The sequence below is a fragment of the Bos indicus genome, chromosome 26, assembly GCF_029378745.1.
Source record: "Bos indicus isolate NIAB-ARS_2022 breed Sahiwal x Tharparkar chromosome 26, NIAB-ARS_B.indTharparkar_mat_pri_1.0, whole genome shotgun sequence".
Classification (NCBI taxonomy): Eukaryota; Metazoa; Chordata; class Mammalia; order Artiodactyla; family Bovidae; genus Bos; species Bos indicus.
In genome coordinates, this window is record NC_091785.1 from 39,464,552 (window position 1) to 39,536,640 (window position 72,089).

The 72,089-nt window shown below is 40.5% G+C and overlaps 1 protein-coding gene across 3 annotated transcripts; it reads left to right on the top strand.

Moving 5' to 3' along the window:
• Positions 1 to 3,487: 3,487 nt before the first annotated feature.
• On the top strand, positions 3,488 to 43,016 carry SEC23IP (SEC23 interacting protein). Of its 3 annotated transcripts, none has more exons than XM_019952902.2 (19): positions 3,488 to 3,725; positions 8,574 to 9,106; positions 11,252 to 11,474; positions 12,471 to 12,664; positions 15,551 to 15,640; positions 18,815 to 18,935; positions 19,536 to 19,625; positions 20,479 to 20,620; positions 22,022 to 22,230; positions 22,611 to 22,729; positions 23,127 to 23,279; positions 24,999 to 25,094; positions 29,930 to 30,127; positions 34,035 to 34,190; positions 34,572 to 34,674; positions 35,834 to 36,019; positions 36,877 to 37,036; positions 37,522 to 37,623; positions 41,513 to 43,016. In XM_019952902.2, the coding sequence occupies exons 1-18, from the start codon at positions 3,563 to 3,565 to the stop codon at positions 37,601 to 37,603; spliced, it is 3,018 nt and encodes a 1,005-aa protein (XP_019808461.2). In that variant the 5' UTR covers positions 3,488 to 3,562; the 3' UTR covers positions 37,604 to 37,623; positions 41,513 to 43,016. The 3 variants fall into 3 exon arrangements, with proteins under 3 accessions (XP_019808461.2, XP_019808459.2, XP_019808460.2); XM_019952900.2 differs by having other exon boundaries at positions 3,489 to 3,725; positions 36,874 to 37,036; XM_019952901.2 differs by lacking the exon at positions 41,513 to 43,016 and adding an exon at positions 39,886 to 40,473 and having other exon boundaries at positions 3,489 to 3,725; positions 36,874 to 37,036.
• The last annotated feature ends 29,073 nt before the right edge of the window (positions 43,017 to 72,089 follow it).

Genomic DNA, 72,089 nt, shown 5'->3' on the forward strand with positions numbered 1-72,089 from the left:
TGCTGCTTTTGAGCTCTCCCCATTACTGGTTTGCTAAATCATCTACTACTTGCCCTTTGTTTTTTTTGGTAAAATCTTGTTGCTGTCAAATCGTCCCACATTCTCCTCATCCTTACGGGTGTATGCCTAAAAAAACAACAACAACAACAAATCAAACAAACCTGTTTGTGCTTTCAACAGAGTTTTAGGAAGAAAATGAAGATCCAGCTGCTCAGTCTGACATCTTTACCCAGAAATCACTCCTATTTCTGTTCACTCCGACTGCAATTGCTCTCCTTTGAGTCACCATCATTGCTCAGCTGGCCACTGCAGCAGGCTGCCAACTGTTTTTTCTATGCTCAGGTTTGCTCTTTCCTTATCTATTTTATTACACTGAAGTCAGAGTGAACTTTCTGCAGAACAAATATTATTTCTCCACCCGCCTTTAATCCTTTCTTTCAGTCCCTTTTGTTCTTAACTTGAAGGACCGTGTATCAGCTGGCCTTGATCTACTTTTCATTCTTATCTCCAGGCTTTCTCCCACTTGTTCACTGGGCTCCAGCCATGCTGTAACCCAGGTTTCTTTTATTACATTCAAATATGACATCTTAAGGCATCCCTACATACTGTAATTTTATCTGTTAGTTGTCTCTTCCCACATCCTCCAACCCCTCTCCTCCAGCTTTTCTGGTTAACTTCTACTCATTCACTTTCAGGTTTCAACTTAAATATGTTTTCTTCAGGAAAGCCTTTCATGTGGCTCCAGACAAGGTAAGCCCTTTGTTGATGGTCTGATTGTTCTAAATACTTGCTATCCCTCCCCCCCCTAGAAAGGTTACAACTCCCTCTCCTGATGGTGTCAATATTCCACATAAGACACTTTTGGAAATTTCACATTATCACTTTCATCACACTTCATTGTTATTGTGTGTTTAGTTGTCTGTCTTTCTGACCAGACTGTAAGCTGCAAGAAGGAAACGTCCTGTGTCTATCTTATGTACCATGGTATCCCCAGGGTTTAGTATACCACCTTGACCACTCACAGTAATGGCAAAGTCCCCTTGACCAAACTCTACCATGGCTACTAACAGCATAAGGCCATGTCCCCAGGATGAACCCTGTCCCCCTTAAAATGCCTGCATGAGAAAGCTCAACAATGCAGGGAGAAGTGACAGTTCCGACCTAAATCAGGTGATAGGCATAGAGGCCCCTGATCCTCCCTTAAGTAGTTACTTTAGACAGTTAGCTACTATAAATCTTCTTTCTGCCCCTTTGAGATATAAAGCTTTTGTCACACAGAACTGTATTCTCAAGGACTTGACAGCCCCTCCCAGCCTCGTGGGTGCCAGCATGCATGCCATGTCACTTAGTCGTGTCTGACTCTTTGCGACCCCATGGACTGTAACCTGCCAGGCTCCTCTGTCCATGGGATTCTTCAGGCAAGAATATTGGAGTGGGTTGCCATGCCAACCTCCAGGGGATCTTTCCCACCCGGGGACCAAACCCGCATCTCTTACGCCTTCTGCATTGGCAGGTGGGTTCTTTACCAGTAGTGCTACCTGGGAAGCCTGGTGGGTACCTTGCTTTAACTTGTACCACTGCCTGTCATGAAGATATGAAAAAGTTAATTCCTCCTCCACAAAAGTACAAATTAACAAACCTGGGTGGCCTAGTCACATGTACCAGCAACCCATGACACCCTTCAGTGCTTTCCTTAGCTTTTTGTTTTTTTTCTCTTGACAGTAAGCATGCTGCTGCTGCTAAGTCACTTCAGTCGTGTCCGACTCTGTGCGACCCCATAGACAGCAGCCCACCAGGTTCTGCCATCCCTGGGATTCTCCAGGCAAGAACACTGGAGTGGGTTGTCATTTCCTTCTCCAATGCATGAAAGTGAAAAGTTAAAGTGAAGTCACTCGGTCGTGTCCGACCTTCAGCAACCCCATGGACTGCAGCCTTCCTGGCTCCTCCATCCATGGGATTTTCCAGGCAAGAGTACTGGAGTGGGGTGCCATTGCCTTCTCTGACAGTAAGCATACTAAATAGTTATTAGGTAATAAACGGGTACTATGTTAAAAAGCAGACATTACTTTCCTGACAAAGGTCCATCTAGTCAAAGCTATGGTTTTTCCAATAGTCATGTATGGATGTGAGAGTTGGACCATAAAGAAAGCTGAGCGCCAAAGAACTGATGCTTTTGAACTGTGGTATTGGAGAAGACTCTTGAGAGTCCCTTGGACTGCAAGGAGATCCAACAAGTCAATCTAAAGGAAATCAGTCCTAAATATTCATTGGAAAGACTGATGCCGAAGCTCCGATATTTTGGCCACCTCTTTTGAAGAACTGACTCATTGGAAAAGACCCTGATGCTGGGAAAGATTGAAGGTGGGAGGAGAAGGGGAGGACAGAGGATGAGATGGTTGGATGGCATCACGGACTCAATGGACATGAGTTTGAGCAAGCTCTGGGAGTTGGTAATGGACAGGGAAGCCTGGCGTGCTGCAGTCCATGGGGTCGCAAAGAGTTGGACATGACTGAGCGACTGAACAGCTGAGGGACATGATAGTTTCGTTATTTCAAAGCTTTCTTTGGGGTTTCTCCTATAGCCTTCTCCTATCCTCCAGTAAGTTATTTTTTTCTTTCATAATCTAACTATATGAAAGATAATCATACCCAAATTATCCACAATAAACTAGTCAGATTATTGTGGATGGGTAGAGGTGGACACGACTTAGCCACTAAACCAGCACCACCACTATAGAAAGCTGTTAAAAAGTCACACACCCAAACATCGATTCTCTCTTTTCGCTTTTTGGCTTAAAATCTTCAAAAGTTTTACCATTTCTTTTTTTTTCCCCTTCTGGTGAAAACAAAAACCATCCAAAATTTATTCTCCAACAGACAGTAGCAGCAGGTGAAAACTACAGGGGTTTCTCCGCAGATCATGCATTCAGGAGACATTATTAGCTAACAAATGAGAAATCCTCTGGTGTATTTTCTGTAAGTTTTACCATTTCAGTTTCTGGACCAATGACAAGAATTCAGTTCAGTGCAGAAAGTGTGGATGGGTAAGATGCGGATATCTAGTCAGAGCGGGTGAGCTGGTCTATACCTTGGCCACAAATGGCCCACACACCTCTAGTCCTCCCTTGGTCTGCTGCTAGCAATATGTTTACCTACACGTGCAGCTTTCGCACTTCCTCAAAATCTTACCTAGTTAAACGCTCCTGTGGGTACTTTATGGAAGCACAGAGCGCCGCCCGCAACCCGAGACTTGCAGTGTCGATTCGTACTTTTATTTACAAACAGCAGCACCCCATCTCCCACGCTCCAGCCCCAGTCTGTCCGGCCCCGCCCGGGCAGTGGCCGACGTTGTCACTTGCTAGGACCCGGGCGCGAGGTCGCCGCCGCCATGTTACTTTCTGGCGGCCCCGTTGGAGAAGGCAAAGGGAAGCTGAGCGGCCGCCCGGAGTTCCGGCCCTTGTGCGCAAGTGCGGAAGTGTGTTGGCCCCGACTGCGCTCAATTTCCGGCCGGTGTTTCCGCACCGGCCGCCCGTAGACGTGTAACGGACGGTGGGCCGCAGCCATGGCCGAGAGGAAACCTAACGGTGGCGGTGGCGCCGTCTCGGCCTCCTCGTCGGGCACTAACTTACTTTTCTCCTCCTCGGCCACGGAGTTCAGCTTCAACGTGCCCTTTATCCCAGTCACCCAAGCCGCCGCTGCCTCGGCCTCCCTGCTCTTGCCCGGAGGTAGTAAGGAGATGGAGATCCGGGTGGGCAAGTGTGGGCGGGGGGCGTGAGGTGAAGGGTCGGACAAAAGGTTTTCCTTTGCCTGGATCAGACCCTCTGCTACCTTGTCAGGGCAGTTAGTGGCCAGATTTGAGTAGCTTCGGGACTTTGGGGTCTTGGGGGCGGGGGCCAAGCTCTTCGTCAAAGGGACTGTTCAAGTGCTGGCCACTCCTGCACTGGCATTCCTCAGGTTTTTGTTAAACATCTCCTGGTGAGCCAGGTGCTTGCAGGGAAGGTAAAATAAATTATTACCGCCTCTCCTCGGATACAGTAGACTATCTCTTAGGGTAGGCTCGTAATACTTGGCAAAGCAGAGGTATAGAACACAGTCATCTTTCAAGGCCGTGCCTCATTTTCTGTTAGAAGCTCTTGCTTGTTCTCTTAGGTACCCACTCCTATGTTCATCTTAGCACTTTGTACGTATCTTTATTAGTGTGTGCGGAGCTTGCGTTTTCATGATTATGCGGCATAACCCAGAGCTGGTGTTAGGAGCACCGACTGTATTCCAACCCTAGCCCTGGCAGTAACTTGCTGTGTGATCTCAGGCATGTTACTTCACCCCTCTGTGCTTCGTTTTCCATACATGCACAGCCTCCCAGGGCTGTCATGAGAATTGAATTGATTTTTGTGAAGCACTGAATATAGCGTCTGGCACATTATGTTGCATAAACGTTTGTAAAGTAAGCGTGTCTGCCTGTTTGGACTGTGAGCTGTGTGAAGTTTGCAGCTATGACTTATTTACCTTTTTATTTCTAGGATCTTGTTTAGTGCCCAGCACATAGCTCCTCAGGAAATGGTGAATATTTTTCTCTTGAATAATTTGTTCTTATTTGGAGGACCAAGGAAAGTTTCATGGAGAGGTGAAAAAAGGTGAAGCGGAGCAGTACACGATGGTTCTTCTTCTCTGGTGTCATGTTTCTTCTTGGTGCTTACCTCCTGACGTGTCCACATCTTTTGTTTATCTTGTTGCACTAGCATGTAAGCTCCATGAGAGAGCAGGAGCTTATACCTAGAACACATCTTGATGTGCTGTAGGCACATTTTTATTTCTATAGAAACGTGAATGAATGAAAGGGTGGGAGTTAGGAGTATGTTTGTCTTGTTTTGATAGTGTGGCTGAAAGGTTCCACATTGCCATTTTTGGTGGAGGACCAGCGTGGCTGGAGCAGAATGCTTTTGGAGGTTGCAGGATGTAACCAAATAAATACGGCTGTACGTGGGGTTCTTTTACCATCCTCTGCTTCACAAATGTTTGGTTCATGCCTATGTTCCTGTATAATATTTTGTTTGTGTCTGTCACTGTCAATAAATGGTTAACATCTTCATTGTCAAGTATAGGGTAACTTACCTGTCTTGAAAGCTATTGTTTCTTGGAGATGGTTTATTTTTTAATAAGAAAATTAGTTTTAGAACTAAAATTCTTTAACAAGTATTTTTCTACCTTTAACAAAGATTTGATCATTAGAAGTCCATTCAGTGAATTTCCAGAGACAAAAGGAGAACCGATGGCATTGGAAGCAGCGATGAATTAGTGTCAGTGAAAGAGGCATACAGGAAGCAGTTTCATTCACTCAGCAAACCTGGACTGAGCAGCTTGTTTGCCAGGCCCTGTTCCCGGTGTCAGAGAGACAGAGAGGAGCAGATAGCATTGTCCCCGGTGACTGCACACTTTTACACACTGTGCCCAGCTGTGTAAGTGGTTGTGGTCCAGGTTTGTGATGGCTAAAAAGAGGGATTGATGGGCTGCTGTGAGAGCCGTGGCTGTCAGGCTGGCTGACCAGGGAGCAGACATCCCTTAGATCTTTAGAACTTTACAGAGGGGGTGATTCTTAAGCTGAGTGTTGAAGGATACATAGGAATTAGGAAGTCTGGGGAGACAGGCATTTGTAAAAGTCTGGAGGTGTGAGAGAAACCTGCAGATTTGGTGGGATTTTGAGGTACGTGCTCACATTCTCTCTCCCCCTCTTTCCTTCTTGGCCAGTCCTCCTGCCTCCCACCCCGCCACTCCCCCAGGTCCATGTGACTAGAGTGAATGCAGGGGAGTGGCTCAAGTGGTTAGTGGGGGAACCAGGTCATGAAGGGCCTCATACAGCACATTAAGGAGTTCATAGTACATCCTGTGTGGTGTGCGGGTGCCCTTAAAGGGTTCTAAACAGGGCAGTGACATTAGAGATATGTTTAGTCTTTCTGAGATTGCACCAGAGTAAAGCTGACTGTAGCAGAAGTGTCCAGTCTGGACGCCACTGTGAGTCAGGCAGGAGCGAGTGGCACTCTAGCCCTGGTCAGCCAGGTGTAGGTGAAGAGCAGGAAACAGAAGTAAGAGATTTTTACACGGTCAAATTATTGGGACCTTTCATGCATTGGAGAAGGAAATGGCAACCCACTCCAGTATTCTTGCCTAGAGAATCCCAGGGGCGGGGGAGCCTGGTGGGCTGCCGTCTATGGGGTCGCACAGAGTCGGACACGACTGAAGCAACTTAGCAGCAGCAGCAGCAGCAGTGACTCACTGAGGGCCAGACTGTCCAGTGTACAGGCTCTTTATCTGTTCAGTTTCAGCTCCAAGGTACAGCTCCACCTGGCATATAATAGATACTGTGTACTTACTTCTTTAATTAAAGATCTAAATGATTAAATGGAAGAGAGGGAGGAGTCTCAGGAGGTTTCTGGTTTTCATGTCTGGATGGATGTTGGTAGACATCCGTTGAGGTAGTGAGATTGTAAAAGGAGCACATGAAGGGGGACCGTTAAGATGATGGTTGAGGTTTACTAAGCTTGAGATGTATGTGTCTGAACCTGCCAAAAGTACTGAGGAGGCAGTTGGGAAATAGGTTCTGGGGCACATACGATCAGTCTCAGTTTGGGACAGAGTTGGAAGTGTCACAAGTATACAGGCGCTTATTAAAGATATGGTCTTGATGCCAAAGGTGTCCACATGTAATTAGAAAGTGCCCCTGTGAGCTTGTTGAGATCAGTATTTTGTTTGTAAAGGATGGTAATCAGAGAAAAGTTTGTTGTATCAGATTGATCCCAAGTTGCTTTATAGGATGAAGGACACAGAGGTTTTCCCCCTGCTTTCAGATGTTGAGAGATGAACTGAAGTCTGAGTCCAGGTGAGGTTCATGGGAATGGAGAGAGAGGATAGGAACCGGAAATGTTATCAGAGAAGTAGAATGATAAAAGCAGAAAGGGAGCCTTGCTCAGGAAATGATATTTTAATTACAAAGAAACAGTTCAGAGGGGTATTTTGAATAGTGGAGTATCTCAGTTAAATTGATGTGTGAAATAAAACTGGGAGCAGCCTAACAGCTGAAGGCCACGTTCAGCAGCAGAGGTCAAGAAGGAGCTCTGAGCTTGAAAGGTCACACTTTGGCAGGTTTCAGGGACAGGGACCACAGCCTGCCTGTGTGTTGGGAAGCGGTCCACCATTCTGATCTGCTCTGTGCCTCCAGTGGTGGGAGATTAGAGAGATTTGAAGAAAAGGGGTTGAGATGGGAGAAAGAAAAGATTAGGAAGAGAAAGGTGATGTTCCAAGCTAAGGACTCATAAGTTTCTAAGGAAAACTAGACGACTTTTTAGGCCTTGTAGAAGGAAAATCAGAGAAGGCAATGGCACCCCACTCCAGTACTCTTGCCTGGAAAATCCCATGGATGGAGGAGCCTGGTAGGCTGCAGTCCATGGGGTCGCTAGGAGTTGGACACGACTGAGCAACTTCACTTTCACTTTTCACTTTCATGCATTGGAGAAGGAAATGGCAACCCACTCCAGTATTCTTGGCTGGAGAATCCCAGGGACAGAGGAGCCTAGTGGGCTGCCGTCTGTGGGGTCACACAGAGTCGGACACAACTGAAGCGACGTAGCAGCAGCAGCAGAAGGAAAATATTTTACAACTTGGTAGCGAAAGAGAGAATAAAATAATATAGTTTGGTGCCAAAATACCAACAGTGAAGATCATGTTTGGCAAAGGGAAGTGAGGAGACCTTCCCTTTGTTAGAAATGACTTTTTTTTTATACTGATTGTCATTCTCTAATGATGATTACCTGGTTGTGATACTGTGTGGTTTTAGGGATGGTAGTGAATGGTTGACCTACTTTGCCTCGGGAATGCCAGCGCCTCATGTTCACTTGTATAATGAGTGCTTTGTAGGTAAGAGCCCTGACACACCTTTTCTTGTCAGCAGAGTTAATATCTGTACTTTAGCTTCTTGTTGTTACTGTATAAATAAAGTTCTGTGTATTTGGGTAGCGGAATAATGTTTGAATTGTTTCTTACTAGGAAAAAAAATCGTTCAAAATAACATCTAAAACTAGTAGGTACAAATTTTGTTTGCATTTTTTGAAAAATTCTCCTGTATACAAATGTGGGCTTCCCTGGTGGCTCAGATGGTAAAGAATCTGCAGGAACGCAGGAAACCAGGGTTATATACAAATATGTCTACATAATTTATACATATTTACTAAATAAATAGTATGTAACTATATTTATTTTAAAAGTATGGAAAGGTATGTATCAACATATTAACAGCATTAACAGTGATTGTCTCTGGGAGGTGAGCTTACCAATGAGTGCAAGGTTTCCCTCCTTTTGTTGTTTCTTACTGGTATTTTCTAGTTTTTCATTTCAAAGAAAAAAGAAAAACAAGTTTTTCATTTCAAAGAAAAAAGAAAAACAAGTTTTTCATTATTGTCTTTAAGGCAGAAATGTAAGTTTGAACAACAAAATAAGAGGTATAATTGCTAGACCTGCCATATAGAATCTAGTCCAGAGTGACATCATCCCTTTAAACCATGTGCCCTCCTGTTCCCTTGCAGAGGATTCCACCGATGTGGGTGAGGAGGACAGCTTCCTTGGGCAGACTTCTGCTCACACATCTACCCCACAGACATTTAGTTACTTCTCTCAGGTATCAAGCAGTAGTGATCCTTTTGGGAATATTGGACAGTCCCTGTTAACAACTGCAGCAGCATCAGCTGGACAATCAGCCTACTCCAAGCCCCCAACGTCTCTGCCTTTTACAACTGGATCCCAAGATGTGTCGAATGCATTTTCATCATCCATTTCGAAGGCGCAATATGGTGCTCCACCTGCTTCACAAATCGGAATAAATCCTTACCCGCCTTCTCAGCCTAGTAATCTCCCTCCTTCGAATTTTGGGAGCCCACCACAAGGAACGCCCCAACAAGGATACAATCCGTATCGCCACACGGCTGTAAGCAGCAGGGCTAATCCTTACATTGCACCACCGCAGCTGCAGCAGTGCCAGACACCAGCTCATCCTTCCCATCCTCCGCCCTCCACACCCCCCGTTCAGATGTACCAGGTGCCTCCAGGATCTTTGCCGCCGGTATGAAGACATGCTTTATATCTTTATATCATTCACTGTAATTCTAATCCCTCTCATTTTTACCTGTGCTTTGATGACAAATTATTTTCAGATGGTTTTTTTTTTCCCGTAAGCTATATGTTTTGAAGTAAACAATCTTTTAAAAGTAGGTCATTGAATGGTTCATGTTTTAGGTTATATTTTGTATTTATGGAAGTAGTAATTTATTTCAATGCATTAACCGTATGCCAGTATTACCAGATTTAATATAAGATAGCAATAACAAATGTCATCTGGAGATATGTGAGAGTCGAAGGAACTATTATCAACTTCTCTTTTTTTAATTATACTGCCTGATCAAAACGCTTAATTACTGGGACTAAAATTGATTACTCCAATAATTTATTTACATTTATAAAGTTTGAATCTAGACAGACTATCTCAGACAGATGATGGAATAACTTTTGCCTTGGGTAAATTTTATGAAATTCCTTTATGCTTCCCCCCGCTCCCTGCCCCTAATTTTTCAGCTGACTTCCAAAGGGAAGTGAACTGAATCAGAAAAAGGGAAATGATTGAAAAAAAGAGTCAAGAACCCAGTGTGGCAGGGATAATGGTACTGTAGTCAGTGGCAATAGAGAATGGGCTCCATTTTACCAACTAATCTAAATCATACCAGTACACAAATTCTTGGTAACGGTGGATTTCAGCAGATTGGTAGCATGTAATGTAAGTTAGTATACTTGTTTGCTGATGAAACTTTGAAGAGTTCTGATTAAAAATGTTTAAATAATTTTAAGTAAACCGTTGCAAAAATAAAAAATAGGACAAAGAACACCCCAGTGCTCTAACCCAGGTTCCCTGTCATGAACATTTGTTCTCTCCTTCGTGAACATGCACACTGACACGTGTGGGGGCATCCTCTCCTCCCTCGTTCCTTTCTCACGCTGTGTATGTGCAGTTTTGGGGGGAAACATTTGAAGATCAATTACATACATTATAGGGCTTCCCTGGTGGCTCAGCTGGGGAAGAATCCACCTGCAATGCAGGAGACCTGGGTTTGATCCCTGGGTTGGGAAGATCCCCTGGAGAAGGGAAAGGCTACCCACTCCAGTATTCTGGCGTGGAGAATTCCATGGACTGTGTAGTCCATCGGGTCGCAAAGAGTTGTATACAGCTGAGCGACTTTCACTTACATACATTATGATTCTTTACTCCTAGATACTTTAGTGTGTATTAATATTTCCTAAGAATAAGAATATTCTTTTGCTTGACCACAGTAATCAACCTCAGTAAATGGAATATTTTGAAATCATTTTTTAATAAAAAATTGTATTCTGTTTTTAAAAGTATTTTTACTGCACAGAACTTGAGAAATGACTAATAGCCAAATGAGTAAAAATTGCCACGAGAAAACCTTGTTTTTAGTTTTTATGTCTTTCTTATCTTTTTTCTTGATAAACATAATTTTTCCTCGACAAGCATTATGTATGTTTACTTACATAAACTATGTCAAGATAGTTTAGATGTTAAGATTTTTTTCTAAAACATTTTTAATCTTTCTAGAGAATTCTAGTATATGAGTAAAAGATGATTTATTTAATCAGGTTTCTGGTAGGTCTTTGGATTGTATCCAGTGATTGTTATAAATAATCTTTTGGTATTCGTCCTTGTGGGTGAATTTTTACAGTTATGTCTTTAGGATGAATTCTTAGAAATGGAATAGGTAGGTCAAGGAATATGCATTATATTTTATTTTATTTTTGGCCATGCCTCATGGCTTGTGGGATCTTGGTTCCCGAACCAGGGATGACCCCAGACCCTTAGCAGTGAAAGCAGCAAGTTCTAACCACTGGACTGCCACAGAATTCTCGAGCATTATGCGTGTGTTAAAGATGGAATAAATGACAGGAGGTGTACTGCTGGATTGATTCTATAAAGGTATTAGTTTACTTTGCCATCAGTGTGAGAAAGCCCTGTTCACTTTCCAGCTGGCATGGGGTTTTGTTATATTTTTAAAAAAATTTAATTGCTCTGGAGCTGAGTTATTAAATAGCTGTCTAGAGAAATATTAAGAATAATTATTACTAATGTCAGTTTGGGTCTGCATCATACACAGAATTGTTCCTTTGGACTGACTGGTGGTCCTGTCTTTTATACCCCCAGATCCCTCCTCCAGCGCAGGCAGGGTTGCCCCCTCCAATCCAGCAGCAGGCACCTGCCAGACCTGCAGGACCCCCTTTGCAAGCGCCACCTCCTTTTCTACTTCAAAACCAGTATGAACCTGTCCAGCCCCACTGGTTTTACTGCAAGGAGATAGAATACAAACAACTATGGATGCCTTTCAGTGTTTTTGACTCTTTGAATCTTGAAGAAATCTATAATTCAGGTAAGTGTGGGTCCTGCATCATTTGTATCTGATTTGAGGAAGAGTGGAATGAAGAGTAAGTATCCATGGCCTCCTTTTTATGAATGTCATTTTCTTTAATCCTGTAGACCTCACCAGCCTCTGTACCTTAAGGTGATGATACTTTTAATAATACACTTGTATTATTAAGTTCTGGGTTATGTGAGTAAGGTATTTGAAGACATGTTTTAGTAATTTTTTTGTTTAAAGGTATTTTAAATCCAAGAACTAAAGTAGTTCGTATAATCCAGGTGTCAGTTTTCTTATTTCCTTTATTTGTTTGTAGCTAGAGGGCAATGCGGGAGACCTGGGTTCAATCCCTGGGTTGGGAAGATCTCCTGGAGAAGGGAAAGGCTACCTACTCCAGTATTTTTGGCCTGGAGAATTCCATGGACTGTATAGCCCATGGGGTCACAAAGAGCTGGACATGACTGACTTTCACTTTCACTTCATAGGGCATTTATAAAGCATTTTCTATGGAACTCTTGTTCCTTCAGATAAGAGTTTTAAAAATGCTATAACTACATCCATCTCTCTCTCTCTCTCTTTTTTTTTTTTCCTGGAGCAAGAACATCCATCTCTTGAGGCGATGTACAGGAGTAAGTTAAGACTCTGAGAAGTTTCACTATAGAAATAGGTTTTTTTGTTTATCCTGAAGGTATTTCATCTTAGGACTTAAAAATAACCTATTCTTTAGAAGTATGTTCATGGAGCATTTTCTGCTTTGATACATAGAGAAAAAGCCTACCAGTTATTGGAATTATTTCATGATGCTTTTATATTTTACTCTGGTTATTTCTTCTCCACTTAAAAGAGTCATCATTTTGAGCAGCACAGATTAATCTTAAAATTCTGTTTTTGAATAGAAATGAGCTTTGTTCTTTGTCTTTAACGTTAGACGAGTCACCATATTCATTATTCATTACTTTTAAGTCTGCCTTGTAACTGTTCAGTTAAAATGTGGACTTTGTTTTCCAGTCCAGCCAGACCCTGAGAGTGTGGTCCTTGGCACTGATGGAGGGCGCTACGATGTCTACCTCTATGACCGGATGCGGAAAGCCGTGTACTGGGAAGAGGAGCCAGCCGAAGTGAGACGCTGTACTTGGTTCTACAAAGGTGACACAGACAGCAGATTTATTCCCTATACAGAGGAGTTCAGTGAAAAGCTAGAGGTACGTGGGCTTTATTCTTTTATGCCTTTCTTTAAAACACATAGACTCTGTATACATTGGAGCCTCATGTAACACCTCTCACAGTGGAGCGGACTTTATTTACAGGACACCTCATCTTGATCCTATTCACAAAGAAGACTACTTTTTAAGTAATGTCATCTTTTTTGAAGTGCTAATTGTGGTCTTGGTGTCTGAAGATAGAATGTTGTTCAGGGGAACATTACAGATTTAATATAATAAGATATTGTATCAAACCTTCAAAAGAACTTAGGCTGCTGGGATCTGCTGTACTAATACATGCCAAGCATATGGATGTTTTTCAAATTAATATTCAGTAAAAGGGTTTATGAAAATAAACATAAGAATAGGAATAGATGTTGTCAGACTTTTTAACCATTGTAAAACTGGTGGTTAATGTTGCTTTACATAATAGTGTTAATTTATTGTTGTTAAAATTTTCTTAATAATTGAGTATTTAAATATTTGAAATGTTAATTTATCTGCGTACATGGGCATGATAAAGGACAGAAATGAAAAAGCCCTAACAGAAGCAGAAGAGATTATGAAGAGGTGGCAGGAACATAGAGAAGAACTGTACAAAGAAAGATCTTAATGACCTGGATAACCACTATGGTGTGTTTACTCACCTAGAGCCAGACATCCTGTAGTGTGAAGTCAAGTGGGCTTCAGGTAGCATTAGAAGTATAATTGACAGGCAAGGAACTATATATATTTATGATACATATATGTTTCAAAAAGTTTGGACATATCCATACACCTGTGAAACCACCACCACAAACAAGTTAGTAAACCTGTCTGTTGTCCCTTTTTGTCTTTTCATACTGTTCATGGGGATCTCCTGGCAAGAGTACTGGAATGGGTTGCTATTCCCTCCTCCGGTGGGCCATGTTTTGTCAGAACTCTTCACTCTGACTTATCTGTCTTGGGTGACCCTGCATGGCATGCCTCACTGAATTATGCAAGCCCCTTTGCCAGGACAGGGTTGTGATCTGTGAAGGGGGTCTTTTAAGAAGAGGTGGCAAGAATACACAGAAGAACTGTACAAAAAAGGTCTGATGACCTGGATAACCATGATGGTGTGGTAACTTACCTAGAGCCGGACATCCTGGAGTGTGAAGTCACGTGGGCCTTAGGAAGCATTACTATGAACAAGGCTAGTGGAGGTGATGGAATTTCAGCTGAGTTATTTCAAATCCAAAAAGGTAATGCTGTTTAAGTGCTGTATCAAATATGTTAGCAAATTTGGAAAACTGATCAGTGGCCACAAGACTGGAAAATGTCACTCCAATCCCAAAGAAGGACAATGCCAAAGAATGCTCAAACTGCCATACAGTTGCTCTCATTTCACATGCTAGTGAGGTTGTGCTTAAAATCCTTCAAGCCAGGCTTCAGTAGTACGTGAACCGAGAACTTCCAGATGTACAGGCTGGATTTAGAAAAGGCAGAGGAACCAGAGATCAAATTGCCAACATTTGTTGGATCATGGAGAAAGCAAGGGAATTCTAGTAAAACATCTGCTTCTGCTTTGTTGACTCAGCTAAAGCATTTGACTGTGTGGATCACAGCAAACTGGAAAATCTTAAAGAAATGAGAATATCAGACCACCCTACCTGTCTCCTAAGAAACCTGTATTTGGGTTAAGAAGCGATAGTTAGAACCAGATATAGAACAGTGGACTGGTTCAGAATTGGGAAAGGAGTACAACAAGGCTGTGTATTGTCACCCTGCTTATTGAACTTATAAACAGAGTACATTATGCACAATGCTGGGCTAGATGAAGCACAGACTGCAATCAAGATTGCTGGGAGAAACATCAACAACCTCAGATACACAGATGATACCACTTTAATGGCAGCAGAAAGTGAAGAAGAAATAGAGAGTCTCTTGAAGAGGGTGAAAGAGGAGAGTGAAAAACCTGGCTTAAAACTCAGCATTCAACAAACTAAGATCATGGCATCTGGTCCTATCACTTCACAGCAAATAGAAGAGGAAAAAGTGGAAGCAGTGGCAGATTTTATTTTCTTGGGCTCCAAAATCACTGTGGGTGGTGACTGCAGCCGTGAAATTAAAATACTGTTGCTCCTTGGAAGGAAAGCTATGACAAATCTAGGCAGTGTCTTAAAAAGCAGAGACATCACTTTGCCGACAAAGGTCTGTCTGGGCAAAGCTATGATTTTTCTAGTAGTCATATATGAATGTGAGAGTTGGACCATAAAGAAGGCTGAGCACTGAAGACTTGATGCTTTCAAATTGTGATGCTGGAGAAGACTCTTTTTTTTTTTTTTTTGGAGAAGACTCTTGAGAGTCCCTTGGACAGCAAGGAGATCAAACCAGTCAATCCTAAAGGAAAACAACCCTGAATATTCATTGGAAAGACTGATTCTGAAGCTTCAGTACTTTGGCCATGTGATATGAAGGGCTGACACATTGGAAACAATCCTGATGCTGGGAAAGATTGAAGGCAGAAGGAGAAGGGGAGGCAGAGGATGGGATGGTTCGATAGCATCACTGACTCATGAGCAAATTCAGGAGATGGTGAAGGACAGGGCATCCTGTTGTGCTGCCGTCTGTAGGGCTGCAAAGAGTCAGATTAGCAACTGAACAACAACAACAAAGAAATTAGTAGACAACTCTAAGCTTTGGTTTTCACCTCTGTGTAATGGGAATAATGTTATTTAGGGCTGATTAAAAGCAGTTGATCAAATGAGGTTCCATATGTAAAATGTTAAGTTTGGTAACCACTTAATAAATGAGATCTGCCATTATTGTTATTTTTATTACTATCATTGTTAATCATTTTCTTCCACACTTCTCTTAATGTGACGCAGATTTATCTTACTGGATTGTGTATTGTTTCCATTGTAGGCTGAATATAAGAAAGCTGTAACCACAAATCAGTGGCACCGAAGATTAGAGTTTCCAAGTGGAGAGACGATTGTTATGCACAATCCAAAGGTAGTGATATTGTTTAAGATATTAAAATGTTTAGGTTTTAAAAAATTATTTTGCTGAATGTGTTTGATAAGTGTTCATTTTTATTCTGCAGTAGGGAATATTTATAACAAGTGCATTGCATGGATGATAGAAAAATAAATGAAATTTAAATTTCTCTCACTAAGTTTCTGTTTATGGTAGCACATTAGCTAAAGCTTAGTATGCATCATTGAAATTAAGCTTGACAAGTTTTTGTACTTGACCCAAGGTCAGCAGACTTTTCTGTGAAGGGTCTGAGAGTAAATATTTAAGGCTTTGTAGGCCATGTAGTCCGGAGAAGGCAATGGCATCCCACTCCAGTACTCTTGCCTGGAAAATCCCATGGATGGAGGAGCCTGGAATGCTGCAGTCCATGGGGTCGCTGAGGGTCGGACATGAATGAGTGACTTCACTTTCACTTTTCACTTTCATGCACTGGAGAAGGAAATGGCTACCCACTCCAGTGTTCTTGCCTGGAGAATCCCAGGGACAGGGGAGCCTGGTGGGCTGCTGTCCATTGGGTTGCATAGAGTCGGACACGACTGAAGCAACTTAGCAGCAGCAGCAGGCAGCCATGTAGTCTCTGAAAGTGTATTGGTATTTAGGCAGTATGTAAACCAACAGGCATGGCTATTTTCAATAAAACAAACAATATTTCAATTAGAACAATATTTCAGTGTTTTCATTTGCTTATAAAAATGAGTGGGAGGCCAGGTTTGACCTGCAGCAATAGTTTGCCTACCTTACCCTTGAGAGTAGTTTGTTTCAACCTTTACAGTAAAAATACATTCTTCCTCTTTTTATTTATATTGTCTCCAGGAACCTTGCTTGTTTCTTTAAAGATACCGGGTGTGGTGTTCAAATTCTTCCATTTACCATCCTTAATCTAAGCTCCAGGTCTCTCACCTGCAACAGTGAGAGGTGTTTTTAGATAGGGTCTATTTTAGGGTCATATTTTAGATGAAGTGAGGTGGTTTGTGCAAGAGCATCTAGCACGGTGCATATGTAGTTTCTCAGGACATAGGCTGTTTATTACAGAAAAATGTAAAAGAAAAAAATAATCTGTGTCTGACCACCTCTATAGTCCTTACTGATACATTGAAATAAGTAAATAAAAACACCCATAGCCCATCAAAATTTAAAGTGTTGAAGGGTATTAAATGAAAAATAAAAGCCTTTTACTTCTACATTCCCCTAGTTTTGCCTCTTAATGGTAACCATGCTTACTCTCTTTAAATTTTTTTTTTTAACTCTTGTTTTTATGCAACACACAGAACTTTGCATACCGTCTTACATGCATTCATTTTTTTTGGGGGGAGTGAGAGACTGATGTTAAACTATCATTTTACTTTTTTAATTGAAGTATAGTTGATCTATACAATATATTAATTTCAGGTGTACAGCATTGCGACTCGGTAATTGTATAGATTATTATACTCCATTGCAAGTTATTACAAGATAGTGTCTGTAATTCCTTGTGCTGTGCAATAGATCCTTATAGCTTATCTATTTTATATACAGTAGATTGTGTCTCTTAATCCCCTACCTCTATCTTGCGTTACTCCTTTCCCTCTCCCTAGTTGTTAAACTGCTTTGCTTTTTTTGTTTTTTTTTAATCTATGAGTCTTTCTGTTTTTCTATATACATGAATTTGTTTTATTTTTTAGAGTCCACAGATAAGTATTTGTCTTGTATTTATCTTTTCTGACTTAATTTCACTACACGTGTTTTCTAGGTCCATCCATGTTGCTGTAGATGGAAGAGTTTCATTCTTTTTTTATGGCTAATATTCCATTGTATGTGTGTATTTCTCTATATCTGTGTGTCTGTCCAACATCTTCTTTATCCACTTGTCTGTTGATGGACACTTGGATTGCCTCCATATCTTAGCTGGTGTGATTAGAACTGTTGTGACCTTTTAAGTTTTTTGGTTTAAGTTTATTACTGGGTATTTTATTTTCGAAGAGATTTTAAGCGGAATTTTTTCTTTTACTTCCTCTTTTAGTTCATTATTAGTGTATAGAAAAGCAACAGGGTTCTGTATATTAATTCTTGTATTCTGCCACTTTACTGAATTCATATATCAGTTCTAGTAGTTTTTGGTGGAGACTTTAGGATTTTCTGTATACAGTGTCATGTCATGTGCAAATAGTGACAGTTTTACTTCTTTCTTTTCAGTTTGGACGCCTTTTGTTTCTTTTTCTAATCTGATTGCTGTGGCCAGACTTCCAATACTGTGTTCAATAGAGTGGGCATCTTTGTCTTGTTTCTAGTTTGGAGGAAATACTGTCAGCTTTTCACCACTGAGTATGATATTAGTGGTGGGTTTTTTCATAAATGGCCTTTGTTATGTTGAGATACGTTCTCTCTGTACCAACTTTGATGAGAGTTTTGTCAGGAATGGGTGTTGAATTTTGGTTGTTATTTCTCCTTTTTCATTTCTTATTTTGTTTAGTTGTGTCCTCTTCTTGGTAAACCTGCTCAACGGTTCATCAGTTTTGTTCTTTTTTCAAAAAATCAGCTCTTGGTTTCATTGCTCTTTCTTATTGTTTATTTTAGTCTCTGTTTTATTTATTTCCTCTCTCATCTTAATTAGTTCTTTCCTTCTGCTGACTTTGGACTTCATTTTTTCTTCTTTTTCTGATTCCTTTAGATGGTAGATTAGGTTGTTTGAGATTTTTCCATATGACACTGGGCTAAATTTAATACAGTTGATTTAACAGAATAGTGTATGTCTTCCTGAAAAGTGGTAGGTAAGTCCATTTTTGACATTGAAATTGAATTTGCACTTTGTTATTTAGAGGAGTTTGTGTTTATAAAACAAAGATTCCTCTACTGCAGGTGACTTTTCTTTAATTTCTTACATGTAAACCTGGAAGTTTGTTATATTTTTAAATCAAGACAAACTACTTCTCATTTAGTTGTATTATTTTTCAACACAAGCATTGGAAATAATGGTATTGACTTGCTTAATCTTAATGGTTACTGAACACCAGCAAGACTGCTAGAAAACTGATTTTGGAGGACCAGTGTAAGTACTTGATTTATAAGCTATACTATAAAGTAGTTTATCGTGTATGGAAATAAATCATTTAATTTATAGTGGAAATGGATTTGGTAGTGAGCTCTGTCATAACCCTTCTCTGTATCTTGAAGGTTATTGTTCAGTTCCAGCCTTCCTCAGTGCCTGATGAATGGGGGACCACGCAAGATGGACAGACAAGGCCTAGGGTTGTAAAGCGCGGAATTGATGATAACCTGGATGAAATTCCTGATGGTGTGTATAATTTGTTTAGGATCAAGATCCTTTTTAAACTTTTCTACTTTAAAATGATGAGAAAAGCAAACAGCTATTAGGATTACCTGCCATATTTGAATTAAATAATGAATGAAATGAAACAATCTGAATGATTATTCAGATTAAATAATCTGAATCAATCTACAATCTAAATGAAATAATCAGTAAAATAGTGGATTTAGCTTGAAAATGTTCATTATAGTGTGTATAAATTTAACAAAGAGAAGGATTTTGGGAAAAGATTGTAAATTTTATATTGGCAGGTTGCTTCTCCACGTGGGGCTTAGTGCCCTGGGCAGTTCTGGAGAAATGACAAGGTTAATGGAGCCCCTAGAGGTACAAAACCGATGGTTGTCATTGGCTCATAGCTTCTCCAGTGAGCTGCTTTCTCCACTCCTTGGTCTCGTTCACTGATTTATGCCAGGATGGACTTTGAGCTCTGTTCATCTAATTTTGGCAAGTTTGTGATGACAAAAGGGATATTGAATATTGCTACTCGTTTAATAAAACCTAAACCAGTCTCCAGCTTGTGTATGTTTGTATGTATGGATGTGTGCATGTCTTGTCTGTCTTTTGCAGGAGAAATGCCTCAGGTTGACCATTTGGTGTTCATGGTACATGGCATTGGACCTGTGTGTGACTTGCGCTTTAGAAGCATTATTGAATGTGGTAAGTGTTCATGAAATGATTTGAAAACTATTAGAAGAACTTTAAGCCTTTATTTTAAAGTGTTTCCAGCTGTGTACTGTTAGCTGATGTACTGTCAGGAGAGATTGAACTGAACACTGGGCAATACTAATTTGTACTTGTTTTGCTCTTATGACATTTGTAACTCATAAAATCCTAGACTGTGAAGAATGAGCAGGGATCTTGGAAATAATTTAGCCCTTCTGACAGCCTCTGCCTGAACACTTTTCAGCTGTTAGGAACACCTACATGTTGAACTGATTTTTGGTGGATTAGTTGTGAGAAGTTGTTTAAAGGAACTATGAATTTGTCTGTTTTACATAAATAAAAAGCTATGAATTTTATTTTTTTATTTGTAGTAATAGTTCATATTTATTGAATCCTTGGTATGTGCCAAGTATCTTACATGTTTTGTATCATTTAACCCTCATAATAACCTTTTGAGGTATAGGTGCTGTTACTGTCATCTTTACTGTTAGGTAAGGAACTGAGGCCCAGAGTGTGAGTTAACCTCTCCTGTGTCTCAGTCTGGGAGGTTCTGGAGCAGGTCAATTTGATAATTTGATTCCTGAGTCTACCCACAGTGCATTTCTGCCTGCCAGTAGTGGTAGTTGAGCTAATATTTTTCAGTCATTTATCTATTTCTGTAAAATAATGTAAGAACTTCTTAAAGATTGTTTTTTTTTCTTCTCTGAACTAGATTTTGTCATTTTTTTCCTTTGAAAAGTTAGTGTTACAAAAAATACTGGTATAATTGAGGTGATTGCTGACTGCTTACCGAGGTAGCAAAATTTAATCCAGTACATTTGTCTTCCCTGATTTTTTTTTCTTTAAGTGGATGATTTTAGGGTGGTTTCTCTAAAATTGCTGCAGACACACTTCAAGAAATCTTTAGATGATCGGAAAGTAAGCAGAGTGGAGTTCCTTCCAGTTCACTGGCACAGTTCCTTGGGTGGAGATGCCACAGGTGTTGACAGGTTTGTGGATTTTGATAACTTGGTTTTCAGATTAGTCAAACTTAGATTTTAAACTGTCATATAAAGTAGTTTATTATGACTTCAATAAGTACACTAAAAAGCTTTGATTATATATTTGCTCTTATATATTATTAAATACTGTTAGGTTTATATGCTACTTTGTATGTGTGCATGCCTGATTGTGTATGTATGTGGTGTGTATATTTCTATTGTAAATATTTAAGAGAATCTAAGAAACTTAAACTGGTTTAAAAATACTTACCTATAGTGGTTTTTTCCTTGTATAGTGGCTCAGACATGGGGCTGTCCTGTACATTGTAGCATGTTGAACGGTACCCTTGGCTTCTATCCTCTAGATAAGAGTAACACAACCTAACCTCTAATTTAACAACCAAAAATGTCTCTAGTCACTGTCAGATGTGCCCTGGTGGCAGAGTTGCCCCTAGTTGAGAACCACTGGTTTAGATGATTGTTTCTCAGTGGAGACTCTTCTGGCAGGACAGATGTCATGAAAGACTGTTGTGTGTATTGTAGGCCATTTAATATCCTTAGTCTAAATGCCACTAACTGCCAGCAGCACTTACCAGGCACTGTGACAACTAAAAAGGCCTCCACTCAATTTTGATTGCTTCCAGTTGGGAACCACAGATTTAGGAAGTATTTCTTCTAGGGACACAGAGCTGATAACATACTTGGATTTTAGTGAACGTCATGATGTTTCAGGGCACGTGTGTTAATAAAACCAACCTATGAACATTTTATCATGTAAGGCCCTGTACAGAGGATGAGCTGGTTGGACAGTATCACCGACTCCATGGACATGAGTTTGAGTAAACTCTGGGAGTTGGTGATGGACAGGGAGGCCTGGCATGCTGTAGTCCATGAGTCGCAAAGAGCTGGACACGACTGAGCGACTGAACTGAGCTGAGGCCCTGTTACAGGGCTGTTTTCTTTCTCTGGGTGTTCCTGAAGTATGCTGTGCTGTGTCCTGAAATATGACCATCTCAAATCAGGAAAGATTTTCATTCTCTTAAACTCCTTTCTTAGTTTCTTGCCACATTCTCTGTTGTCTTTTGCCACCTACAATTTTTGTCAGGTATCCTGATTTCCAGTAGATTGGAAGAAAAAGGTAGGCTTTCCTCTTTAAAAACGAAGTAAAGATCTTTGTTTTGGCCTTATTTTATATGATAACTTTAGAGAATCCACAAATTCACAGGATAGTTATAGGCACAAGTTGATGTTTTTGGTTTATCTTGATTTATTGACAATAACTGACTGAAATCCACTCATAATTAGTCTGTGAGTTTTTTTTTCTCAGTGTATTTTCAGAATTCAAAATAAAAACTTTTATAAACTCATATTTAAGGTGGTTACTAAGTATACTTTTTTCTTTCCAAACAGGAATATTAAGAAAATCACTTTACCGAGTATTGGTCGGTTTCGTCACTTTACCAACGAGACCTTGCTAGACATTTTATTTTACAACAGCCCCACCTACTGTCAGATGATTGTGGAGAAAGTGGGGTTGGAGATAAACCGTCTGTATGCACTCTTCATGAGTCGGAACCCAGACTTCAAAGGCGGGGTCTCCGTTGCTGGTCACAGCTTAGGTGAACCTTTTAAATTTCCACATTTAAAGTACAATTTTTGTTGAGTCATCACTGTTTTCATTGTGGGTGACATGGTTCGTAAGAGATCTAGAATTATAGATTTTCAATTTTATAAAGGGTAGAAGTGAATGCTTTGAGTTTACATTCTGCCTTTTGCTATTCACCTTTCCTGTTGCCTAGGAATGCTTTATATTTTAATTTATTCTGCTATTTGGTAAAGCAAGAATATGGATTATCACATCTTGATTAGCATCTAACTTTACGTGACTTCCGCTTGGGACTTTGAACAAAAAGAGTAGGAGAATTTAATTAATGTTATAGAAGCACCTAGTACATTATGAAACAAAAAAGCAAAATGCTGCTTCTTTTTTTTTTTAAAGGCTCTTTAATATTGTTTGACATCCTGTCTAATCAAAAAGATTTGAGCTTATCAAAGTCTCCTGTGCCTTTTGCTGTTGCTAATGGAGTTGTGAAGCAACCACATTTTCAGGAAAAGCAGGTATGGCCCACTAACATCTAGATTTAGAGTTTGAGCCAAAGAGCTTTTCAAAATCTGAACTGATTTTATGTAATAAAACTCCTTGAGGTTTACAAGTATGATGGAACCACAGAGCTCGTTTGAGTTTTTCTCACTTGTCTTCCTTATGGATTATACATTTAAATGTGATAGAATGTTTATGGTTTGTTTGAAAAATGTGAAGTAAATTATTGTAGAAAATGAGGGCATACAAATTTAGTAATTTTAGTAATTTTCTGAATATTCAAACTTGGAATAACAAACTGCCCAGAATTAGGATTTATGTATGGGACAGAATTAAGATTTTTCCATAGATCAGAAGATATTTTATGGGAGTTTTTCTGAACTTTGTAATATTCTCCCAACTTTTTTTTAAAAGATACCCGAAGAGCCAAAGCTGACGTTGGATGAGTCTTGTGACCTTGATGTTGAAAATGAAGAAGTCCTGACTTTGCAAGAAACTCTGGAAGCACTTAGTCTCTCTGAATATGTTAGCACTTTTGAAAAGGAAAAGATTGATATGGAATCTCTGGTACTGATGATAGTTTGATTCATTTTTATCTGAAACTGTTTTTCCTTTGTATGAGATGGAAAATTATTAAGGTTTAACCTAACCTTTTACATCACTGGAGAAGGAAATGGCAACCCACTTCAGTATTCTTGCCTGGAGAATCCCATGGATGGAGGAGCTTGGTGGGCTACAGTCCACGGGTCGCAAAGAATCGGACACGACTGAGCGACTTCACTTTACATCACAGTGAAAGCAGAGACTTAAATGTTTAAAAAATTGAAAAAATCAGGAGAACTTTAAAAAAATAATAATCTGGGAAGACTTTTCTAAGTAAAGCAAAACCCACAAGCCATGAGGAAGAAAAAAAATTGTGTAGTAGGGGATGCCATAAACAATATCTAAAGGCCAATGATAGGTTAAGAAGACAATTTGGAGCACACCTTATAGACAAAGCATTTATTTCCTTCTTATTCAAAGTTGCTACAAATTAACTACATGAAAACCATCAACACAATAGGAAAATAGGCAAAGGATATGAACAGATGTATATGGAAAATAAAATAAGCAACTTCTTATCAAGAAACTCAAGAAAAATATGAATTAAAAGTGCAATGAGATTTTTTTTATCCTGTCAGTTTGGCAAGAATATTACGAGTTTGATGTTCATACACTGTGTGGCCGGGATAACGGGAAATAGGTACTGATACATACTGGAGTAAGAGCATAAATTGGTACAACTTCTGTGGAGGGCAGTCCACCAATATCTTTGATTATTTTTAAAGAATTTATTTGGCTGCACCAGGTTTAGTTGCAGTATGTGGGATCTTGTTCCCTGACCAGGGATCAAACCCGGGCACCCTGCATTGGGAGCATGGAGTTTCAGCCACTAGGCCACCAGGGAAGTCCTGTCTTTTAAAATACAAAGAATGCATGCACTTACCCCAGCAATTTCACTGCGAAGGGTATTTCCTATGAAAAAATACTCACATGGGAGTACTTCCAAGGATACTCACTGTAGCACTATTTGTGATAGCAGCACCTTAGGAACACCTGTGTCCGCTAGTAGGGCGCCAGTGAAATCATTTATGGTGTATGCACACAGTGGTGAACCCAGCTGTTGAGTGAACGAGGCAGTGCCAGAGGGATTGGTGTGGAATGATCTCTAAGGTTTGTTATGTGAAAAGACCAAAATTCAGACCTGTTTGTGTATAGGTTTGTTGTTCAGTCACTAAGTCATGTCCTACTCTTTGTGATTCCTTGGACTGTAGCGCACCAGGCTTCCCTGTCCTACACTATCTCCCAGAGTTGCTCAAATTCATGTCCATTGAGTTGGTGATGCGTAAAAGTCACACACATGGAAAAACACGGGATGCTGTGTATACATAAGAGATCTCTGGACGGAGAGGAAGTTGCCTGCAGTATCTGCTCAGAGGACTGGGTGGTTCGGGTGGGTGGAGGGAGCCGACTTCATTTTACACTTGACATAACTTCTGATACCATACAACCGTGCGTGTATTTTCTGTTAAAAATTAAGAGAATGATTTAGATGTGGAGGCTGAAGAGTTTACCACCTAAATTAGTTCGTAATTAAAAATTACTGAGGGTGGGGGTAAAAAAATTAAATTGACTAGGATATTCAATTACCTTAGATGATATAGTTTCTTTTCATAATTTCCTTTTTTCAATTTCAGTTCATGTATCATTAGATTGACTAATGTGCTTGTCTGTTTTCTTTTAAAGCTTATGTGTACAGTGGATGATCTGAAGGAAATGGGGATACCACTTGGACCCAGAAAGAAGATAGCTAACTTTGTAAAACATAAAGCTGTCAAACTGGTAAGGTTCATTTCTGCTCCTAAAAGAAAACACAGCTTATCTCTGACTGCTGCTGCTAAGTCACCTCAGTCGTGTCCGACTCTGTGTGACCCCAGAGACGTCAGCCCATGAGGCTCCCCCGTCCCTGGGATTCTCCAGGCAAGAACACTGGAGTGGGTTGCCATTTCCTTCTCCAATGCAGGAAAGTGAAAAGTGAGAGTGAAGTCGCTCAGTTGTGTCCGACTCTTAGCGACCCCATGGACTGCAGCCCACCAGGCTTCTTCGTCCATGGGATTTTCCAGGCAAGAGTACTGGAGTGGGTTGCCATTGCCTTCTCCATATCTCTGACTAGCTTGTTTATATTTTGGAAATTTTTTGTTCATACCATTATGGTTAGGCCAGTTACTGTGCTCCCTGCTCAAGGGAACAGTAATGAAGTTGATGGAAGCCCAGACGTGGGAGTCAGCCAGAACTGGGTTTAAATTCTAATTAAATTCCAATTCATGGTTTTCCTGGGGCTGATCAAAGTTCAGGTTAAAAGGACTTTAAGTTTTTAAATTGGTATTTGCATATTCCCAGTGCGACACTGGATAAGTCCTAGACAAATAGATGAGCTGGTGACCCTAATTTCCAGTTCAACTACTCATTAACTATATATTCATGAGCAATTTGCTTAACTTTTCTGGTCCTTGGTTTCCTTCATTTCTACAGTGGGATTGATAATGCCTTCCTTACAGGATTGCAGAGTGGATGAAGCCATGCATGTATAGCTAATCACCCAATAAATATTAGCTCATTTTCTGTCTTTATAATCCTTCTCACCCTCTAAAGGATAAAAAGAACACACACATACATCTCATTAAATAATAACCAAAAAGCAAAAATTGTCAGCAATCCAAAACACAGCAATAACAGCAACAACTAAAAAGCATTTAAGAAGAAGTAAAACAATTGGGAATAAATCACTTGTTTTATTTAATTTTCATTAAGTTAACTATACAGAGATTTTCTGTAAACTTAGAAAAAGTTGGTAGCATTTAGAGTAGGTATTTTGTTTTTATTGTATATTAATTAACATGATCTTCATTGACCCTTCCATCATTTAAACTTCTGTGGTTCTTTACTTTGGAAGGACTTAACATGCCCCTTTATGTGTAATACGGTTATAAAGTCATAGGACAGAGTTGTTGTGATTAGCTAAGCAGTTGAGTTGTTCAGCATTTTCCGAGTGTATCTTTTGGATCAGGCACGTGCTGGATCCTTGGGACCTGGAGATGAACTGTGCGGTCTGTGGTCTAGCTAGAGGGGAGATTTGACCACAGAGAAAGTATTGGTCCCCTGACAGCGCTGTCTCTGCTGTCAGAGCCAGGTGAGGCCTGGCCATGGGAGAAGGGACGGGCTGGTGAGGGAATACTTCCCCCAGCTGTTGGTGAATGAACTTGAAGGAGGGGTGGGGTCAGGGGAAATGGCTTTCCAGGAGGGGGCAAGTATTTTTCTGCGGTGGAAACAACAAGGGGACTGAGAATAGGGTGGGGGAGAGTCCCAAAGGCCCGAACGGCAGAAGTGGCAGCTGGTCCTCAAATGTATTCTCATGCCCGGGAAGGGCATGGTGCTTTTTAAACTAACACCATGAAATGCTGACTTGGTTATTAATTTTTGTCACAAATTATGATTTAGCACCAAATCATTTATTTAGTCTAAATTTTAATTTTTTACTTCAAAAATGTTAAAATTTAAAGCTATGTGCTCTAAGCCACATTATCAGGGTCTTCTGCATTGCAGGCAGATTCTTTACCAACTGAGCTATAAGGGAAGTCCCTATAAAATTTCAACCATGAGCAAATGTGCTTATAATAAATAGTAAATGAGTTTTTAGACATTGATTCCTTCCTGGTTTTTCCATTAATATTTGCTGTCTTTTGCTATTGGTTAGGGCCTACTGGCTGATATGCAGTACTAAAGGAAGAAAAAGTTGGAGCAAATCTTAAAGTTGAGACAATTCCATTATCAACCTGAATTTTATGTTAATATGTGTGTGTGTGTGTGTGAGAGAGAGAGAGCGAGAACTGGGCTACATTTTAGCAGCAGTGTAAAGCCACTGGGTCAGTTCTAAGGGACACGATGTGAGAGCCACTGCTGTGGGTCAGTGGAGCAGTCAGGGCACTTCCATGACTGGGCTGGTGTTTTAGAGTTCACTTGGTTACAATGTGGGCATGGAGTTAGAAGGGGGTGAAGCTAGAGGCTGTTGGGAATCTCAGCATTGTCACTGTGATTATGCAGTGACTCAGAAATGGTTGGGGTGTAGTAGAAAATGGAAAAGAAGGTGCAACTCAAAACACATGTTAGGCACAGGATAGTGTTTGTGATGGTTGGTTGAAGGTGATGAAGACTGAGTAGAGAGGCAGCATCTCTGGTGAGCACAGTGGTCACACCAAAACCAGGACACCACAGGTGTGTCCACGCTGGACACCAGCCTGTGTTCTCCACGTGTAAGCACGTGCGTCTGCATGTGCACGTCAGTGAAGCACAGGCCTGTAGAAACAGAGAAACAAAAAATGAGAAAGAAGCTAGATTTCCAGGCCCTGCATCTGCCCTTGGTTTCATAGTTCAATAAAAGGAAGAAAAGTCTTCTGTTTATAGTTCTTGAAAAGTCTCTAGAAGGAGTTTGGTTTGGCTCCTGTAGTGGCTTGGCTGTATCCGTTATGGCACTTATAAGAATGTTTTGAAAGGGTAAAAACCTATAAAGTCATCTTATTTTTTAAATTCAAAAATAATTGCCTCTGAATGAACTGTGACACTTTCTCAGCTGTGTTACCATTGATCGCTCTGTTTTTCATCATTAACAAGGTGCTGCTGGATCAATAATGAGATAAAATGGTGCATCCTATTGATTTACTGTAACTGAAAAGTTAGCCCATTATTTTTAATAAGGAGATCAGGTATTTGTGACCTGAACTTTTCTTTCCCCTTTGTAAACCATCTTAATCATTTTCCTTTGAAAAGAAATAATTCTTAGTGCTGGGAATGTTGGCTCACTTTGTTTTCCAGTTACTGCCTCTGTCTAAGAGGGAAACAAAACAACAGTTTGCAGTAGGACGGTTTAGGATCTATTTAGACCGTTCTCTTAGCAATTTAGATTGTTAAGTTGTGTGACTGTAATGGGAGGTACCTCGAAGTAAGAAAGCAAATTTAAACTGAAGAACGTTGGTCACATTCTTCAGTTTGTGTTTTGGGTTTAATCCTGTGGTGTCTCCAAAGGGCAGAGATAACAAGGCCAACCCAGACCTTCATGGTGGGATCAGTTCCCAAATGGCTGGTGGAGAGCTTTCTTTTTGCTATATCATCTTTTGAATTAACCAGTTGGACTGGTTTCCAGGTTTCCTAGTATTTGAAATTCACTGATGGACAAGAGCAGTTAGACCAGCTGTTGGGTTTAGGCACTGTCAGTAATGTTCAAACAGAGACTTAGCCAGGCATTCACAGCTTGGGGAGTGAGGACCACTGAGACCTGTGCCCATGGGAAGTCAGCAAATCCACCATGACGGTTGTTCACATTTCCCTGACATTGTTGCCACTGTACTGGGGCGCAATCACAAACCAACATGGGCGGATTTTGTCTCATTACTGTAGTGATACAGCTGTTCTGTTGATGCTCCCAGAGATTTTCTTTATTGACTTATTTATGAAACGCATAGATCTTGAGCGTTCTGTTCAATAAACTTTGACAATTTTTGCACCTGTGTAATCACCAGCCAAAACCAGAAATAGAACATTTTGTCACTCAGTTCTCTCATGCTTCTTTCTAATCAGCTCCTCCTGCCACACAGCTCCTCTTCTGAATCTGATCACTATCCAATAGTTTTGCCTGTTCTAGAGGTTTATATAAATGGAACCAACACTGAAAATTCTTTTATATCTTTCTTCTTTTACTCAAAATAGTGTTTTTAAGATCCGTGCAGTTGTAGTTTTATTTGCAGTTTACTTCTTTTTATTTCTGAGTAGTTATCCCACTGTATGAACGTACCACAATGTGTTCTTTACAGAATGCTTTTGAGGAAAACTTGGTGGCTTCATATAGACGTAAGAATGTAAACATGTTGAAGGATAAATTTCTTAAGTTTACACCTCTTTATGCTATGCTATGCTATGCTAAGTCACTTCAGTCGTGTCCGACTCTGTGCGACCCCATAGACGGCAGCCCACCAGGCTCCCCCGTCCCTGGGATTCTCCAGGCAAGAACACTGGAGTGGGTTGCCATTTCCTTCTCCAATGCAGGAAAGTGAAAAGTGAAAGTGAAGTCGCTCAGTCGTGTCCAACTCCTAGCAACCCCATGGACTGCAGCCTAACAGGCTCCTCCATCCATGGGATTTTCTAGGCAAGAGTACTGGAGTGGGGTGCCATTGCCTTCTCCGACACCTCTTTATAGGAAGTATATATTTTACAGTTACATAAGTACTTCTAAAATTATCTGGCTAAAGTTGAGATCATAAAGGAAGAAGTTGGTATTTTAAAAAAAAAACTTCTATTAAAATTTTAAATTACATAAAAAGTGTAGGGCACAGAGTATAATAATAGCTAATATTTAGATTTAATTGTAGCTGTTTCGCCACATTTTTCTTTGTTCTTAATTTTCTTTTTCTTAAGAATTTTAAAGTAGCTTATAGACATCATGGCATTTTTTTCCTTGACTATTTAGTATGTGTCTCTAAAAGGACATTTCTCTAATTGACCACAATGCTTTCATTCTTAGGCCTAAGAAATTACTAATCATTCCTTAATATTGATATGGGTATTTCATAGTGATAGCTGATAACTTTTCCCCCTTAGTTATGTTATGAAATTTTGGTATTTCACAGGAAGAGAAAAAAGCAGCATCGGAAAAGAAGGCAGCGGTGGCCACTTCAGCAAAAGGACAGGAGGAAAGTGCTCAGAAAGCTAAAGACATGGCTTCTCCTCCCTCAGACTCGAACGAGTCCAAGAGGAGACTCCCGCTTGGAGCGTCCGTCTCTTCTGTGCGTGTTGATTATGAGGCCTTTGAAGTTGGCACCGGACAGGCAAGTCAACACACTGACTCAGGCTGTGTGGTTTATGTTGGAATCACTTACCTGGGTTATTTGGGCGACTTTAAATTCTTTAAATATTTATTCAACAATTTTTTCAGGGGAGGATGGAGAAAACTGATTTTCTCTTAATAAAAACAGTATGCTTTCATAATGTTAGAAATAAAGGATTGAATGTGTACTGAACATATCACCTCGCCTTTGAAATTGTCTCTATTTAAATCTTTTCACCTCTCGGTTTTATAGCGTTCAGTGTCTCAGCCACCAGAAATAGAAGTGGTGATAGAAAATTATTTTCAGAGTATGCTTAAGCTTTTTTATTACTCACAGTTCTTCCCTGAGGGAAATAGTTTCTGTAAAAACCTACCAAGTAGTTGATAATGCTGCATTTAATGATAAACTTGTTTCACAGTGGCTTAAAAGTATTAAAATCTTTTTAGAGAAGGTTACTTTCAATTTATTTATAGTTGTATGGTTCTAATCTCTTAAGTGAGTTCATGACTGATTTAAAGAAGGCAGAAAATATTGCTGGATGTTTGATACAACCTATTCAAGCTTTTAAGCTTAATTCATTCATAAAATTTGCATTTAAAAGGATTTTTATTTATTTCTTTAACTTACTTATTGGCTTGCCTACTCCAGAGTGAACGAGCTTGGTAGTTACAACTGGCAGGCTCAGTTGCCCCACGGCATGTGGGATCTTAGTTCCCTGATCAGGGATCAAACCTGCGTTCCCCACATTGCAAGGCTTGCAAGGTGGATCCTTAACCACTGGATCACCAGTGAAGTGAAAGTTGTTCAGGCGTGTCTGACCTCTTGCGGCCCCATGGACTGTTGCCTGCCAGGCTCCCCTGTCTATGGAATTCTCCAGGCCAGAGTCCTAGAGTGGGTAGCTGTTCCCTTCTCCAGGGGATCTTCCCAACCCAGGTCTCCCACATTATAGGTGGGTTCTTTACCATCTGAGCCACCAGGAAAGTCCCCAAAAATGTCTTCTTAAAACATGAGCAAACTTTAACAGACTCTAGGCAATAAGAAAGGGCAGATACTTTCTTAGCTGCATGTAAAGGCTGAAGAGGAGGTTTGTGGAAACAGGGCTTCCCCATCACCAGGACACTCTCACTGCCTGCTTCTCCTTGGAAGTGTTGGCATCTGTGAACATGGAATTGTGGGTGTTGGTGGTCTGTACTCCCCTCTTCATAGCTTCATCACCACAGAGGTAAAGGAATCTACCTAATAGGTCCAGTTAAGAAACTTTAAAGGAAGGATTTTATTTGACCTGACTTGAGTCTTAAGTCCATTCTGGACCAATTCTTATTGCCTGGGGAGTGGGGCATGGTTTGATTGACCCAGTCCAGGTCCCATGCCATCTCCTTTGTTACCCAGAGGGTTGTTGTGGTAATCCACAGTGTGCATCATTCATGCCAGAAGGCCAAAAAGTACTGATTAAGGAAAAGATAAGGGGAAAAAAAAAATCTCATAATCTCCTTAACCATGACTAATTACCATAAGCAGTTTGAACAAGGCCTTCTGGACTCTTGAGCATATATTTACATATCTATTTTAATAAAAATGGAAAATACTAGAACATTATACAGGTCTCCCTTGACTTATGATGGGGTTACGTCCTGATTAACCCATTATAACCTGAAAATACCCAAAGTCAAAAATGGATTTAATACACCTAACCTGCCCAGCATCAGAACATTAAACATTAAATATGCTCAGAACACTTAACATTAGCCTACAGTTGGGCAGAATTATCCAACACAAAGCCCATTTTTTAAATAGGCTGCCATAACAAACTATCACAAGCTGGGTGGTCTTAATCACCATAAATTTACTGTCTCACAGTTCTGGAGGCTGGAAGTCCATGACTCAGGTGTCAGCAGGGCCTTGCTCCCCGCTGAAGCCCTGTAGGGGCACCCTTCCCTGCCTCTTTCCCTTCTGATGGTTTGCCAGCACTGGTTAGCGTCCTTTGGTATAAGTGTGCTTCAGCCCCCCACCCCATTCTTCCATTTTCACGTGGTCACCTCCCTTTGTGTTCACGTCACTTCCCTGTCTCTGTGTCCAGGTTTCTCCTTTTTATAATGACACCAGTCACTGGATTTAGGGCCCACATTAATGCTGTAATGATTCTGTTTGCAAAGAAAGCCTGAGGTACTGGTACAGTTCTCTTTGGGGGGAACACATTCAATCCATAATATTGGACCTGTAGGCAGTTTTTCACTCTATTAAGCAGTCCAGTGATAAACAGTTTTAAACTAATTTTCTGTGAACATTTTTTATTCTTTCTTGCAGTTATATAACTGGAAATATTTATAGCTGGGCCAAAAGCCGTGAACACAAGAATGTTAATAGTTATTGCTACTTGCCCCTGGAAAGTTTGTACTCCCACTGGCAGCTTATAAGACTGCCTCTCTCTCCTCTCCCTTGCTAGTACTATCATTCTTGTTTAAAAATGTCATATTCTAAAAAAAAAAAAAAAATGTCATATTCTTACTTTTATAACTTCTTCTAAAGAAATAATTTTTTCACATGCAAACAGGAGTTTTTAATTTTTTTTTTTTTAGTATTTTATTTATACCTGTGCTAACTGTATCTCACTGTATTTCTTTGAGCACTAGAGAAGTTAGATGTTTTGTCATCTGTTTTTTATGCTTTTTTTCAATGATGTACTAGTGTTCCTATTTTTCTATTGGGTTGCTTTTCTCTTTACTGGTACTGAAGAATTCTTTATATATTAGGGATGTTGGCCCCTTCATGTAAATATTTTTTCCAATTTATAATTTTTTTAACCTTATTTTTTTTTCTGGAACTGAGGGAAAATGCATAATCTTGAGAGCACCTCCTTTGTGGTCCCCATCAGTAGCATAAACTATTGAATTTGCAAATTAGGAGCAAACCAAGGGATGTGAAGTCTAGACTTTGTTAGAAGGGCAGCCTAGTTAGTAGAAAGAGCTTTGCATTTGGAGTTAGACGTCATTCTGCCACTCACCATGTGCTCCTGGTAAGTGTCGTCACCTACTTGGGCTTCACTGTCTTCGTTTGATACGTGGGCATGAAGGTCCCTGCCATGCCCTCTGCTCTCAGTGGACCTCTGTCATGCCCTTGATTATGCCATTCCTTGTTCTTCATTCTCAGGATACTGAAATGATGGAGACAGAATTTCTGTCACTGAGCAGCAAACGAAAGAGCTTTGTAAAGTACAGAGAGCTGTCCGAATGTGGGTGCTTTCTCTTATGCTAACAGTTCTCTGTGAGCTGAAAGGCTACATGTGAGCTTCCCCCACACAGGAGCTCTTTGGGGATAAATCATCTTTTAATGGAGAGAAACATGCCGAATGAATGAGGATGGTAGTTGTAATAGAAGTCATAGTCATTGGATGCTTAAAATATGCTAAGCACCTTATGTGGATTTGATTATTAAGTGTGGTTTTTCAACCACATTATGAGTTTGGCATTGTTATGATTCCCATTTTATAGATGAGGAAACTGAGGTGGAGGCAAGAGAGATTGAGAAACTTGCCTGAAGACACAGAGTGAGGAGTGGAGTCAGGGCTCAAACCCAGGTAGTTTGATTCTAGAGTCTGCAGCTTTGACCTCATTTATAACTAACATAGGGATGATACTTCTGTACACTGTGTATTTTATGCTTTATACAATAAGTGAAAGTCTAGTTAGAGGATGTAATTGTGGATAAAGATTTCAGAGGGAAATTTTTGGTCCTTTTGTGCTAGTAGCAGCTGTCCATTACAGTGATCATGAGCATCGTAAGCCACACCTTGCAGAGCATCATCTGTATTGGGGTGCTTTTAATTAAGTGAAGTTTTAGTTGAACCTTTGATATTTGTCTTTCATGACATTGAAATGACTGTCTTTCATTGTTTTCTGATTCTTCCTAGGTTTCTGTTGTTTACAGCTCCTTAGACTTTGAACCAGAGATTTTCTTTGCCTTGGGATCTCCAATTGGTATGTTTCTCACTATTCGAGGAGTGGATAGGATAGATGAAAACTACAGGCTTCCTACCTGCAAAGGATTCTTCAATATTTATCACCCAGTGAGTAACCTGCATTTACTTCCGCTTTGAAGAAGACAAAGCACTAGTCCTCTTTATCCTGATAGAGTCTCAGATTCTTATTTCTTGGGAATTAAAACTGATTTTGATTTTGTACAACTCAGCCCTCTGACCTAAACAATACAGTCTGATAGTTTGCAATAAACTTTTCTACCAGAAAGCCTTTGTTCAGGGAAATGATTCTTTTGTTTGCAAAGTAATTTTCTCCACAAACTGAAAAGTCGTCTTATAAAATTACCAGTATTTGAATAAGGTGTGAAAAAAAATAAAAATCTCTGGTTTGCCAGTTATCTGTTTTCTCACTTAACTAAGATACATAACTCAAAACAGCTTTTCATAAATTTCTAATTCTTCGGTTTATAGCTTGATCCAGTGGCGTATCGATTAGAACCTATGATTGTACCAGATTTGGACCTGAAGGCAGTTCTCATTCCACATCACAAAGGCAGAAAAAGACTGCATTTAGGTAAAGAGAAAATGCTATAAAAACTCATTTCCTTCCTGTCATTTTGTGACCTGTCATTTAATGATTTGGGTTCTTCCTGTCATTTGCATTTTAACACTAAGCTCTTATTTAAGTGCCTACTATGTTCAGAACCTGTTTACTAAATATTTGGAGGAGCTATAAAGTTACAAAAGAGTTTCTTCTCCTTGATGATTTCTTGATAATATTTGATATTTGTTGATACAATTGATATAATTGTTGATATAATGAGGAATGGGGGAAGTTGGTGATAAAGTGAGATGCATACATTTTGATAAAACTTGGTAAAAGTTTTTGGAATTGGGAAGCAGAGTTAATTTTGAACTAAAGACCAAACCATCAAGAAATAAATTTGATGCTCAGTCAAGTGAGCTGTTTTTTCTTTGGTAACTATAAACAAACTTTTTCTTTTAAATAAATTTTATTGAACAAAATGGATTGATAATATTCCAAGTAGGGTTTAGGTTTCTTTTATGTCTATTAATGGTGTATATTACTTCTTATTCATAGGTTTAAAAGAAGGAAAAGTAATCATGCCCTCTTAAAATTTTTTTTTTCTTTAAGCTTGCATCATGCTTTTCAAACATAACTTTTGAAGTTAAAATGAGAAATTTGATACTTTGATATTCTTAAGATTTTGAATTAAAATGTGATTTATTAGACAAAAGTAGAGAAAGTAAAGGGGCAGTAGTTTCTTCGTTTTTAAATTAGGAGTTTAAATTGTGATTATATCAGAATCTCAAATTCTCAAAACCATTCACCAATACATATTAGAAAAACAGTCATCTTTTTAGTCTTGTGGGCCCATTTTTTGACTTATAAAAAAAGGCCCTTAAATGTGCTTATACATTTTTATGGTATTTGAATTACGTCTTTTTTTTTTTTTTTTGGAGAGAGAAAATATATAGGTTTAGGCTGGATCAAGTTTAGTCATTAAGAAAATGGTAGAGTAAGACTCCACAGAACATTTTAACATGTTGAGCGTTCTTGGCTGAGAAACTCCCATGTATTTATTTGACATTTAAGAGACGAGTAAGAGGTCTTATCCAGTCTGAGGATAGTGTAACTTGTGTTTTAATTTTTGTGGTGCAGAATTTTACCCAGTAACTAATACCTTGTTATGTCGTCTTAATCTCTTTAGAGTTGAAAGAAAGTCTGTCTCGTATGGGATCTGATTTGAAGCAGGGTTTCATTAGCTCTCTGAAAAGTGCTTGGCAGACATTAAACGAATTTGCCCGTGCTCATACCTCTTCAACTCAGTTGCAAGAAGAATTGGAGAAGGTAGCCAATCAGATCAAAGAAGAAGAAGAAAAGCAAGTAGTTGAAGGTAAATTTAACATTTAAGGCATTTTCCAGTGCAAAAATTATTTGTGAACAAAGCACACATGAATTATTTGATGCTGTTTTTCCATTATAGTCCTTTTTGTTGAAATGTAGAGGCTCTTCCTATAAAGGAAAAACTGTTTGTACAAACTGTACTTCAAAACGCATGGCATCCTTTCTTTTTAAACTAGGTTTTGGGCTGATAGTTGCAGGTTTTACTCTACTGCTGTTTAGTTGCAACCCCATGGACTGTAGCCCATCAGGCTCCTGTCCACAGGATTCTCCAGGCAGGAATACTAGGGTGGGTTGCCATTTCCTGATCCAGGGATTGAGCCTGCTTCTCCTGCATCTCCTACACTGGCATGAAGATTCTTTACCACTGAGCCACCTGGGAAGCCCAGGTTTTACTGTACAGGCTTTAAATTTTGTTGAGATTCATAAGGCCAGAATGGAATGTCGGAGTTGAGAACTAAGTTGGTATTCAGGCATCTGAATGGCCCCCTGTGAGGAAAGCTCTTCTGTGTCTGACTGTGTCACTGTAGACTATACGTGCAATGTCAAGTCGTTGTGCCGTGATGTTTTTGATTCTTTCAGGTTCTAATTCTATTTCCTTTCTCTCTGCAATGCTCTCTTACCCCTTTTCTTCAAAACTCCTGTCAGCTGGTTGGCTCTCTCTCCTCTCTCCCGGGCAGCCAGCCCCTCTCCCCCGGGCTCTTTGGAGGAATGGGAAGTGAGCCTGGTAGCTCCCCAGGCTGCTGCGTTTGTCAAGCAATTTTCTCTTGAGCCCAGAAAGTCAGCTAAAGTCAAAGGATAATGATTAAGTGATTGACTTTGATATTGAAATGGTTTGAATTCTAGCAGAAAAGATTGTTGAAAGTCCAGATTTTTCCAAGGATGAGGACTACTTAGGAAAGGTTGGAATGTTGAATGGAGGCCGTCGAATTGACTACGTTCTTCAAGAAAAGCCAATAGAGAGTTTTAATGAATATCTTTTCGCTCTTCAGAGTCACTTATGCTATTGGTAAGTATTTTCACCTTTGAAAGTGTTCATGTGGCCTTTAGGTGCCAGTACATACTGCAGTTCCGTGAGATTCTTGCTGAATTAGCATTTGTTACGGAGTATTAATTTGAACGCCCATATATTCAAAATCAGTCTTTTCCCCCGTTAGCTTAGTTATCCACAAGATGGCAGCGTGTCACCTGCGTTTGACCAAAGGCCTTGGTACTTGCACATATTGTTGGGATGCCTTTCAGATCGGGAATGGTGGGGACTTGGAACGCCATCCTTTCATATATCCGGTGTCACCAGGGAGAACGGCAGCACAGCTGTTTTGTTGCTGATCAGTCTTTATCCATTTTTTAAGGACAGCTCTGAGATTACACAACTTTGTTTTCATTTGCCCTCCTTAGGTAGAGATGAATAGAACCAAAGCTGCCTTTCCACCTTTATGCATAGAGGTTAATTCCTCATTATCTCTTAAGTAAATGTGCTTTTCTTTTTAATAGGGAATCAGAAGATACTGCTCTGTTATTACTTAAAGAAATTTATCGAACAATGAACATTAGTCCAGAACAGCCCCAGCATTGATTGGACTTCAGCTTAACTGTGTGAGTTTATTTTGTGTATAAATTCTGAAGGCTTCATTCTGAGGCTTGTTTTTTTTTTTTTGGGTGCACCCTGCAGCATGTAGGATCTTAGTTTCTTGACCATGGATCAAACCTGGGCCCCCTTTGTTGGGAGCAGAGTCTTAACTCCTGGACTACCAGGGGAGTCCCATGTCTTTCTCTTCCTCTCTTAGTCACCTGGCAAAAACCTTAATCCTAGGAGACCCAGTTGTCTCTTACTCTGAACCTCACCCGAGTTGCAGCACATGGCCAGAGAAAAGTCAGGCAATTGTGTTAACCATACTCGCTTCAAATCTATGACCAAAACATCCAGTGGGCAGTAAAGCCTGCAGTATGGTTCTGCCACACTTGTGCTGGTAAATTCCCTTCCCCACACCCTGAGGTGACTGTTATTTTGCTCCTCTCTCTCCTCACGTTTCCCACAGCCCTTGACCATGACCCTACTCTCACACACTTTGGAGAGAAGCCAGAGAACCCCGCTCTGACCACCGCCAACTTTACCCACTCTTCTCACCTTTGTATCTTTGTGATTTTCCCGCATCCACCCACCCATCCATTCATCCACCCACCCACCCACCCACCCAGCATCTATCCATCATTTGCTGCGCACCTTACTTACCTGCTAAGTGCCTAGGCCCTGAGGGTCACAGCAATGGACTACACAGTGTCTGCCCTCAAGGATCTTCTTTCCTGTAGGGGAGGACAGACAATAAATAAACAATGGAAGTGAGTCAGATGGTTAAAAATAGAGCAGCAGGATAAGGGGGAGAGGGGAATACCTTTGAGATGGGAACAAGTTGCTGTTGTATATAAAATGGCAGGGGACATCCTAAATGATAGAATGTCATTGGAGCAACTGAGCCAGCTGGATATCTGGGGAAAGAAGATCATCTCAGACAGACAGAATATATATCAGAACAAAAGAGCTGCCTCATCCTTTTTAGTGATTGTGTCGTATTTCATTGACTGTTACACCACAATTTGTTTTAACCATTCCTTACTGTTGGGCATATAGGTTTACTAGTATGAACAGTGCTTCAGAGATACATTATATTTAATAGTTGTATTTCATTCATAGTTCTTTTTATTAAAATCCTTAATTTATCTACCACTGTGGCATGTTTAGGTGATTTTCCAGTTTTTCTCTATTATAAAAAATTCTTAACATGTAGTTGTATGTACTTTTTGTGCATCTCTGTTTGCTTGGCCTAAATTCCTAGAAGAAGCATTGTTAAATCTAATCACATTTTAAAAAGATTTTTGATCTGTATTTATTGGGAAGTTATATTTCAGAAGGGTTGCAGAAGTTTCATAGCTACTGTCAATATAAGTGCTAGTTTTTCTCTACCCTTGTCCATATTGGTTATTACTATTTTTTAAAGCTAATTTGATAGCTAGAAATTGTTAGGCATACATACTAAGTCACTTCATTCGTGTCCAACTCTGCAGTCCTATGGACTGTGGCCCTCCAGTCTCCTCTGTTCATGGTATTCTCCAGGCAAAAATACTGGAGTGGGGTGCCATGCCTTCCTCCAGGAGATCTTCCCCACCCACGGGTCTTCTGTCTCCTTCATTGGCAGGCAGGCTCTTTACTACTAGCGCCACCTGGGAAGCCCAGAGGTTGTTAGATCATTGTTTCATTTTGCATTTCTGTTACTAGTGAAATTAAGTATGTTTAAGTGTTTTTAACTGGCTATTTCTTCTTTTGTCAATTGCCTGTTTTTGACCTTTATGCTTTTTTCTGGAGGTGGGGGGTATGATATTTTTGCTTCTTATTGATTTATAGTTTTGATAGTCAAATTAACGTTTTGTCATTACAGTTTTTTTTTGAGTTTGGTATTTGCCTTCTAATAAATAAATACCCCCTTTTATTTTTTGGGGGTAGGATCAGGGAGCATGTTTTAAAAATGTGCAGTCTTTTAATATTATTTAGATAATTACATTTTTTTTTTTTTTTTTAGTTTTTATATGGTTTTGTTTTTTCACCTGACTTTATAGTTTTGAAGGATATGGTATAGAGAAGAATTTAACTTTTTTCTTAAATATTTCATATTTTGCCTGTGCCATATATTGAATAATGTACCTTTTTGTTGTTGGTTTGATGATTTTATCATGTGCTGTTGACTTTTTTTTATTCATACACCCAGTATTTGTTTTCTAGGTTTTCTGACATCTTTTCTATTGACTTATTTGTCTGTCTGCCATATTTTACTGATTTCAAGTTACATATTTTTTGCATTTCAGCATCTTCACATTTGGAATGCATCTTAAAAAGCAGCTGTTGCCTTAATGAAAGTTGAGTTGTCCCTGAGGGGGTTTGAGTTTTCTTCTACCAGTCACTGGGGGGCACTGTTCGTCTGAGTCTGATGAAACTAACTTCTCTGCTTCAGATTTTCTTGGCCTGTGCTGATAGTGTGCACTCAGGTCATAAAATCTGCAGGCTGGTGGGGGTGGAGGCACCAGGTCAATATCAAGGAATTTCCCCTCCTTCCTGTTGTCAGAGAAGTGGTCTTCAGCGTCTTTGCTTTCTTTCTGGAGAACGCATTATTATTTTTATTATTATATTTTTACCCCTCACTGAGGCTGTTTGGGATTTGATATCCCCACTTTTTGTGAGGGGCTCTGTGCCTTTTAGACTCCCCACCCCAGGCATCTTTTTTTTGCATGATGCATAAAACAGTGTTGCATATTATAATTGATGCTGTCTTAGATTTAGTGAAAGTTTTTTTTTTTTTTTAATTTTTTTTTTCTAATTTTATTTTATTTTTAAACTTTACATAATTGTATTAGTTTTGCCAAATATCAAAATGAATCCGCCACAGGTATACATGTGTTCCCCATCCTGAACCCTCCCCCCTCCTCCCTCCCCATACCATCCCTCTGGGTCGTCCCAGTGCACTAGCCCCAAGCATCCAGTATCGTGCATCAAACCTGGACTGGCAACTCGTTTCTTACATGATATTTTACATGTTTCAATGCCATTCTCCCAAATCTTCCCACCCTCCCCCTCTCCCACAGAGTCCATAAGACTGTTCTATACATCAGTGTCTCTTTTGCTGTCTCGTACACTGGGTTATTGTTACCATCTTTCTAAATTCCATATATATGCGTTAGTATACTGTATTGATGTTTTTCCTTCTGGCTTACTTCACTCTGTATAATAGGCTGAAAGTTTTTAATATCTGGTAGTCCAATTTCTTAGGATACCATAGTTTTGGCTATTATTCCAAATGAATTTTGAAATGATTTAAATTCCCCTGACATTCTTTCTGCACAAAACAAAGCAGAACAAACAAAATCCAAACCATAGCAGTTCTAGGACTGTGACATCATCACCTGCTATGAAAAATTAAGACCCTTTCAGCTTGCACATGATTTGTTCACTGTAATTGTTTTATTTCTTCTTATACATGGTTGTAAAACTTAGGCAAGAGCTTAGTTCCTAACAGTATACTGACACTATAAAATAATTTGAAATCGTAACAGTCCCTCTATACATGGTTCATTCAGGCATCGACAGTTTTGCTGAATTTTTTTTCTGTCCTTTAATTTTAGAATCGCTCTTTAAAAAGCCTCAGATTAACCTGACAGATAATTCACTATGTTTTGTCTTTTATTTTTTGTACTCATTTTGTTTTGAAGATTATTAAGCTAGTTAACCTCACTGAACACTCCCTGATGGCCTTCTGTCCCTCCAGAAGGCCTGTCTGAGGACTTTGTGTTCACGGGCCTTGTTCTTCCAGGCAGTTTGCAGTGTTTGCTTGTCGCTTGACAGTGTGTTCTTTTATTTTAGAAAGGAATGACAGTGAGTTTTTGTGTTATGTCTGTAAGTTTGTAAAGTTGACCGAGGACTCTTTTTTTTCTTTTCAAGACTCTTGTCTTTGCAGAAGCTTGCAGTCTAAATTACAGTGCTGAGAAAATCCTCGGAGGACATTCCCAGTCCGCTCCTGGGATGGCTGACAGAAAAGTGATTCATTGACAGTTCCTGTGCTGTCGTTCTCAGATGTAGGGGTTCATTTTAAAGAAAATATGCAGGACAAAAAGACAGTGCAAAAAATCAGTACCACATTTGGACTGTGTAGGTGAGAAAAAGAAATGTTTAAAATGACGCAGTTTAAAACTCCTCATATCAGTTTAATTGTACAGTTGTCAAAGTAATATGTGATATCAATGAAGAATATTTGTTGCATGCAAACGGTTGTTTCTTTTTCCTAAAAAACTACTGTCATTGGTCTATTAAACGTGCATTTTAAAATTAATGTAGTATGTTCTACAGACTTCTCAAGAAACTATAATAATACAGTTTTTTAAAAATTTATGTTCAACTTTTTAAATGTGAATTATAGTTTGGGCTGCTTCAATGCAGGGTTATTTGTATTTGTTAAGCAGAAGTAACCAAAATCACTTCTGTTCCAAGCTCCGCTGTGGTCTTGGAGCCTTCCAGGCTGTTGCTGGGAGGAGAGTGGTGAGAGGAAGTGAGACGCTCTGCACTCACGGAAGTCCTGTGAACGCTCTCCCGGTGTCGCTTCCGCTAGTAGCGGTGAGCAAGCAAGAAGTTTCTCCATTTTGTCACCTTTGGTAGCTGTGCAATCGCCTTATTGCTGAAGTTGCAGTTAATATGAGAACCACAGTAGAATTTTTCTGGGTTTGGGTTTTTTTGCCTTGTATTAATTTCACTTATACCAAAGTATTGGGAAGTATGAACTTCTAGACTGTAGCTGTACTTCATGAAAAGACTGTTCTGTGATATTTTACTTTGTTTTACTGTAGCTTCAGATTATCTGAATATTTTCCTAATAGTCTGTGGGAATGCTGATCTGCTTTTGTTACGCAGTAGGAACGTTTGACACTGTTTACATAGTTCTCATGGAACGTAGAATTTTTGGAAAGCCACATATGATACACATTTTTTGTGTATATATATTAGTGTGAATAAAACAGTAACATCAGTGCATTTTTCTAAAGCAGAAAACTTCTGTAATTTTCTTGTCTTCCTTAAAAGTATTCCTTTGAGTTCAGTGTTCATTTACTTTTCATTGTGAGCATCTGCTCTATGGTTAATGTCTAACTATAGCATTTGCTCCTAATAATAGAATTAGGACAGTAGAGTTTTTGAACTGCAGCTGACCCCAGACGGCATATGTTCCAACCACCTTATTCTGCATCCAAGGACACGACACTAAATGCCTTTCTCAGGCTGCTGGTGGCAGATCTGGGCTGGAGTATGGTTCCACCCACTCCCTTTTGGCCTTCATTTCTCGACACCAGTGCTATTACTTTTCACTTAATTTCCTCCTAACTTCCCCAACTGATGAAATAAAAATAAGAGTTATTTATGTATATTTTAATAAAATCCTGTTTGATTTTTCAACTTACAGCTGGTTTTGTCTGTATTATTCAACCTATGTTTTCTGAACATTGAGCAAAGGAGAAACCCTTGAACCAGTGTCCATAGTAGAAACATACACCAGAGCAGTTTTAGGAGTCTTGTGATTTTAACCCTTCAGAAGATAAAACGTAGAATTTGGGGGCATGTATTTATATCCATCTTCAGTTTCTTAAAAAAAACAAACCTAAAGTCAAAACAGTAAGTAGGTCTGAGGGCAGAGTCTCTTTATCAGCGTGTTGCTCACTGTTATAACCACCCTGCCTAGCACAGTCTCGTCACAAAGTGAGGCACTTACCAAATATTTGTTGAATAAAACAATTCAGAAAATCAGAAGTAGAATTAAATAAGAGACCTTAGAATGACTGTTCAGACCAAACCCTTTACAAATTACGTATTTTCTTTAATTTTGCTTTCTGTTTAATATATTTATTGTTTGTTGCTGCTCTTGGGCCTTCTCTAGTTGCGGTGCAAGGGCTTCTCGCTGTTGTGACTTCTCTTGTTGCAGAGCATGGACCCTAGGTGCTCAGGCTTCAGTAATTGGGGCCCACGGGCTTAGTTGCCCTGAGGCATGTGGAATCTTTCCAGACCAGGGATCGAACCTGTGTTCCCTGCACTGCAGAGATGAATTTTTAAGCCCTGTACCACCAGGAAAGCTCCCCATTTAAACATTTTAGATGAGGGTATAGCTGTTGAGTAAAGCTTGACCTCCTTTTCCCCAGCAGCTCGTCCTCTCCAAGGACCCTCCTACCCATTCCTAACCTGGGTTGATGCTCTCATTTTCTTCCAATGAGGGAAGTCAAGTCTCTAGTGATTCTGAAATTGTTTCATATGTAGAGTTCGGGACTAAAGTTAAAAAGCTCCAGTGTCTGAAATTGAAGGTCAAAGGGTTGTTGTAAAACCGGTAAGGACAACCTAGGTCTGGTTTGTTAGGTCTAGGGTGCTTTGAGCTGCAGACACTGAATGCTCTGATTTTACTCCAAGTTAATGGTTCTCATTGTGCCAATGATTTGGCACTAGTTAGTATGAGTTATTAATAGTTCCCCAGGGCAGGTCCTCTAAGGCGAGTTGATAGAATTTAGTTCTGTTACGAGTTATGACAAACCTAGGCAGCATATTAAAAATAAGGGACATTACTTTGCTGATAAAGTGTCTGTCTAGTCAGAGCTATGGTTTTTCCAGTAGTCATGTATGAATGTGAGAGTTGGACCATAAAGAAGGGTGAACACCAAAGAATTGATACTTTTGAGCTGTGGTGTTGGAGAAGATGCTTGAGAGTCCCTTGGACTGCAAGGAGACCAAACCAGTCAGTCCTAAAGGAAATCAGTCCTGAATGTTCATTGGAAGGACTGATGCTGAAGCTGAGGCTTCAGTACTTTGGCCACCTGATGCGAAGAGCCAATTCATTAGAAAAGACTGCTGGGAAAGATTGAAATCGGGAGGAAAAGGGGATGACAGAGGATGAAATGGTTGGATGACATCACCGACTCCATGAACACGAGTTTGAGCAAGCTCTGGGAGATGGTGAAGGACAGGAAGCCTGGCGTGCTGCAGTCCGTGGGGTCACAAAGAGTCACATGGCTGAGCGACTGAACAACAAGCTGAGGTGCTGACATGGCATTTCTGCTCTTGTCCGTCTCCCTGCAAAGCACCTGATGGACCGTCAGTTGACTTGACTCCTTGCTATTTCTATAAGACTTCCAACAGGTATCAGTCTGTTTCTGGTGTTTCACCTCTAAAGTGAGCTTACCAGAATCTTGACAGTGTTAGAGAGCACTGGTGCCCACCTGCCGTTGTGTCCAAGCTCTCTGCCTCTTAGCTGTGGGACCCACGCAAGATCATTTTCGCCTAAGCTCTTGGCACAGTGTTTCTGGTCAGTTTCTTCTTTGATGAAATTCCTCAACCTCACAGTTGTGAAGCTTAAACAAAAATATGAGTAAAGAGAATATAGTGGTTCTGGGCTTTAGTAAGCACTCAGAACAGTAGCTAATTATCACTACCGTTGCTCTTTTTATCATGAACACTCAGATTCAGGGAAGACCCACGTCTTTGTGCCACTTGCAGTCCTCCCTGGGCTGTACCCGGCCAGGTTTCTTGTCTCTGAGGGATGCGGGAGGTCTGAACGTCCTCCAGATGCCAGGTGTCTGCAGGTGTGCAGGCCTAGAGGTGGAGGTGACGGGAGGACGCAGGAGATGTGGAGCCAGTTGGGGTGGGGCTAGCGGCGGGGGTGGTAGTGCTCATGAGTCTATCTTCATGCAGGTCAGTGGGACTCTGAGAAAGCACCTTTGAAGAACTTCTACGTGCCCTGATTCTCTAAGCTCCTTTTGGTATAAGGATCGAAAAAACACGTTTTCCTTCCTAAATTCTGCCTTCTTTTCTCCCTATTTTATTTTCCTGCTTTAAAACACCAACTATGCTGCAGATTTTCTCAAACCTATTGGCTCCATGGACAGAGGAGCCTGATGGGCTACATCCCATGGGGTTGCAGAGTCAGACATGACAAGTGACTTGGCATGCATGCAGCATTGGCCCCACAGAGCTCTGAGGGTGACTTCCTGTTGTTAACACTAGTGGGCGCTCGTGAGACAGTGCAGCCTCTTCATTTAATGCTTCCTTCTTGCAAGTCTCAAAGCAACTGAAACGCGTTTAGATGGTATTCACACTTCGTGACAGTAAGTGGTCAAGGTATATGTTTAATACAGGAAACCTCAGAGTGACCTGTAGAACAGACCGGGGATTAGCGAGGACGCATCCTGGAGACAGTGGCCAGTGCTGCATATTTGCTAGGGGCTGAGCTGCAGTTCAGGTTCACGGACAGGTGGAGTCGGTGTACCTGGGGTGACCCACTGTGTTTTTCTTTCACTTATCCTGTTAAAGAGCGATGTTTGAAAACTTTTATTGTAGAGATTTTCATATACTCCAAAGTGTGGAGAATGGTGTAATGAATTGCCATGGATGGACCCCTGCCCTCGCCTCTGGTGATGCCAGGGTCTGCCTCTCTGTAACCTAAAAGACAGGTGAGCAGTGGCAGCCAGGGCCAAGCGGGAAAAGAAAGTGCGTTCAAGACGTGGAAAGACCTGAGCGGGAAAACGGCATCACACAGTGGGGCGACTGGAAGAAAGTAAGTTGTGCGTGAAGCACAATAAGAGCTGTTTGAATGTGTTGAGTATGGTTTTCATTAAAATTGTTTTAAAGACAACATTTCTAGTGGTGCTTTTTCTTTTTGTAAGCCACTTGCTGGCATTCACTCTTGCTGAAAGGAACGTGGTTTGGAATATTGGAAAGTGCTCACTACCAACCAAGAGGCATTCTTTTTTGCCTGTGCCTCTCAGAGCGTGTGCCCAGCTGTATCTCCGAGACCTGCCTGCTTCTCTTTCCAAGGAACTGTCTAAATGCGTTTCAGTTGCTTTGAGACTTGCAAGAAGGAAGCATTACATGAAGAGGCTGCACTGTCTCATTAGTCAGTAGGTAAAAAACTGTTTTGGAGAGTACTTCCCACTCTTGGAGAAGCTTCTCATGAAGGCGGCTGTAATAGTTCTGAATGTTACTCCTTAGAATAGAACTGGGGAGAGGAATTTGTGTTTTGGGGCATGGACTGTGTTTCAGGCGCTGTGCAAACTCTTTTGTGTCTTTACAGAAACCCCATGGGAGTAGGTTTATTTTTCCATTTTACAGATAAGAGAACCGAGGCTCACAGAAGCTAGCCATCTTGCCAGGGCCACACAGTTAATGGCAGGGAAGTATAGAGTGTACTTAAGACTCAAAAAATAGGAGGAGATCTCTGCTATAGGAAGATACTTGCAAATTGCCTCTTTTTGAAACACCCAGGCAGTCACAACACTACCTCCCCTGCTTGTTTTTTTTTCCTCCCACAAGCAAAAGCATTTTCAAAGGATCCTTTGAAAGAAAAGGGTAAGTTTTAGGAGGTGTGGATTATAATTTGCTTTGTTGTTTGCACCTGGAGTGCTTTTTCTTTTTAACGTAGAGGGTAAAAGCCTCTTGTTAGTGGAGATTCCCAAATATTGGTCTGAACAGGACCTAAATGTTTGAATAACTACCCTTTGAACTGAAAAGAGAAATAAAAAGATGGTCCTTTGTCCTTAAAAAAAGAGTGTAGAGGTGTCCTAGCTTGTGTGCTCACCTGAATGTCTCAGTGACCGGTCCCAGGTTTTAGATGTTACCTTGGGGTTGGTTCTCCATTCTCACTGCCATCACCCTGGCTTTCCTTTAGCCCAGGCCACCGAGACACCGTGCAACCCTCCAGCATCCTCTGCCCTCCCCTCTCCCTATTGGGGGCTTTCTCTGGTTCAGAATTTCCTGTCCTCCTCTCTCCGCTGCCCCAGCCTCTCTGCTGCCTTTCCTGCTGCTCCCGCAGTATGAGCCAAGCTGGCTATTCATTTTCCCAGTTTGCTCTTCCTTCATCATCCCCTCCTGGCCTCTGCAGGAGACCAGAGCCTCGGGCTCCCACCTTCTCCACAAAGCCTCTGCCCTCCAGAAATCCTAAATAGGGCTGCTTCCCCAGTGCTGCTTGGTGATGTTGAATCGACATTTTACCCTGGTTTGGTCGCAGATGTCTTAAAGAGCATCATTCAACAGGGGAGAATGACTAGCACGGGATTCTAGCCTCCACATCAGAGGGAGGCAAAGCCCCCGGGCACAGAAAAGCCGATAAGAATGCCTTTCCTCTCTTCTCTGAGGCCGGCGGCCTCTGCCTCTCTGTCTTCCACCTGCACCCCTCCCCAAACACAGTGGGAACGTGAGTTTCTCATCTCACAGCTACATCTTGACCCTTGTGGGCACCCATCAGGTAAGAGGAAGACTTCATGTGTAGATTTCAGCAAGTGGCTGGCAGGGAAGGAGGTGCATGGTTCTAAACATGCAGTTACCTGGTAAGGTGTCCTTTATAGGCTGGAATTTCATATTAAGGATCTGGATTTAATGCTTTCTGTTCTCACTATTTAATAAAAAAAAAAAAGCACCCTATTACAAAACTTCCTGTGAAAAGGTACATTATAAAATCCCCTCCCCACTCAATCAGTTCAGTTCAGTCCAGTCGCACAGTTGTGTCCAACTCTGCGAGTTGTGCCCGTGGACTGCAGCACGCCAGGCTTCCCTGTCCATCACCAACTCCCAGAGTTTACCCAAACTTATGTCGATCGTGTCAGTGATGCCATCCAACCGTCTCATTCTCTGTCGTCCCCTTTTCCTCCCACCTTCGATCTTTCCCAGCATCAGGGTCTTTTACAGTGAGTCAGTTCTTTGCATCAGGTGGCCAAAGTATTGGAGTTTCAGCTTCAGCATCAGTCCTTCCAATGAACACTGATCTCATTTAGGATGGACTGGTTGGATCTCCTTGCAGTCTAAGGGGCTCTCGAGTCTTTTCCAACACCACAGTTCAAAAGCATCAATTCTTCAGTGCTTAGCTTTCTTTATAGTCAAACTCTCACATCCATACATGACTACTGGAAAAACCATAGCTTTGACTAGATGGACCTTTGTTGGTGAAGTACTGTCTCTGCTTTTTAATATGCTGTCTTGGTTGGTCATAGCTTTTCTTCCAAGGAGCAAGCATCTTTTAATTTCATGGCTGCAGTTACCATCTGCAGTGATTTTGAAGCCCCCCAAAATAAAGTCTGTCACTGTTTCCATTGTTTCCTCATCTATTTGCCACGAAATGATGGGACCAGATGCCATGATCTTAGTTCTCTGAATGTTGAGCTTTAAGCCAACTTTTTCACTCTCCTCTTTGACTTTCATCAAGAGGCTCTTTAGTTCTTCACTTTCTGCCATAAGGGTGGTGTCATCTGCATATCTGAGGTTATTGATATTTCTCCTGGCAATCTTGATTTTAGCTTGTGCTTCATCCAGCCTGGCATTTCACGTGCTGTACTCTTTATATAAGTTAAATAAGCTGGGTGAAAACATACAGCTTTGATGTACTCCTTTCCCGATTTGGAACCAGTCTGTTGTTCCATGACCAGTTCTAACTGTTGCTTCTTGACCTGCATACAGATTTCTCAAGAGGCAGGTCAGGTGGTCTGGTATTCCCATGTCTTTAAACTAATTTTTCCCAAAGTATCATCTCAGGTCAAAATACTTAGTTTCTTTAAATAATATCTGTGATACCGTTTATTAGATGGACTTTTCTGGATACATTCAGAAATTCTTGTCTGTTTTGAAGGTTTCTGTCATTTTCATTAGAAATTCTTTAGGTAGGTCATGGGTGTGAGAGGGAGGGAGTTTATTTTATTCAGCATTCGCTAGGCCAACTCTTCAGTCTTATAATTCAAAACATACACTTGTAATAGAAAGTTGTTTATTTTTTGAGGCTGTGTTTCATTTCTTTTAGCTCAAGTACCTTTCACTGAACTTCCATTAAAATTCATTTTCTGATGCCACTTTTCATTTTTCAACAAATTTCAGAATCAAGCCCTCAGTGCCTCCACTTTCTTTCCTCTTTTCCCAGTTTTGTCAACACCTGAGTCTACTCAGGCTGTGGTCTTTGGATGACTGTGTGTGATTATCTCCCCCTATCATTACTTCTTATTGCCTGGGGCCTGTGGAGTTTTATTCTCTAGAAAATGACAATATTTTGCCAACTGAAAATTAGAGTTTACCTCTACTGTACACGATGAGCTTTGAATGGGTGAATTTGAGCCTCAGTCCCCTCCAGATGAAATCTGTAAAGAGGAAGGTTTCTGAATCCTTGGGCATCGATAGTTGAACATGTGCTGCTTATCTGCAGAGAATTAAATCCAGTCTGCTGGCTGGATTGTAGAGTCACGTCTGTCATCACTTTCTTTGGAGCTGAAAGAGGAGCATGAAGTCTCCTCTTGGCATATCTTAAAGTTCTGGAAAGAACTTTCTTGAATTGCAAGAGTGAATGTGTGCAGTTAGCTGGAACTAAATTCCCATTTGCCAGGCCCCAAAGGGAAATGAATATTTAAAGAAGTTTTTATTTTATAGCTGTTTAGCTCTGCAAAGTGCAGATCCCAACCAACTTTAAAGTGTTCAGTTTTATTTTTTTTGCTTTTGAATTTTATTTCATTTTAAGAGTGTCACATCTAAAGACAAGACACCATTGTTCATAAGACATATTTAGTATGGTGAAGTAGAGAACAAGATCAGTTTTTCTTAAACCTGCTTTAAGTCAAGAAAACATTTCACAAAAATAAGTATATATGCTTTAATTTCTATAAACAATGGGTGTGTTAACAATATTTGGCTAAAATGTTCATTTCACATTAATCAATTTCATAGTTTTAACTTTTGTCTGGAATTAACTGTCCCATCCTTTTTAGCTGTGGAAGAAAGTACTCCACAGATTTTTCTTTGATGAATTGTTAGCAAGTTAAAATATCTGAAAAGGTCATGAACAGATAAGTCAGTAAAACAGACTCATACACTTGAAATAAAATTTTCATCCTCATTACTTACCTTAAAAAATACAAATTAAAATGTAAAAGAAGGGACTTGTTTTTTTAACTGCTCATAATGCCAAATTAAAAAAAGATTGGCTTGAAAGCTCATCCATTGCTGGCAGAAATATCAACTGGATACTTCTTTTCCAGAAGACAATTTGGTATAATATGTATCAAGAGCCTTAAAATGGTCTGTACCTTTTAACCCAGTAATTTCACTCTGAGAAACAGAGTCTTTGAAAAAATGGACAAAGATTTATATATCCTGGATTGTTCATCCTGGGAGAGTTACAGAGTGAAAGTCTGGAAACAAATGTTCAGGGTAGTTTAAACAAAATTACATGGTCAGTTTGGGAAGAAGTTGGAGGAGAAGTGGGAAGAAGACTTGGAAATTCACAAATTTCTAGTTTTGGCCACAAAGAGTCTTATTGGACAATAAGAGCCCATGGACAGTTCGATGTAAGTCTGTATTTCTGTAACTATAACAACAGCCCAGTTGTATTGCTGCCAGGCAGGCTGGCAGCACTACCTGTACAAGGTCAGCTTGTCAGACAGGGTTGCTATCCTAGCTCAGATGACGCTAGCTAGAAATAGCCCAGTCTAAAAAAAAAAAAAAAGAAATAGCCCAGTCTAGGAGATCAGTGAATGTGCAGAGCTTGAACTGTGGCTGGAGCTGGGGGCACAGGACTCCTTCTAACAAGTCCTTGGCAATCTGAGGATCAGAAAGGGGAGGGAGCCTGGTCAGGGTCACAGATAGTGACAAAACCAGCGTTGCAATCTCCTGAGCCCAAGTTCATCTGTGTCCATTTTGAATCCCAAAGAGAATAGCTCCTTTTTATGTAACTCTGGCATTTGTGGCATCAGAATGGCATTGGCCCATTTTATAGATAAGGAAACTGAGATCAGCAACATGGAGTGACTATCCAAGATCACATTATAAGTAACTGGTGGCTTTGTGGTCAGAGTAGAGAAAAGAAAATTTTTTAAAAAATGAGATGAAAATTCAAGCTTTTAGTTTTCCTCCAATGTTTGGACAAAGTCTTGGAGGTTGCTGACCAATATTCTTTAGTGGATTTGGAAGAGAGAGGAGTGTGTTATCATCTGAAAAAAATCCTCCTATTCTTCACATGTGGCTGGGTCTCCCACAGTATCCTTCCCTTGTCTTTTTCTGCCTCATGTAACTGTTGATAAGGTACCACTGGGGACCTGGGACAGCTGTTTCTTCACTCTAGTGACTTGTGAGAACATTTTGTTTTTTCTCCCTATGGGCGGATACTACCTACCTGTCCACCACTCCTGCTTTGGTGCTTTGTCAGGATCCCGCATTTGTCCCACCTGAGGGAACATGTGTGGTGGTGATGAGGGATATTTTTTTTTCCGATGCAAAATACAGTCTTAAAACTTTATAAACTTGAGTCAGATTCATAAAAAAAACTTTACAAGCAGCTTTAATAGTTAGCGTTACTCCTTTTGCTGAACCTCACTTTCCTCTTGGCAGAAGACTTTCATGAACTTTTTGCATTTGATATTTGCACTAATTAAGGGAGGGAGACAAGCGGGGGATGAGCATCTCCATCTTTAATTAGATGAGAGAACCGAAATTCCCAGAGGTGCTGTGACTTGTCTGAAGTGACTCAGAGCAGTGAGCGGTGAAGCTGGGACTTGAACTCAAGTCTTCTCCCTCAAAGTCCAGTCCTCTGACGGTGGCATCATTCTGTTTCTGTGTGGAAATACATTATTTACCAGTACAGGCAATTCTCACGGTCCTTGAAAGTTATAAACATGAAATAGCTCTCAGCATTGTGTTGGACTGAAAATTTGGAAAATGCAGAGAAGCATAAATGAGAAAATAACAATCACATATTCTGCTCTCACCATTTTGCATTTTTCCTTAGTAAAATTGGGTCACATTATAATATTTGGAACTTCCTTTTTTCATTTACTGTTTCTTGAATTTTGTCTGTTATGGAAACAATTTTCTATAAAGTCAAATTGATTTTTACTTTCACTTATTTTTTGTTGTTTTCAGTTTTCCATATACATATGCATATGTGTGTGTGTGTGGATAGATGTAGATCTATCTATCTACATACATCTAGATACACCATACATACATCATAGAGGTTGATCAGATCAACTTTTTTTTTTTACTGTTTAAAAAAAATGAATTATTTATTTTTGGCTATGCTGGGTGTTTGTTACTGCGAGGGCTTTTCTCTAGTGGTGCTTGAGCTTCTTATTGCCGTGGCTTCTCTTGTTGCAGAGCGCAGGCTCTAGGGCTCGTGGGCTTCAATAGTGTGGCTCCCAGCTCTAGAGCACAGACTCAGTAGCTGTGGCACGTGGGCTTAGTTGCCCCGAGGCATGTGGGATTTTTCTGGATCAGGGATGGAACCTGTGTCTCCTGCAATGGCAGGTGGATTCTTTTAGCACTGAGCCACCAGGGAAGCCCTTGGTGATGAACCTTTCGATGAACCTCTTTTCAGAGAAAGCTTCGTGAACATGTGAATTAGATTTTAAATTCAATCACTGAATAGGTTTAAGATTTCTCAGACGTCAAATGATATAGGAAGTTGCTAAAGAAATAAGACTTTGTTCCCTTGATTTTATTTGAGTCTTTGTACAACCTCTTTTCAACCTTAAAATCACCTTCAAGATTCTGTTTCCTGAATGATAGTTTTGGTATTTCCCAACCTGTATGTTTCAAGTAGATTTAACTCAGTCAGTTAGCTACCTAGTAAAGTGGTGGTTCTCTTTTTTTCAGGCCAAAAATAATTCTGCTAAAAAACTAAATTAAAAAAAAAATGAGACAGTGATGGGAAATATGAATTCTAGAAGACATTCCTCTGTTAGAACATACTGACCTTTTTGTTCTTTAACCAAAAGGGGGTAAATTGTTTCTAAACTACAAACTGGTTTTACCAGTGGATGCCATTTAAGTATGGCTTACATATATGATCGTGTAAGCCTAATGATTCTGTTTCTGACCTTTTAGAATCTTCTGGAAAGGCTTCCTAGTTCAGGAAGTTTTGAGTTGTCTTGTTTATGCTGTATATTTGATGTATATTGCATTCATTTGGGACATACATCTTACTTTAGAACTTGATCTGACTTATGTAGCTAATGTTAGCAATTTTTAAAATCTCTTTTGTAGTATTTGTTAATTTTACTTATTTGCTGCTGCTGCTGCTAAGTCGCTTCAGTCGTGTCTGACTCTGTGCGACCCCATAGACGGCAGCCCAACAGGCTCCCCCGTCCCTGGGATTCTCCAGGCAAGAACACTGGAGTGGGTTGCCATTTCCTTCTCTGATGCAGGAAAATGAAAAGTGAAAGTGAAGTCGCTCAGTCACGTCCGACTCTTCGCGACCCCATGGACTGCAGCCTACCAGGCTCCTCCGTCTATGGGGTTTTCCAGGCAAGAGTACTGGAGTGGGGTGCCATCGCCTTCTCCGTTCACTTATTTACTCATTTAAAAATGAAAATTGTTGAATTTGAAAAATAGATAAATGTATGTGGATAACTGAATCAGTTTGGTGTCCACCTGAAACCCACAACATGGTTAATCAGCTATGTGCTGTGCTGTGCTTAGTCGTTTAGTCTAGTCCAGCTCTTTGCGACCCCATAGACTGTAGCCTGCCAGGCTTCTTTGTCCATGGGATTCTCCAGATAAGAATACTGGAGTGGGTTGCCATGCCCTCCTCCTAACCCAGGGATTGAACCCAGGTCTCCCAAGTTGTAGGTGGATTCTTTACCATCTGAGCCACCAAGGAAGCCCAAGAATACTGCAGTGGGTAGCCCATCCCTTCTCCAGGGGATCTGCCTGACCCAGGAATCGAACCAGGGTCTCCTGCATTGCAGGTGGATACTTTACCAGTTGAGCTACCAGGGAAGACCCTAATCAACTATACTCCAATATAAAATAAAAAGTTAAAATTTTCAACTTGAAATTTGCCTTTGATCATAAAACTTTAATTTCAGAACATGTAATTATTGGCTTTAGTGTATTGTTTCCTCACAAATCTGTTCAGACTCTCTATTTACATTCTAAAAGCCTTAAATCCAAATTATGTATATAAGAAGGGAAGAAGGGGAGCAGAGTAACCCACCTAATGTTGTCTCTCACCAAGCAATAGTATCTTCCAGAATATTCTTGTTCCTTTTTAGCTTTTTTCCCCACCCAATTTTTATCATCCAACTCATAACGTTTTTCAGTTGTGATGCCATAAGGGAGACTTCCACTTTCAGTGATGGTAGACTAGCTGATTGTATACCAACCCTCCCACTAAAAACAACTAGAAAATATATGGAAAAAGTGTTTGAAGGTAGCAGAGACCTACCAAAGAAGCGAGGTACAAGGGATTCTGAAAAAGACCCCCACCATTTCAACTGGGACTTCTAACAAGCTATTCCTTCAGACGGGGATAAAACAGAAGTAGAGCAGCCTTCACAAGGACTATGGCCCAGATTTACATTGGCTTAATCCTTAATTCGGAGAAGGCGATGGCTCCTCACTCCAGTACTCTTGCCTGGAAAATCCCATGGATGGAGGAGCCTGGTAGGCTGCAGTCCATGGGGTCGCTAAGAGTTGGACACGACTGAGCGACTTCACTTTCACTTTTCACTTTCCTGCATTGGAGAAGGAAATGGCAACCCACTCCAGTGTTCTTGCCTGGAGAATCTCAGGGACTGGGAAGCCTGATGGGCTGCCGTCTATGGGGTCGCACAGAGTCGGACACGACTGAAGTGACTTAGCAGCAACAATCCTGGATCGTAAAGTAATCTACCCATCTCCAAACTGCCTGCAAGAGGCAAAACACAGTTTTTGGGGAAGATAACATCATCTAGAGCTTCAAATTTACTGTATAGTTTTGCATACATGATAACTAATCTATATGACTAAAAGCCAAAAAAAAAAAAAAGAAAAAACAGACCTATAGTACATCCGGAGAAGACAATGGCACCCCTCTTCAGTACTCTTGCCTGGAAAATCCCATGGATGGAGGAGCCTGGTGGGCTGCCATCTCTAGGGTTGCACAGAGTCGGACACGACTGAAGTGACTTAGCAGCAGCAGCAGCAGCAGCATAGTACATCCAGACATTGGAGTTTCTTAGACACAGATTTAAAATAACAGCGATTAATATTGTCAAGAAATAGGATGACAATTTGGAGACTTCTTTCAGAGAACTGGGCTTCCCTTGTGGCTCAGACAGTAAAGGATCCAGGTTCAATCCCAGGGTTGGGCAGATTGCCTGGAGAAAGGAATGGCTAACCACTCCAGTATTCTTGCCTGGAGAATTCCATTGACAGAGGAGCCTGGTGGGCTACAGTCCATGGGTTCTCCAAGAGTTGGACATGACTGAGTGACTAACAATTTTAGAGAACTATATATGTATATAGTTCTAAATATATATATATATAAACTATACACACACACACACACACACACACATATATAACTGAATGGAAATTCTAGAACTGAGCACTATAGTAATGGAAGATAAGAATTTGGTAGTGAATTTCATACCAGGTAGGACATAACTGAAGAGATGAATAGTGGATTGGTAAGAAAGTCAGAAAGAAATAGATTGAAACTCACAGAGGAAAAAGATAGAAAGCACAGGAAAGAGTGTAAGAGATATATGGAATATGGTGGAAAATCTAAATATGTGTAATTGGGGTCCACAAAGCAAGGAGGACAGAGAGAGAGCATTATTTGAAGAGATAATGAGGATTTTCCAAAACTGGTAAATGGTTTCAAGAAACACTGTAAACCCTTGTCTGGACACAAAGAAAGCCACACACTGAGGCACATCGTGGTAAAATGCTAGGTGGCTTGAAATCACTCCTTCAGTTGCTATTTGGCAAGAATGTCTTCAGCTCAGTGGACAGCACTGTGGCTATGAATTCCCACAACTGCTTCCAGAGCTTTGCCTTTAAATTCTTACCACACACGTCTCTCTTTGGGGGTGCAGTTTCTAAGGACCAGCTTTCGGTCTTTGGTCTTCGTAAGGGCTCTGCGCACCCAGCGGTGGAGTTCTCCTCTCGCTGCGCTTTTGTCTGTGGCCCCAGGAGAGCACACTCAGTGCCTTCTGTGTCCTCGCTGGCCTCCTGCTGAGGGGCTGGAAACACATTGCCATTTTTTTTTCCTTTGGCTGTGCCTCTCAGCTTGTGGGATCTTAGTTCCCCGACCAGAGATTGAAACCGGTCAGCAGTGAAAGCGTGGAGTCCTAACCACTGGACCACCACGAAATTACCAGGTTTCCTATCTTTGTTCCACCACTTACTCATCATGTGATCTCACTTCCTGAAGCTTTCAGTCCTAAAATGTACAATTAAGATGATAATGGTTATTTACACTTTTTAGGGGTATTATGAGAATTAGATGAGTTCATGGATGTAAAAGTTTTGACATACAGGAATTAATGGAATTAGTGAATGAGTTTATTTTTAAATCTCCTCAACCCATGTCTTCAGTCTGATTGGCAGCCACATATTCCTTCCTTAATAATAGCTGAGGCTTCTTCAGATTTTTGTGCCTGGCTCATCCCAGTGGGAAGTAACATGAAAGGAGAGGAGGTGGTATACATTTTGTATCAGAGGAGAGAGCTTAAAAATTAATCTCCTTAAGTATGTACAAGAGTTGGTGAACTTCACCTTTCAAAAGAAGTGAACATTCACAAGGAGTTAGAAAAGTTTCTGAAGAACCAGAGAAATCAGATCCTGAAAAGATCAAATAAGCCACCTAGATTGTTAAACATTGCCACTCTTACTACCCTGACCCAATTTAAATTTGGTTCCTGTTTCTGCCTTAAAAAAAAAAAAAAGATACATAAAATATATACCATTTTCTCTATCAGAAAATTCTTTAATAACAATTCCATTAATTTGGACCCTGTATCCCTGATTCAGCTGCCTTCTGACTACTGTTAACTCCCTGACTGATGCATTTTAATATATGCATGTAAGTCAAGAAACACCAGGAGTAACAGGCAAATTTGGCCTTGGAGTACGGAATGAAGCAGGGCACAGGCTAATAGACTTCTGTCGAGAGAATGCACTGGTCATAGTAAACACCCTCTTCCAACAACACGTGGACATGGACATCACCAGATGGTTGACACCAAAATCAGAAAATTATATTCTTTGCAGCCAAAGATGGAGAAGCTCTATACAGTCAGCAAAAACAAGACCAGGAGCTGACTGTGGCTCAGATCATGAACTCCTTATTGCCAAATTCAGACTGAAATTGAAGAAAGTGGAGAAAACCACTAGACCATTCAGGTACAATCTAAACCAAATCCCTTATGACTCTACAGTGGAAGTGAGAAATAGATTTAAGGGACTAGATCTGATAGACAGACTGCCTGATGAACTATGGATGGAGGTTTGTGACATTGTACAGGAGACAGGAATCAAGACCATCCTCAAGAAAAAGAAATGCAAAAAAGCAAAATGGCTTTCTGAGGAAGCGTTACAAATAGCTGTGAAAAGAAGGGAAGCAAAAAGCAAAGGAGAAAAGGAAAGATACACCCATTTGAATGCAGAGCTACAAAGAATAGCAAGGAGCAATAAGAAAGCCTTCCTCAGTGATCAATGCAAAGAAAAAGAGAAAAACAATAGAATGGGAAAGACTAGAGATCTCTTCAAGAAAATTAGAGATACCAAGGGAACATTTCATGCAAAGATGGGCTCGATGAAGGACAGAAATGGTATGGACCTAACAGAAGCAGAAAATATTAAGAAGAGGTGGCAAGAATACACTGAAGAACTGTACAGAAAAGATCTTCATGACCCAGATAATCACGACGGTATGATCACTCACCTAGAGCCAGACATCGTAGAATGTGAAGTCAAGTGGGCCTTAGGAAGCATCACTATGAACAAAGCTAGTGGAGGTGGTAGAATTCCAGTTGAGCTATTTCAAATCCTGAAAGATTATGCTGTGAAAGTGCTGCACTCAATATGCTGGCAAATTTGGAAAACTCAGCAGTGGCCACAGGACTGGAAAAGGTCAGTTTTCATTCCAGTACAAAGAAAGACAATGCCAAAGAATGCTCAAACTACAATTACACTCATCTCACACACTAGTAAAGTGATGCTTAAAATTCTCCAAGCCAGGCTTCAGCAATACGTGAGCTGTGAACTTCCAGATGTTCAAGCTGGTTTTAGAAAAGGCAGAGGAACCAGGGATCAAATTGCTAACATCCACTGGATCATCGAAAAAGCAAGAGAGTTCCAGAAAAACATCTATTTCTGCTTTATTGACTATGCCAAAGCCTTTGACTGTGTGGATCACAATAGACTGTGGAAAATTCTTAAAGAGATGAGAATACCAGACCACCTGACCTGCCTTTTGAGAAACCTGTATGCAGGTTAGGAAGTAACAGTTAGAACTGGACTTGGAACAACAGACTGGTTCCAAAAAGGAAAAGGAGTACGTAAGGCTGTATATTGTCACCCTGCTTATTTAACTTATACGCAGAGTACAGCATGAGAAACGCTGGGCTGGATGAAGCACAAGCTGGAATCAAGATTGCCGGGAGAAATATCAGTAACCTCAGATATGCAAATGACATCACCCTTATGGCAGAAAGTGAAGAAGAACTAAAGAGCCTCTTGATGAAAGTGAAAAAGTTGGCTTAAAGATCAACATTCAGAGAACTAAGATCATGGCATCCGGTCCCATCACATCATGGCAAAAAGATGGAGAAACAGTGGAAACAGTGGCTGACTTTATTTTTCTGGGCTCCAAAATCACTGCAGATGGTGATTGCAGCCATGAAATTAAAAGATGCTTACTCCTTGGAAGGAAAGTTATGACCAACCTAGACAGCATATCAAAAAGCAGAGACATTACTTTGTCAACAAATGTCCGTCTAGTCAAGGCTATGGTTTTTTCTGTGGTCATGTATGGATGTGAGAGTTGGAGTATAAAGAAAGCTGAGTGCCGAAGAATTGAAGCTTTTGAACTGTGGTGTTGGAGAAAACTCTTGAGAGTCCTTGGACTGCAAGGAGATCCAACCAGTCCATCCTAAAGGAGATTAGTCCGGTGTTCATTGGAAGGACTGATGTTGAAGCTGAAACTCCAATACTTTGGCCACCTGATGCGAAGAGCTGACTCATTTGAAAAGACCCTGATTCTGGGAAAGACTGAAGGCAGGAGGAGAAGGGAATGACAGAGGATAAGAAGGTTGGATGGCATCACCGACTCAATGGACATGGGTTTGGGTGGACTTCGGGAGTTGGTGATGGACAGGGAGGCCTGGCGTGCTGCGGTTCATGGGGTCACAAAGAGTCAGACACGACTGAGTGACTGAACTGAACTGATGAACTCATACACATTTTCTGTAATTATTATACTGCAAAATATTTTATTCTCATTGTGTTCTTTTTATTTAGGTAAATATATAGTTATACAAAAAAGTTGTTGCATAAAATTGGAAATTAAAATCTTACTCAAAGAGTATTTCTAACCACTATTAGCATCAACTTGTCTGATATTTGGCTCTCCATTCAGAGAATTAAGAGAAATCTCCATCCACAGAGCACTTATTTTATCAGGCACCAGGAGAAGCCATCACTGTGCTAGATCTCATTTGGTCTTCACAGCAACCTGGAGAGGTCTTTAGGCCCAGGGCATCATTTTTTTTTTTTTTCACTAGGCAGAAATTTCATTTTAATACAATATAAAATTACTATTATTTTTGGCTTCACTGCAAAAGATCATGCCCTGTGGGATCTTAGTTCACCAACCAGGGATTGAACCCATATCCCCTACAGAGGAAACATGGAGTCATCACCACTGGACCACCAAGGAAGTCCCATGAATATAAAATTGTACAGAAGTAATATGAGGTATCTTAGTCTGTTGGACTGCTATAGAAACTACCACAGACTGTGTGTATTATAAACAACAGAAATTTATTTCTCACAGTTTTAGAAGCTGAGAAGTCCAAGATGAAGGTGTCAGTAGATTCAGTATCTTTTGAGAGCCCACTTTCCTGATTTGTAGACAGCTGTCTTCTCACTGTGTCCTCACATGTCAGAAGGGTGAAGGAGCTCCCTGTGGTCTTTTTCATAAGGGTACTAATCCCTTTTGTGAGGGCTCCACCCTTGTGACCTAATTACCTTCTAAAGGCTCCACCTCCTAATATCATCACATTCAGTTCAGTTCAGTTCAGTCACTCAGTCGTGTCTGACTCTTTGCGACCCCATGAACCACAGCATGCCAGGCGGGAGGCCTGGTGATGGACAGGGAGTGTCCATCACCAACTCTCAGAGCCTACCCAAACTCTTGTCCATTGAGTCAGTGATGCTATCCAACCATCTCATCCTCTGTCGTCCCCTTCTCCTTCTGCCCTCAATCTTTCCCAGCATCAGGGTCTTTTCAAATGAATCAGCTCTTCGCATCAGGTGGCCAAAGTATTGGAGTTTCAGCTTTAGCATCAGTCCTTCCAATGAACACCCAGGACTGATCTCCTTTAGAATGGACTGGTTGGGTCTCTGCAGTCCAAGGGACTCTCAAGAGTCTTCTCCAACACCACAGTTCAAAAGTGTCAATTCTTTGGTGCTCAGCTTTCTTTACAGTCCAACTCTCACATCCATACATGACCACTGGAAAAACCATAGACTTGACTAGATGGACCTTCGTTTGCAAAGTTGGAGGTTATGATTTCAACATTTGGACTTGGGGGAAACATACATGTTCAGTCTGTTGCACCAGGTAAAAAGTGAATTTTTCACTCTATCCCCTTGTCCTAGTCCCTCTCTTATTTATATTTCTTTATAGTGTTTCCTCAGTATTTTGTAATTTTTGTTGCTGTGTATGTGATGATTTTTTAAAAACAATTTCAAGTTGGATATTGTTAGTACATGGGCAAGTATTGATTATTATTCATAATCTTATGTTAGTTGCCTAACTCTTCACTCTTATGAGTACTAATAATTTTCAGTTGTTTTTCTTTTGTATTTACTGAACATCAGTTTTCTCATCTGTGAAATGAAGATAGTGTGACAGAGCTTTAATAAGGACTGAATGAGATAAAGAAGCTGAGCTTAGTGCCCAGCTCAGTGGGGGCTTGATTAATATTAATTTGCAGTCTCACTTGCACCATCCTCACGATAAGATCTTTTCTTCATGATTCCCTTCACTGATTGTGGGAAAAGGATCGTGGAGAAATGATTTGATCAGAAAAGGCTCTACTTACAGTTGCTGATACTGAAAGACCAACATCAATCAAGAGGCTACTAATAGTTCTTTTTTTTTCAGTCTTTACGTGCTTAAAAAATTGTGGCAAAATTCACCTAACATAAAATGTACCATCTTAACCATTTTAAGTGTAGTACTGTCTCATGAAATATTTTCACATTGTTGTGCAACCATCGGCTTCATCCATCTCCAGAACTCTTTTCATCATGCAAAACTGAAACTCCGTACCCATCAGCAGTAACTTGCCACTCCCTTCCAAATGCTGGCAGGCACTGTTCTGCTTTCTGTGTCTATGAATTTGATGACTCTAGGTACCTCATGTAAGCAGAAACATACATTATTTGTCCTTTTGTGTCTGGCTTATTTCATTGAACACAATGTCCAGGCTTCCCTGGTGGCTCAGACGGTAAAGAATCTGCCTGCAATGCAGGAGACCTAATTTCAATCCCTGGGTGGGGAAGTTCCCCTGGAGAAAGGAATGGCTACCCACTCCAGTATTCTTGCCTGGAGGATTCCATGGACGAGGAGCCTGAAAGGCCGCAGTCCCTGGGGTCATGAAGAATTGAACGTAACTGAACAACTAACACTTTAATGTCCTCAAGGTTCATCCATATTGTAGCATTTGTCAGACTATCCTACCTTTTTAAAGCTGAAAAACATCCCAGTGTATTAATATGTACATACTACGTTTTGTTTATCCATTCATCTGTCAGTAAACACTGGGGTTGTCCCACACCTTGGGTATTGTGAATACTTCCGCTTTGATTGTAGGTGAACAAATAGCACTTTGAGTCCTTGCTTTCAATTCTTTGATGTGTATATGCCAGTGGGTTTTTGAAAGCTAGAGCACATTAAGGATAAAATTCGTGTGTGCCTTCTTTGGTTTCTGTAGCCCTTGGAAGAACGGCCTGACCAGCAAACCCTGGGCATCTTAGGCTGCCGAGGCAGAAAGGAGGGGTCTTCAGTTGACTGCCACTGTGTGTTGAGCTTTCAAAACCCCCACCAGCTTGCCGTCTCAGCACTCATGGCTGCAGAAAGCGCTGGACAAATGCAAGATTTGCTGCTGCTGTTGCTACTCACAAATGTACATTTTTCTATTTTATTGTGTAATTCCAACCACTAAAATGACCCTGTACAATGTGGAAGCTCCAATCAAGCATTCACATGTGGCTTCCAGGAAAATAAAAATGCAGCAGGAAGCAGCAGCAGCAAGAGAAAGAAATTACTGGGAAAGACTCACAATATGAAATGCCGTGGCTGTTTTTTTCCCTCCCTCTCACCTTCATTTAAATGCCCTGTATTATTAAATGCAGCATTGTTTGTAATGGCAGAGACTATAAACAACCTCGATGTCTATCAGTGGGAAATGCTTAGATAAATCACACTTCTCCACGCCGTGTGAGATTGTAGTGCTGTAAAAAAGGTGCTCGACCTTTTTGTAGAGAAAGATCTCCCAGATAGTTAAGTGAAATAACATAGGTGAAATGCTGGTTAGATTGTAGAGTATGCTGTACTTTGCAGAAAAAATGAGCATTAAGACTGTGTGTTGTGTATTTATATGTATAATGCATTCTTACTCTTGTTTGTGTGTGTGTGTGTGTGTGTGTGTGTGTGTATACTCTTGCTTATATAATGAAACTCTGGAATGATGACAAACCATTATCAGTGGTTATATTTGGGGATGGGAAGATTTTCACAGTATCACTTTTTAGATATACTTTTTATTCCGAAACCTTGTGAATAGATCATTTTTTGAAAATCAAGAGAGAGAGAGTTTGTATTTTCCTACCAGCCTGACCATGCTGCTACTGCTGCTAAGTCGCTTCAGTCATGTCCGACTCTGTGTGACTGCATAGACGGCAGCCCACCAGGCTCCCCGTCCCTGGAATTCTCCAGGCAAGAACACTGGAGTGGGTTGCCATTTCCTTCTCCAATGGAGGAAAGTGAAAAGTGAAAGTGAAGTTGCTCAGTCCTGTCTGATTCTAAGCGGCCCCATGGACTGCAGCCTACCAGGCTCTTCTGTCCATGGGATTTTCCAGGCAAGGGTACTGGAGTGGGGTGCCATTGCCTTCTCCAGCCTGACCATGGGAGAGGCTAAATATCTAAATTAAGTTGATTTACAGGCAACAAACAGTTGCATAATATCTTGCAAGAAAAAACACATCTCTGTTATGGGCTATTGAGAATTTATTTTCTGGTCAAGGAAACCAATAACTTCTGAATCTGACCCTAGAGATGTTGAGAGAGTTAGGGAGGGATTGGTGCTCAAAACCTCCCTCTACAGCTGACCCTAAACTCTTGGGAGAAAGGGGAGAGATGGGTTCAAGGTAGGAAGCCAAAGCCATGGTGGACTGGTTATACTTGGGCTTTCTCGCTCTCTTACATCACCCTGGTGAGCCAGGGCAATTAGCAAACCTTTGATTTATATGGCTGGATCCGAACTCGGGTTGTTTGAAACTCTGAAATCTCAATCAGCTCATAAATTAGCAGGCAGATGAACATGCTGATTGACTGAGTGCCCACTGCCATGTGTCCAGAGCACCTATCACTGCTCTCCCTGCAGGGTGACCAGGCAGGAATTGCTTGAGTTTGGAAAGCCCCAGTTGGGACTTCCTGTCTCTGTATCTCCAACTCACCTGGAGAAGCACAAGGTAGGGCTTATTCTCCCTACCAGAGAGCCATCACTAGCCAAGGAATAGTTAGTCTTAAGGGAATAACGGTGAACGCAGAAGAACAATTAAGAGACTTTTGAGGAGAAGCCACCTAAATGTCCATTGACAGAGGAATGGATAAAGAAGCTGTGGTACATATATATAATGGAATATTACTCAGCCATTAAAAAGAATGAAATAATGCCATTTGCAGCAACATGGATGGATCTAGAGATTGTCATACTGAGTGAAGAAAGACAGAGAAAGAGAAATATCCTATGATATCCTTTATATGTGGAATCTAAAAAGAAATGATACAAATGAATTTAAATGATACTAATGAACTTATTTACAAAACAGGAACAGACTCACAGACTTAGAGAATGAACTTATGGTTCAGGGCGGGGAAGAATGGGGGTAAGGGATAGTTAGGGAGTTTGGGATAGACATGTACACATTGCTATATCTAAAGTGATAACCAACAAGGACCTACTGTATAGAACATGGAACTCTGCTCAGTGTCATGCGGCAGCCTGGAAGGGAGGGGAGTTTGGGGGAAAATGGATACATGTATATGTATGGCTGGTTGCTTTGCTGTGCACCTGAAACAGCATTGTTAATTGGCTATACCCAACATAAAATAAATGGTTTAAGTAATTTTAAAAACGAGACTTCTGAGAAGCAAGAGTCCTGTGAAAGAGGGATGACTGCCGAAGTCAGAGATTCTGGGATGAGAAAATCCCGAGATCTAGTGACATATTATCTACCAAATTACACTTGAAACAGAAGGACACAGAAATACTGAAAAGAAAGAGATGAAAAGAGATACATGAGGCAACTAAAGCTCAAGGAACAGTTTTAGTATCAAAATGATTTTATGGAAAAACATCAAAGATAAAGAGTTGCATGCTGAAGAAAGGCACGATAAACCAAGAAGATCTAATGATTATAGACATATGCTCCTCATCCCATACCCTTGAAATATATAAAGCAAAATACAGTAGAATTAAGATGCTGCTGCTGCTGCTGCTAAGACACTTCAGTCGTGTCCGACTCTGTGTGACCCCATAGACGGCAGCCCACCAGGCCCTTCTGTCCCTGGGATTCTCCAGGCAAGAACACTGGAGTGGGTTGCCATTTCCTTCTCCAATGCACCGAAGTGGAAAGTGAAAGTGAAGTTGTTCAGTCATGCCCGACTCTTAGCGACCCCATGGACTGAAGCCCACCAGGCTCCTCCATCCATGGGATTTTCCAGGCAAGTGTACTGGAGTGGGGTGCCATTGCCTTCTCTGGGAATTAAGATGAGAGGTATATAAATCAAGAGTTATAGTTGGAGATTTTAACATATGCTCAAAAGCTGATAAGCAGAAAAAATTACCAAGGATGTAGAAGAGTTTAAGAACATGGTTAGTTAATCCAGATTAACGGAGATGAATTTAAGCAACACAGAATATACAATCTTTTGAGCACACACAGAATAAGCACACAGTGATTTATGTACCATAGCACAAAGGAAATCTCAGTGAATTTGAAAGAAATTGGGTACAAAATCAATATTAATAGCATCTTCTTACTCTAGAAATAACTCATTATAAAATGAAAACAAAAACAATTAGAAGCTCCACAGACCTTTACATTTTCTAGGAGTTAACATAATAAAAAGCCTCAAGATCTTTATGAAGAAAAGTTTGAAACTCTATTAGACAATATAAAATAAAATGTAAATGAAAGAAGAGCTGTGGACAGGATAACATTATAAAACTATTAATTTCACTTAATTTGTAAATTCAATGCGATTCCAAATAAAATTCCAAGAGTATTTTGAGAGGACTTAATAATAAACTGATTCTGAAAATTAGATAGATGAATAAAACTTCAAGAATAGCTGAGATATCTTGGGGACAAAAAGGAGCAAAGAAAGATGACTAACACTGCCAGATATTAATATATATTACAGAACCAGACATAAAACCAGGCCTGATTGAACAGAAAAGCATCTAGAAATAGACCCCATATAAATGGGGTTTTGGTATTTTATAGAGCTAGGGGAGAAGGGGATGACAGAGGATGAGATGGCTGGATGGCATCACTGACTCGATGGACGTGAGTCTCAGTGAACTCCGGGAGTTGGTGATGGACAGGGAAGCCTGGCGTGCTGCAATTCATGGGGTCGCAAAGAGTCAGATACGACTGAGTGACCTGATCTGATCTGATCTGAGAGCTAGGGAAAAGATGGATTATTTGGCAATTAATCTTGGCTTGTTATCTGGAGATAAAGTTGGATCCTCATCTCTACTATATACAGAAATAAACTCCTGGTGGATTAAAGACCTGACTTTAAAGATAAAAGCGCTATGTTATAGAAAACAATGTAGCTAATTCTTTATGATCTTGAGTGGTGGAGGATTTCTTAATAGGATGCTCAAAGTGTATACACTAAAGAAAACAATAGACTCGAACGTATTTAAAACAGACTTCTTTGGCTGCTGTTAATAGGCAGATATTATCAAAGTAAATAGATGACAGCTGGTAATATGCATGTGCAACATCTACGACTGGAAAGCAATTAACTTCTAGAGTGTAGGGGAAAACATCTAAAACTCAGTATAGAAAAAGGGAAATAAATTAGGAAAAAGAATTAAAAGGGAAATTACATGAATGGACAAGTTATGGAAGAGGAAGCCTGAATGAATGACACATATCCAAAGAGATGCTCAACATCAGTCAGAAAAACACAAATTGAAATAGTGATGAGACCCTATGTCCATTTGATACCAAAAAAAAAAAAAAAGTTTTTAAGTTTATGTCACTCCCCTGTGTTAAAACTTTCACACACACCCATGCCACTTGCCCGATGGACCACACACTCACCTCTCCACTTTCCTCCTTTGCTTCATCTCATCAGACTTGCCTTTTAGTATAACTCTAGTAACTGTGGAGATTGGAGAGAGAAGATACTAGAAAAAGAATGACTACTTAGAAGCCCACTGAAATAGAACAGGAAAGAGATGCCTAGACTGGGATGCCAAAGAGAGGGTCAAAGTGAAGAAACACTGAGAGAGAAGGAAGGATGTGCAGACCTTTGTTGGGGGGCAAGGAGTGGTTGTGAATGGCTTCTAAGTTTTGTCTCCCAACTTGTCCCATGGTGGTGCCATTCGTCAAGACGGAAAGGAGAAAGTCTAGGTTTATTTTCACTATGATGAGGCTGAGATAGCCATGGTACCTTCAGGAGGAGCTGTAGAGTTGTGGTTGGCTATGAAGGCTTGGCATCTAGAAGGGTGACCTGGGCAGAGGTGTCAGTTCACTCCATAGGAAGTGGTTAACATCATTTCGTTCAGTGAGACTGAGCCATAAAGCACAATAGCTTCCCTTTGTTGCTAAAGATGCCTTCTAACTACTGGCATTTTTTTTTTTTTTTTGCAGGGCTAGGATGACCCCTCACCCCCAATTTGACCACCTCATTTTATTTTTTGTCACATGATAAAGCTCACCTCTTGTTTTAGAGTCACACTTCATTGTTTGAAAAACTACTGATTGATGTCAGTGGTGAAGATAATTAAACTGCTTTACCTGGAGTTCAAATTCATGACTTTGGCCTCTTTAGTACTGTTGCTTTAACCAGCCAGAGACTTAATATCTGACTCTGCTATCTGGCATGAAAATAAATGAACTTGAAAGTGAAAAAGTCTTCTTATTATATTTGTTTATTAGATGACATTTTGAATGAGTTGTAGGTTAAAGTGATAAACGCTGTTACTAGAACTTCCAGGTTATTGATATTCTAGGATTTACGATCTAGAGTTACTTTCTAGTACTAGTAAGTATACAAATTCAAGTTACAAAGGTTCTAGAAAAGTACCGTGAGCTAATTAGAGGCACTTGATATATAAGCAATTGTGATATAATAGGAGATATGATTTTTCCCTCAGGCTGTTATCTGTGGATAGTCTTTCAGTGTAGACAGTGAGCTAAGAACATGGGAACATGGGATTTGGGACTTCCCTGGTGGTCCAGTGGTTAAGACTCCACGTTTCCACTGCAAGGGGTATGGGTTCAATCCTTGGAAGGAGAACTAAGATTCCCACATGCTGCTTGGCTAATAATAATGCAGTACCATTTATTAAAAATAGAACATGGAATTTGGAGGCAGACTTGAGACCTAGCTCTTCCACTTACTAAATGTGTGTCTTCTTAGGCTGTGGTTCGAAGATGGCTAGGGCAGTTCCAAACATCCAGAAGCATCAGAAGGGAGTCTTTCTTCCTGCATCTATGTAAGTTATTGAGAGACCTTGCCCTGAGAGCTAAGGCATACTTCCCTTCACATCTCAGTGGCTGGCATTGCACTGCATGCCCTGTCCTGAGCCAGTCATTGGCAAGGAGGGCATGGAACTATTATGTTTGGCTAGACCACGTCTCTCATATTCCAGAAAGTCACGATCCTGTGTCTGGGTATGCGTTTATCTGCATCCACTGTCAGTTGTCTTTTCAACCTGCTGACTCATCCTTTAAATTCTGAAGAATGTTCTTGAAACATAAATAAGTTAATTTTCTTCCCTGTGGTTTTTCTGTTCTCTCCTCTGGGAGTGCCCCTCTTATGTGAGTGGTCTGGTCTACTATTATTCTACCTCCTGGACTGGTCTCCTATTCTTCTTTCTCTAATATTTTTCATCCCTTTGGAGTTTTGTTTTCTGAGTTCTTCATTTTGGCTGCTAAAAAATTTAACTCCCAAGAGCCCCCCTTTTTTCTTCTTTTTCTACTTTTTTCTTCTTTGTGCTCAGGGAAAGTGAAAGTCACTTGGGCATGCCCGAGTCTTTGCGACCCCATGGACTATACAGTCCATGGAATTCTCCAGGCCAGAATACTAGAGTGGGTAGCCTTTTCCTTCTTCAGGGGACCTTCCCAACCCAGGGATTGAACCCAGGTCTCCCACATTGTAGGTAGATTCTTTACCAGCTGAGCCACCAGGGAAGCCCCTTAGCATCCTGTTCTAATTTCATGGAGATAAACTATTCTCTTATTGCCCTGAGAATATTAAATGTGGCTTTGAAGCTTTTGTTCTTAGAGTGTCTACTTCTTCTAAATTGCTTTTTACTATTTTTGGTGTCTTTCATGTTAAGGATTTTACTCAAATATCTGATAATTATTTTTAAGCTTGAGACACCAAGAACCCCTGTGGGACTGGGCTTGTTGATAGAGAGCCTCACCATGGGTGGAAGGACCATTTCATTGGGGATTCCTCCCTCTCTCCTAACTGTCTTTATGTCTTTTCATTTGAATTGGCCAGAGAAGAATTTTAAACTCCTTCTTGGGGTTAGAAGCCTGGTTTACCCTGGGTTCTGAGTCAGGGAGGAGAGCTGAGTGTTTCAACATTAATATGTAGATCAGTCTTATTTTCAGTATCTTACTCTGTCTCTCAACTAGGGCTGGTGCCCCCGTCTTTTTATACCCATTCAAATGAATAAACCTCCCATTTTCTGCCAAGGTGGGGCAGGGGCAGCTGCTGAAAAGCATCATACTGGGGAGAGCATCCAGGAGATCTCAGAAAAACTGAGAAGATGGTGTAGTGTTCCCTTATACCCAGCACTCAGTTCCCATTATTATTAGCATCTTACACTGGTATGATTCATTTGTTACAATTAATAAATGGATACTGGTGCATTATTAATCTTCTAAATTTTGGGCCATATCCCGCAGCATGTGGGATCTTAGTTCCCTGATCAGGGGTCAAACCCATGCCCCCTGCATTTGGGAGCATGGAGTCTTAACCCCTGGACCACCAGGGAAGTCCCATAAGCATTTCTAAAAAATAATTTTGCTTATTTATTTTCCCTTCTGGCTGGGTGGGGTCTTTGTTGCTGCATGGGCTTTTCTCTGGTTGCAGAGAGCGAGGCGACTCCCTAGCTGCAGTGCATTGGCTTCTCCCTGCAGTGGCCTCTCTGGTTGCAGAGCACAGGCTCTAGAGCAGTCGGGCTTCAGTGGTTGCAGTGGGTGGGCTCAGTAGTTGTGGCTCCAGGGATCTAGAGCACAGGCTCAGTAGTTGTGGTATGTGGGCTCTGTTGCTCTGCAGCCTGGCATGTAAGATCCTCCTGATCAGGGATTGAACCCATATCTCCTGCCTTATTAGGCGGATTCTTTACCACTGAGCCACCAGGGAAGCCCCATAAGCATTTTAAATAAATGAATGAGTCTCCGTAGTCCTCAGATAACTTAGGATTGTGCCTTCTTATAGTAAGTCCTAAACAAATAATAACTGTTTGCCGCACACACTACCAAATGCTTTATTACCACAGCAGAATAAATAAGCATGCAATTAAGTCACAGAAGATGAGAACCGCAAAATTCAAAGACACAGTACTCTGCTTCCTCCAGATGAGTAGCTTTTATTTAATGTTTATGAGTTATTCCATTCAGTCACACCTAATGCAGTTGGAAGGAAGATGCTAGAATGGGTACAGCGGCTGCCCTCCTAGAAATAGCACACTGAATAAGTAGGGTGTGTCTAGGTGCCAAGGAGAGGAAGGAGAAATGAAGTCAGGTTCTCAGGAGCAATGTATGCGGAGAAAAACATCACACGTTAACAACACTAGGGAAGAAAATACAGATTTCTAGGGCTCACCTCTACCTCTTTGAAACCTAAAGCCTGAGCACAGAAAAATTTATTCTAATTAAATACAGCTTCATTTTAATCCACTTCAGAATTTTCATCCATCTCTTTTACATTTGAATTTTAAGATTTCACTCTTTAATATTACTATTCATATTACTACTCACATTTTGGTTAAAATGCTAAGTGCAAATCATTTGTTGGACTTTTTCACGGTGGGGAGAGGTGGAGGGTTGATGGCACCATCTGGGAAGTTCTATCTTAATGGGATTTGGGAAATGAGATAGGCCAAGTTGGTGATGTTTGTGGCTGAAAATGATAATGCCTTCCAGTGGCAGCCCAACTGACATTATTATTAAAGCCTATATATATATATATATATATATATATATATATATATATTTTAGAAATAATAATAAATTGGAGTTGAACTTTTGGTTCCTCTCCCAGGTTAAACTCCTCAATGTTTATCTTGTAGAAGACACAGAAAGAATTTGGTTTTAGACCTGTATATTTATCTAAGTGCAGTGAGTGACCATTTTTTTGTCTTTTGTTGTTGTTGTTGTTGTATATTTTCTATAGGGAAAAAGCAAAAATGTGCTTCAGAGAAAAACACAGAAAAAGTCATTAAAATAAAAACTCAAGATTGAGCCTCTGTAATATATTTTGCTAGTGGCAGCATAGCCCAATAAATCAGGTCTATTTGTTCACTTTCTTTATAATTGATTTTCCATATTTTTCAGCAAGTCATGGAAAATTCAGCTTTAAATATGTCTGTTTTTATCTATGACCTACTGTGGGAAGAAATTACTTGTGTCCATATTTTAAATTATTTGCCCTCATGAAATTTTCATGGTCTTCCCTCCAGATTGCTCTTCCATAAAAGGGCTCATTCATTTATTCACCCATTGCTTGTAAACGCCTTCCGCTGGACTCCCAGGGGTTAGCTCAGTGTCTGACATATGGTAGCATTTTACACATATTTGATGGATGAAAAAGTGTTGTCTGCATGCACACAACATCGTTTTGAATGTATTTCCTAAGACATGGTCCCTTGCGATGTTCATTTTCTTTCCCTACAGGCTCTCCCTTTCTTTGCCAGAGAAAGAGCTTTTTAAAAAAGTTAGTTTTAATTGGAAGATGAAAATTGCTTTACAGTATTGTGTTGGTTTTTGCCAT

Coding starts and splice junctions, on each gene's coding strand:
- SEC23IP (XM_019952900.2), top strand. CDS start 3,563: ATGGCCGAGAGGAAACCTAACGGTGGCGGTGGCGCCGTCTCGGCCTCC. Junction 18,936..19,535: donor CCTGGATGAAATTCCTGATG/GTGTGTATAATT, acceptor TGTCTTTTGCAG/GAGAAATGCCTCAGGTTGAC. Junction 23,280..24,998: donor AGATTGATATGGAATCTCTG/GTACTGATGATA, acceptor TTTCTTTTAAAG/CTTATGTGTACAGTGGATGA.